General features: G+C 46.4%; 2 pseudogenes; both read left to right on the plus strand.

Moving 5' to 3' along the window:
* Window positions 1-18,875: 18,875 nt before the first annotated feature.
* On the plus strand, window positions 18,876-34,587 carry LOC147957519 (uncharacterized; annotated as a pseudogene).
* On the plus strand, window positions 24,775-26,750 carry LOC147957520 (uncharacterized; annotated as a pseudogene).
* Window positions 34,588-72,089: the final 37,502 nt, after the last annotated feature.

Consider the following 72,089-nt stretch of genomic DNA (forward strand, 5'->3'; position numbering starts at 1 on the left):
TTGTTTATCCATTTGCCAGATTTCATAAAATGCGGCAATTGCTAACATGATTCGGACAGACTTAAGCACAGATATGCTACCTCTTGAGCACTGCGTTGGATTTCCCCAAAGAGGAGAGGATGATGCAGCAAAGTAGCGCAAGTATTTCCCTCAGTTTTTGAGAACCAAGGTATCAATCCAGTAGGAGGCTACGCTCGAGTCCCTCGTACCTACACAAAAACAATAGCTCAACGCAACCAACGCGATTAGGGGTTGTCAATCCCTTCACGGTCACTTACGGGAGTGAGATCTGATAGAGATGATAGATAATATTTTTGGTATTTTTGGTATAGAGATGCAAAGTGAAAAGTAAAAGGCAAAGTAAAAAAGCAAAGCAATAATAAAGTGGTGGAGATTGATATGATGAGAATAGACCCGGGGGCCATAGATTTCACTAGTGGCTTCTCTCAAGAGCATAAGTAATCTACGGTGGGTGAACAAATTACTGTTGAGCAATTGACAGAATTGAGCATAGTTATGAGAATATCTAGGTATGATCATGTATATAGGCATCACGTCCGAGACAAGTACGCCGACTCCTGCCTGCATCTACTACTATTACTCCATTCATCGATCGCTATCCAGCATGCATCTAGAGTATTAAGTTAAAAACAGAGTAACGCCTTAAGCAAGATGACATGATGTAGAGGGATAGTTTCATGCAGTATGATAAAAACCCCATCTTGTTATCCTCGATGGCAACAATACAATACATGCCTTGCTGCCCCTTCTGTCACTGGGAAAGGACACCGCAAGATTGAACCCAAAGCTAAGCACTTCTCGTATTGCAAGAAAAACCAATCTAGTAGGCCAAACCAAACTGATAATTCGAAGAGACTTGCAAAGATAACCAATCATACATAAAAGAATTCAGAGAAGATTCAAATATTATTCATAGATAGACTTGATCATAAACCCACAATTCATCGGTCTCAACAAACACACCGCAAAAAGAAGATTACATCGAATAGATCTCCACGAGAGAGGGGGAGAACATTGTATTGAGGTGCAAAAAGAGAGAAGAAGCCATCTAGCTACTAACTATGGACCCGAGGGTCTGAGGTAAACTACTCACACTTCATCAGAGAGGCTATGATGATGTAGAAGCCCTCCGTGATGACGGCCCTCTCCGGCGGAGCTCCGGAACAGGCCCCAAGATGGGATCTCGTGGATACAGAAAGTTGCTGCGGTGGAATTAGGTTTTTGGCTCCGTATCTGATCGTTTGGGGGAACGTAGGTATATATAGGAGGAAGAAGTATGTCGGTGGAGCTTCGAGGGGCCCACGAGGCAGGGGGCGCGCCCTAGGGGGGGCGCCCTCCACCCTCTTGACCGCCTCGTGGCTTTATGGACGGAGGGTCCAAGTCTCCTAGGTCTTATCTGATGAGAAAATCACGTTCCCGAAGGTTTCATTCCGTTTGGACTCTGTTTGATATTATGTTTCTCCGAAACACTGAAATAGGCAAAAAATAGCAATTCTGGGCTGGGCCTCCGGTTAATAGGTTAGTCCCAAAAATAATATAAAAGTGGAAAATAAAGCCCAATATAGTCCAAAACAGTAGATAATATAGCATGGAGCATTCAAAAATTATAGATACGTTGGAGACGTATCAGGCATCCCCAAGCTTAATTCCTGCTCGTCCTCGAGTAGGTAAATGATAAAAAGAGAATTTTTGATGCAGAGTGCTACTTGGCATAATTTCAATGTAAATCTTCTCAATTGTGGTATGAATATTCAGACCCGAAAGATTCAAGAAAAAAGTTCATATTGACATAAAAACAATAATACTTCAAGCATACTAACTAAGCAATTATGTCCTCTCAAAATAACATGGCCAAAGAAAGCTCATCCCTACAAAATCATATAGTTTAGTCATGCTCCATTTTCGTCACACAAGAATGCTCTCATCATGCACAACCCCGATGACAAGCCAACCAATTGTTTCATAATTTAATAATCTCAAACTCATAAACCTTCACGCAATACATGAGCGTGAGCCATGGATATAACACTATGGGTGGAATGGAATATGATGATGGGGGTTATGTGGAGAAGACAAAAAGGAGAAGATCTCACATCAACGAGGCTAATCAATGGGTTATGGAGATGCCCATCGATTGATGTTAATGCAAGGAGTAGGGATTGCCATGCAACGGATGCACTAGAGCTATAAATGTATGAAAGCTCAACAAAAGAAACTAAGTGGGTGTGCATCCAACTTGCTTGCTCATGAAGACCTAGGGCATTTGAGGAAGCCCATTGTTGGAATATAAAAGCCAAGTTCTATAATGAAATATTCCCACTAGTATATGAAAATGACGAAACAAGAGACGGAAGTGGATTAGGAGCACTCGGGTGCTCGACCCCCCTATATTCAAAAATAAATTCATAATTCAGAAAAAAGTCAAAAAAATTCTAGATATATTTTTGAACCAAATATGACTAGGTATTGTACTCATATAAAAAGTTTGGCCAAGGAATGATTCTCATTGACTTCAAGGCAAAAAAGACAAATTTATGACGACAATATAGCATGAATAGTACATGTATCTAGTATTTTTTGGGAAATCTTTGACCCCAGATACAATAAAAGTCATTCCTTGTTTAATCTTTTTATACGAGTGCAATTCTTGGTCATGTTTGATTTCATAAAAAGTTCTGGGATTTTTTGACTTTTTTTGAATTACTAAATTATTTTTGAATATAGGGGGGCGTAGCACCCGAGAGCTCCTATGCATTTTCGAACAAGAGACTCTCTATCATGAAGATTATGGTGCTACTTTGAAGCACAAGTGTGGCAAAGGATAGTAAGATTGTCCCTTCTCTCTTTTTCTCTCATTTTTTTTTCTTTTTTTTGGGCCTTCTCTTTTTATGGCCTTTCTCTTTTTTTTTAATTTTTTTTATTCCTCACTTGGGACAATGCTCTAGAATGATGATCATCACACTTCTATTTATTTACAACTCAATGATTACAACTCGATACTAGAACAAAGTATGACTCTATATGAATGCCTCCGGCGGTGTACCGGGGATATGCAATGAATCAAGAGTGACATGTACGAAAGAATTATGAACGGCGGCTTTACCACAAATACTATGTCAACTACATGATCATGCTAAGCAATATGACAATGATGAATGTGTCATGATGAACGGTATGGTGGAAAGTTGCATGGCAATATATCTCGGAATGGCTATGGAAATGCCATAATAGGTAGGTATGGTGGCTGTTTTGAGGAAGATATAAGGAGGTTTATGTGTGAAAGAGCTTATCATATCACGAGGTTTGGATGCACCGGCGAAGTTTGCACCAACTCTCGATGTGAGAAAGGGCAATGCACGGTACTGAAGAGGCTAGCAATGATGGAAGGGTGAGAGTGCGTATAATCCATGGACTCAACATTAGTCATAAAGAACTCATATACTTATTGCAAAAATCTACAAGCCATCAAAAACCAAAGCATTACGGGCATGCTCCTAGGGGGATAGATTGGTAGGAAAAGTCCATCGCTCGTCCCCGACCGCCACTCATAAGGAGGACAATCAAATCACACCTCATGTTTCAAATTTGTTACATAACATTTACCATACGTGCATGCTACGGGACTTGCAAACTTCAACTCAAGCATTTCTCAAATTCAAAACTACTCAACTAGCACGACTTTGATATTATCACCTCCATATCTCAAAACAATTATCAAGCATCAAACTTTTCTTAGTATCCAACTTACTCAAAATAAAGTTTTACAAATCTTGAATACCAAGCATATTATTATTATTAAGCAAATTACCATGCTATTAAAGACTCTCAAAATAATCTAAGTGAAGCATGAGAGATCAATAGTTTCTTTAAAACAAATCCACCACCGTGCTCTAAAAGATATAAGTGAAGCACTAGAGAAAAACTATATAACTCAAAAGATATAAGTGAAGCACATAGAGCAAAACTATGAAGCTCAAAAGATATAAGTGAAGCACATAGAGTATTCTATCAAATTCCAATTCATGTATGGCTCTCTCAAAATGTGTGTACAGCAAGGATGATCGTGGAACACTAACAAACAAAGACACACATAATACAAGACGCTCCAAGCAAAACACATATCATGTGGTGAATAAAAATATAGCTAGAAGTAAAATTACCGATGGAAGTGGACGAAAGAGGGGATGCCTTCCGGGGCATCCCCAAGATTTGACTTTTTGGTGTCCTCGGATTATCTTGGGGGTTCCATGGGCATCCACAAGCTTAGGCTCTTGCCACTCCTTGTTCCATAATCCATCAAAGGAATTTACCCAAAACTTGAAAACTTCACAACACAAAACTCAACAGAAAACTCGTGAGCTCCGTTAGAGAAAGAAAAAAAAGACCACTTAAAGGAACTGTAATGAACTCATTCTTTATTTATATTGGTGTTAAACCTACTGTATTAAAACTTCTTTATGGATTATAAACTATTTTACTAGCCATAGATTCATCAAAATAAGCAAACAACACACGAAAAACAGAATCTGTCAAAAACAGAACAGTCTGTAGTAATCTGTAACTAACGCAAACTTCTGGAACTCCAAACATTCAGCCAAAGTAGGAAGACCAAGGCAATTTGTTTATTGATCAGAAGCAATCGGAATCACTATTTTATCACGTTCTGGTGAATTTTAATAATTGTTTTCGTGAACCGAAAGTTTCTGGAAATTACAGCAAGATCAAATAACTATCATCCAAGAAGTTCCTATAGGTTTAACTTGGCACAAACACTAATTAAAACATAAAACCACATCTAAACAGAAGGTAGATGGATTATTTATTCCTAAACAGAAGAAAAAACAAAAAAACTAAAAATAAAATTGGGTTGCCTCCCAACAAGCGCTATCGTTTAAAGCCCCTAGCTAGGCATAAAAGCAAGGATAGATCTAGGTATTGCCATCTTTGGTAGGCAATTCTTCAATGATGCATCTACCTTCCTTAGGAATTTATTTCTTTCTAGTAATTATCAAACTCTTAGGCACAAGATCAAAAAATTCATTTGGAGCAAATGGTTCCTTAGTGATAGCAAAAAGATCGGGATGAATACTTATAGATTTAAGATCTGCAGTTTCCTTACTAGATGATTCATCCTTATTTTTAGGAACATACATAAGCTTGGCATTTTTAATAAGAGGACTTGGAGTATTTTGTACAGAAGAAAAGGCGGTTCCCAAGTTGGTGATAATACCCTCAAGTTTATCAATTTTAGTGGAACCTTGATTTATTCTATCATTAACTATGGGTTCCTTTTCCTTAATATTTCTCAAAGTCATTCCTTCCTTAGATCCATGTTGGGTAATTTGATTATGAATCTTTTTATCTAGATTTTCAATTGATTCAACGGTAGCAACTTTCTTTTCAATAATTTCAAGCCTTTGCATAACATGCTCCAAAGTTAACATAGTTCCATTAACCAAAAGAGGTGGTGAGCCAAATAAATCTATCATAGAATTATAAGAATCAAAAGTATGGCTACCCAAGAAATCCCCCCGGTAATGGTATCAAGGATATATCTATACCAAGGACTAGCACCTACATAAAAATTGCGAAGAAGAACAGAAGTAGATTGCTTCCTGGTAGATCTATTTTGAGCATTGCAAATTCTATACCAAGCGTCTTTTAAATTTTCTACCTCCCTTTGTTTAAAATTTAGGACTTCGTTCTCAGGAGATAACGGAGAAGATATAAGACTAGCCATGACGACAAGGAAAGCGAGAAAAAGGCAAACGGAAAAGAGAGGGCGAATAAAACGGCAAGGGTGAAGTGGGGGAGAGGAAAACGAGAGGCAAATGGCAACTAATGTAATGCGAGAGATAGAGATTGTGATGGGTACTTGGTATGTTGACTTTTGCGCAGACTCCCCGGCAACGATGCCAGAAATTCTTCTTGCTACCTCTTGAGCACTGCGTTGGACTTCCCCGAAGAGGAGAGGATGATGCAGCAAAGTAGCGTAAGTATTTCCCTCAGTTTTTGAGAACCAAGGTATCAATCCAGTAGGATGCTACGCTCGAGTCCCTCGTACCTACACAAAAACAATAGCTCAACGCAACCAACGCGATTAGGGGTTGTCAATCCCTTCACGGTCACTTACGGGAGTGAGATCTGATAGAGATGATAGATAATATTTTTGGTATTTTTGGTATAGAGATGCAAAGTGAAAAGTAAAAGGCAAAGTAAAAAAGCAAAGCAATAATAAAGTGGTGGAGATTGATATGATGAGAATAGACCCGGGGGCCATAGATTTCACTAGTGGCTTCTCTCAAGAGCACAAGTATTCTACGGTGGGTGAACAAATTACTGTTGAGCAATTGACAGAATTGAGCATAGTTATGAGAATATCTAGGTATGATCATGTATATAGGAATCACGTCCGAGACAAGTAGATCGACTCCTGCCTGCATCTACTACTATTACTCCACTCATCGACCGCTATCTAGCATGCATCTAGAGTATTAAGTTAAAAACAGAGTAACACCTTAAGCAAGATGACATGATGTAGAGGGATAGTTTCATGCAATATGATAAAAACTCCATCTTGTTATCCTCGATGGCAACAATACAATACGTGCCTTGCTGCCCCTTCTGTCACTGGGAAAGGACACCGCAAGATTGAACCCAAAGCTAAGCACTTCTCCCATTGCAAGAAAAACCAATCTAGTAGGCCAAACCAAACTGATAATTCGAAGAGACTTGAAAAGATAACCAATCATACATAAAAGAATTCAGAGAAGATTCAAATATTATTCATAGATAGACTTGATCATAAACCCACAATTCATCGATCTCAACAAACACACCGCGAAAACAAGATTACATCGAATAGATCTCCACGAGAGAGGGGAGAAGATTGTATTGTGATCCAAAAAGAGGGAAGAATCCATCTAGCTACTAACTATGGACCCGAAGGTCTGAGGTAAACTACCCACACTTCATCGGAGAGGCTATGATGATGTAGAAGCCCTCCGTGATGACGGCCCTCTCCGACGGAGCTCCGGAACAGGCCCCAAGATGGGATCTCATGGATACAGAAAGTTGCGGCGGTGGAATTAGGTTTTTAGCTCCGTATCTGATCGTTTGGGGGTACGTAGGTATATATAGGAGGAAGAAGTACGTCGGTGGAGCTTCGAGGGGCCCACGAGGCAGGGGGCGCACCCTAGGGGGGGGGGCGCCCTCCACCCTCGTGACTGCCTCGTGGCTTTCTTGACGGAGGGTCCAAGTCTCCTGGGTCTTATTTGATGAGAAAATCACGTTCCCGAAGGTTTCATTCCGTTTGGACTCCGTTTGATATTCTGTTTCTCCGCAACACTGAAATATGCAAAAAACAGCAATTCTGGGCTGGGCCTCCGGTTAATAGGTTAGTCCCAAAAATAATATAAAAGTGGAAAATAAAGCCCAATATAGTCTAAAACAGTAGATAATATAGCATGGAGCAATCAAAAATTATAGATACGTTGGAGACGTTTCAAGATACGAGTTAGAAACTCTCATCGTAGTCAACACCTTGAACTTGTCCAAAACCCTTTGCGACAATTCTAGCTTTGTAGATAGTAACACCACTATCAGCGTTCGTCTTCCTCTTGAAGATCCATTTAATCTCAATATATAGCTCGCCGATCATTTGGGCAAGTCAATCAAAGTCCATACTTTGTTCTCATACATGGATCCCATCTCAGATTTCATGGCCTCAAACCATTTCGCGGAATCTGGGCTCATCATCGCTTCCTCATAGTTCGTAGGTTCGTCATGGTCAAGTAACATGACCTCCAGAATAGGGTTACCGTACCACTCTGGTGCGGATCTCACTCTGGTTGACCTACGAGGTTCGGTAGTAACTTGATCTGAAGTTACATGATCATCATCATTAGCTTCCTCACTAATTGGTGTAGGAGTCACAGGAACAGATTTCTGTGATGAACTACTTTCCAATAAGGGAGCAGGTACAGTTACCTCATCAAGTTCTACTTTCCTCCCACTCACTTCTTTCGAGAGAAACTCCTTCTCTAGAAAGGATCCATTCTTAGCAACGAATATCTTGCCTTAGGATCTGTGATAAAAGGTGTACCCAGCAGTAACTTTTGGGAATCCAATGAAGACGCATTTCTCCGATTTGGGTTCAAGCTTATCATGTTGAAACTTTTTCACACAAGCATCGCAACCCCAAACTTTAAGAAACGACAACTTTGGTTTCTTGCCAAACCATAGTTCATAAGGTGTCATCTCAACGGATTTAGATGGTGCTCTTTTTAACGTGAATGCAGCTGTCTCTAATGCATAAACCCAAAACGATAGTGGTAGATTGGTAAGAAACATCATAGATCGCACCATATCTAATAAAGTACGGTTATGACGTCCGGACACATCATTACGCTGTGGTGTTCCATGTGGCGTGAGTTGCGAAACTATTCCGCATTGTTTCAAATGAAGACCAAACTCGTAACTCAAATATTCTCCTCTACGATCAGATCGTAGAAACTTTATTTCCTTGTTACGATGATTTTCTACTTCACTCTGAAATTATATGAACTTTTCAAATGTTTCAGACTTTATGTTTCATCAAGTAGATATACCCATATCTGTTCAAATCATCTGTGAAGGTCTGAAAATAACGATACCTGCCGCGAGCCTCAATATTCATCGGACCACATACATCAGTATGTATGATTTCCAACAAATTTGTTGCTCGCTCCATTGTTCCGGAGAACGGCGTTTTAGTCATCTTGCCCAAGAGGCATGGTTCGCAAGCATCAAGTGATTCGTAATCAAGGGATTCCAAAAGCCCATCAGCATGGAGTTTCTTCATGCGCCTTACATCAATATGACCTAAACGGCAGTGTCACAAATAAGTTGCACTATCATTATTAACTTTGCATCTTTTGTCTTCAATATTATGAATATGTGTATCACTACGATCGAGATCCAACGAACCATTTTCATTGGGTGTGTAACCATATAAGGTTTTATTCATGTAAACAGAACAACAATTATTCTCTAACTTAAATGAATAACCATATTGCAATAAACATGATCAAATCATATTCATGCTCAACGCAAACACCAAATAACACTTATTTAGGTTCAACACTAATACTGAAAGTATATGGAGTGTGCGATGATGATCATATCAATCTTGGAACTACTTCAAACACACATCGTCACTTCACCCTTAACTAGTTTCTGTTCATTCTGCAACTCCCGTTTCGAGTTACTACTCTTAGCAACTGAACCAGTATCAAATACGAGGGGTTGCTATGAACACTAGTAAAATACACATCAATAATCTGTATATCAAATATAACTTTGTTCATTTAGCCATCCTTCTTATCCGCCAAATACTTGGGGTAGTTCCGCTTCCAGTGACCAGTTCCTTTGCAGCAGAAGCACTTAGTCTCAGGCTTAGGTCCAGACTTGGGCTTCATCACTTGAGCAGCAACTTGCTTGCTATTCTTCTTGAAGTTCCCCTTCTTCCCTTTGCCCCTTTTCTTGAAACTAGTGGTCTTGTCAACCATCAACACTTGATGTTTTTCTTGATTTCTACATTCACCGATTTTAGCATTGCGAAGAGCTTGGGAATTGTTTCCGTCATCCCTTGCATACTATAGTTCATCACGAAGTTCTACTAACTTGGTGATGGTGACTAGAGAATTCTGTCAATCACTATTTTATCTGGAAGATTAACTCCCACTTGATTCAAGCGATTGTAGTACCCAGACAATCTGAGCACATGCTCACTGCTTGATCTATTCTCCTCCATCTTTTAGCTATAGAACTTGTTGGAGACTTCATATCTCTCAACTCGGGTATTTGCTTGAAATATTAACTTCAACTCCTGGAACATCTCATATGGTCCATGACGTTCAAAACGTCTTTGAAGTCCCGATTCTAAGCCTTTAAGCATGGTGCACTAAACTATCAAGTAGTCATCATATTGAGCTAGCCAAACGTTCATAACGTCTGCATTTGCTCTTGCAATAGGTCTGTCACCTGGCGGTGCATCAAGGACATAATTATTCTCTGCAACAATGAGGATAATCCTCAGATCACGGATCCAATCAGCATCATTGCTACTAACATCTTTCAACATAGTTTTTCTCTAGGAACATATCAAAATAAACATAGGGAAGCAACAACGTGAGCTATTGATCTACAACATAATTTGCAAAATTCTATCAGGACTAAGTTCATGATAAATTTAAGTTCAATTTAATCATATTACTTAAGAACTCCCACTTATATAGACATCCCTCTAATCATCTAAGTGATCACGTGATCCAAACCAACTAAACCATAACCGATCATCACGTGAAATGGAGTAGCTTTCAATGGTGAACATCATTATGTTGATCATATCTACTATATGATTCACGCTCGACCTTTCGGTCTCAGTGTTCCGAGGCCATATTTGCATATGCTAGGCTCGTCAAGTTTAACCTGAGTATTCTGCGTGTGCAAAACTGGCTTGCACCCGTTGTAGATGGACGTAGAGCTTATCACACCCGATCATCACGTGGTGTCTGGGCACGACGAACTTTGGCAACGGTGCATACTCAGGGAGAACACTTTTATCTTGAAATTTAGTGAGAGATCATCTTATAATGCTACCATTAATCAAAGCAAGATAAGATGCAAACATCACATGCAATCAATATAAGTGATATGATATGGCCATCATCATCTTGTGCTTGTGATCTCCATCTCTGAAGCACCGTCATGATCACCATCGTCATAGGCGCGACACCTTGACCTCCATCGTATCATCGTTGCCATCTCGCCAATCTTATGCTTCTACGACTATCGCTACCGCTTAGTGATAAAGTAAATCATTACAGGGCGATTGCATTGCATACAATAAAGCGACAACCATATGGCTCCTGCCAGTTGCCGATAACTCGGTTACAAAACATGATCATCTCATACAATAAAATTTAGCATCATGCTTTGACCATATCACATCGCAACATGCCCTGCAAAAACAAGTTAGACGTCCTCTACTTTGTTGTTGCAAGTTTTACGTGGCTACTACAGGCTGAGCAAGAACCGTTCTTACCTACGCATCAAAACCACAACGATAGTTTGTCAAGTTGGTGCTGTTTTAACCTTCGCAAGGACCAGGCGTAGCCACACTCAGTTCAACTAAAGTTGGAGAAACTGACACCCGCCAGCCACCTGTGTGCAAAGCACGTCGGTAGAACCAGTCTCGCGTAAGCGTACGCGTAATGTCGGTCCGGGCCGCTTCATCCAACAATACCGCCGAACCAAAGTATGACATGCTGGTAAGCAGTATGACTTATATCGCCCACAACTAACTTGTGTTCTACTCGTGCATATGACATCTACGCATAAAACCTGGGTCGGATGCCACTGTTGGGGAACTTAGTAATTTCAAAAAAATTCCTACGCACACGCAAGATCATGGTGATGCATATCAACGAGAGGGGAGAGTGTTGTCCACGTACCCTCGTAGACCGAAAGCGGAAGCGTTAGCACAAGGCGGTTGATGTAGTCATACATCTTCACGATCCGACCGATCAAGTACCAAACGCACGGCACCTCCGAGTTCAGCACACGTTCAGCCCGATGACGTCCCTCGAACTCCGATCCAGCCGAGTGTTGAGGGAGAGTTTCTTCAGCACGACGGCGTGGTGACGATGATGATTTTCTACCGACGCAGGGCTTCGCCTAAGCACCGCTACAGTATTATCGAGGTGGACTATGGTGGAGGGGGGTACCGCACACGGCTAAAAGATCAAATGATCAATTATTGTGTATGGGCTGCCCCCTGCCCCCGTATATAAAGGAGCAAGGGGGGGGGGTGCGGCCGGCCTAGAGAGGGGGCGCGCCAGGAGGAGTCCTACTCCTACCGGGAGTAGGACTCCCCCCCCCCTTTTCCTTGTTGGACTAGGAGAGAGAGGGGAAAGAGGTGGAGGAGAAAAAGGAAGGGGGAGCGCCGCCCCCCTCTCCTTGTCCTATTCGGACTAGGGGGAAGGGGGCGCCGCCCTTGCCCTGGCCGCCTCCTCTCTCTTCCACCAAGGCCCACTAAGGCCCATTAAGTCCCCGGGGGGTTCCGGTAACCTCCCAGTGCTCCGATAAAATCCCGATTTCACCCGGAACATTTCCGATATCTAAACATAGGCTTCCAATATATCAATTTTCATGTCTCGACCATTTCGAGACTCCTCGCCATGTCCGTGATCACATCCGGGACTCCGAACAACCTTCGGTACATCTAAACATATAAACTCATAATATAACTGTCATTGAAACGTTAAGCGTGCGGACCCTACGGGTTCGAGAACTATGTAGACATGACCAAGACACATCTCCGGTCAATAACCAATAGCGGAACCTGGATGCTCATATTGGCTCCCACATATTCTACGAAGATCTTTATCGGCCTGACCGCATAACAACATATGTTGTTCCCTTTGTCATTGGTATGTTACTTGCCCGAGATTCGATCGTCGGTATCTCAATACCTAGTTCAATCTCGTTACCGGCAAGTCTCTTTACTCGTTCTGTAACACATCATCCCGCAACTACTCATTAGTTGCAATGCTTGCAAGGCTTAAGTGATGTGCATTACCGAGAGGGCCCAGAGATACCTCTCCGACAATCGGAGTGACAAATCCTAATCTCGAAATACGCCAACCCAACAAGTACCTTCGGAGACACCTGTAGAGCACCTTTATAATCACCCAGTTACATTGTGACGTTTGGTAGCACACAAAGTGTTCCTCCGGTAAACGGGAGTTGCATAATCTCATAGTCATAGGAATATGTATAAGTCATGAAGAAAGCAATAGCAACATACTAAACGATCAAGTGCTAAGCTAACGGAATGGGTCAAGTCAATCACATCATTCTCCTAATGATGTGAACCCGTTAATCAAATGACAACTCATGTCTATGGTTAGGAAACATAACCATCTTTGATCAACGAGCTAGTCAAGTAGAGGCATACTAGTGACACTCTGTTTTTCTATGTACTCACACATGTATTATGTTTCCGTTTAATACAATTCTAGCATAAATAATAAACATTTATCATGAAATAAGGAAATAAATAATAACTTTATTATTGCCTCTAGGGCATATTTCCTTCAGGCACTCCGCCTTCTTCTCTGCCTGCGCCGGCGTGCCGGAACAGCCACCAGCCTCCTCCTTCTCCGCCTCACCAGCAAGGGCGGAAGAGACCCGCCGCCTCCCCGGCTGCTCCGGCGCGTCGTAGTCCTTCTCCTCCGCCTCGTAAGCAAGCACGAAAGAAGACAGCCGCAGCCGCTCCGTCTGCTCCGGCGTCTAGCAGTACAGCCAGAGGCGGGAGGCAATACAGATACGGTCCACCTCTCAAGCCTCTAGAGAAGTTACCGTACAAGAGGACCGCGGAAGAAAACAAGAAGATCATGGAAAAAGAAGTGAAGGACTTCTTTGAAGGGGTGAAAGCAAAGAGACATCCACCTCCGGAGGAGAAGGTAGATGCGATGAAAGCTAAGCACACTATCGATGCCCTGAGAAAACCACCAAAGTCTCCACCGAAAACCAACTTTGAGCGCATTACTGAAAAGACATATCTCGAAGTGGAGCGGTCGGGAAGTACTGTCAGTGATCAAAGGTTAAAAGAACGATGAGCAGCTGGGAAAAAAATTGCCCAGCTCGGCGAACAAGCGAACCAATCATGCCCCCCGCTCAATGTGTCTAGCGACATCGTCGCTAATGCTCCGGGGATGGTGCCCGGTTATAGCAATCTTGGAGATTACCTGCCCGATGATATACATTATGATTTCTTGGAGGTGGACGGACACAGATACGAGTACGGGAAGCCTCTCGTCAAAGATGAAAAATCTCTAACTACAATGATGCGAAGATTCCATAATTGGTACATGAAAACCTGCAGAGAGTCTGGGGGTACGAATACTTTGTATCTAAGAATTTAAGAGGAGCACGACCTCGTTGGAACTGATCTGTTGCATGTTTCATTTGAGGAGTTCTTCCAGTTCTTCAATCAAAAGGCCCTGGATAAATTAACGGTCACTTGCTACTGTCTGTAAGTACTACTTCTGTCATTAAGTCTCTATATATAGCTCAGCTCTTTCATTGCATGTATTTATAATTATCCTCACTATATTATGCAGATTGAAGATCGTCGAGTGCAGAAAAGCAGAAATGTATGATATTGGGTTCATTAACACAAATCTCATAGATGAATTTCAGGTTACAAAGAACACCGAAGAGGCCGAGGCCAACTTGCTCAAATCATTGTTAATAAATCAAAACAAAGATTTAATACTCTTTCCTTACAACTTCAAGTGAGTGTTACTGTCGTGTGCATATTTGGTTTCCCTTATTACTCGAGCGAGGTTATAGTAATGTAATTGATGAGTTATGCATGTGTGCGCAGCTTCCACTATATTCTCCTGGAGATTAAGCTTGAGCGGGGACTAGTAACCGTCTTAGACTCGAGACGAAAAGATCCCGAAACCTATGCGGACATGACTAAAATACTCAACAAGTAATTTCAATCGATCATTATCGCACCATATCGGCAACTTTTTGTTCATTTCCTGATATCACAAGTAATAATAATTATTTTCTTTGTCTTGCAGGGTTTGGAAACAGTTCACCGCAGAAGCTCCGGGACTGCCGAAAGAGCTGCGATATACATACCCGAAAGTAAGTACTACTAGCTAGCTAGTTGCGCGCATCTCCCGTTGATTCTATAGCCACTTCCATCAATGCCATTTATAATGCTTCATTATCAGTTTGATTGACCTCTATTTCTCGTAAAGTGCTTGTGGCAGGAATAAGGGAATGATTACTGTGGATCTACGTGTGCGAGTTCATCTACAACGCGACTTTGAAAAAAAGCGGGGCTACTCTAAAAGACAATATGAAGTGCGTAAGCAATAATATTCACAATTTTATTTTATTACACCATCATTTCTGTTGAGTTTCATTCATATATATGTATTAACCCCCTTCTTCAAATTAGACGTGGCAGATGCGGAATGAACTCCTACCACAAGATCGCATGAAAGCAATTCAAGAGGAATTGGCGGGATTCTTTCTTGACCACGTCATCAATAAAGCCGGAGAATACCATGTGGAAGTTGATTTCAAATGCTAGGGGATTGTAAGAGATCTTACATATTGTATATGTATGTAGCCAGTAGCGTCGGATAGATAATACGAAAACTTGTTGTTCGACCAATCTCTCGGAGAAGGAGAGGTCGATCACTTCTCTCGGTATGCATGACGAACTTCTGTACTTAATGGTTTCCTTCATTTTCTTACTAGCTAGCGTGTCGAGGGCCTCTCTATGTATAGTACGTAGCGTCCACCAAGCACGGACATAAGAGAGGACACTTCTCTCTATTAATTAGCTAGCTAACACAATATATGAAACACCTAAATTAACCCCCCAAAACCCCCAACCCCCCCCCCCCCCTTTCAAAAAAACAAAAACCCCAGCCCCTGAAATGCTCACGCGTGGATGCCTATTGGTCCCGGTTGGTGCCACCAACCGGGACCAAAGGCCCTCCTGCCTGGGCTCGGCGCACCGGCCACGTGGAGGCCCATCTGTCCCGGTTCGTGTAAGAACCGGGACTAAAGGGCTAGGGCATTAGTAACGACCCTTTCGTCCTGGTTCAAAAACCGGGACAAAAGGCCCTTACCAACCGGGACAAATGACCCTTTTTCTACTAGTGACGATGACACTTGCAACTCCTCAACACATGTTATTTTCTTATTTGTAGCTTCATGGTCTCCAGGTCAGTGGTCAGGTCAGCCGGTGGTGCCCATGTCATGGGGTTGGGTTGTCTCCATTTTAGGCTTTTAGCCCTATTTTTCTGTTAGTTAATCGGTCAATTCTCACTCTCTGAAAATAGAAAGCCTTTTGCCTTGTTTAAATAAAATGGATCACCACTATACTGTGGATGATAAGTTCGTGTATCTTGGTCGTATTCTCACTGGTTGTGATCTCATGATCTGTGCTTCTTATCAATGAACATAAATGATCTTTGAGTTACACAAGGGCGCCCCAACTGGATGACTACAAGGTTGATGGGGACAGCCTCGGCATGCAATCCTATTCTTTTCGGGATCTAGATGTGGCCACAATTGGATTTGCCGACGTTCTTGGTAGGGGTGCTTCTGGTATGGTAGTCAAGGGTGTCCTTGCCAACAGAAACAAGGAGATTGTTGTGAAGAGGCCCGAGAAGATGGCTGAGGATGGGGTGAGAGAATTTCATCGGGAGGTGCGTGCAATTGCAAGAACACACCACCGACACCTGCTGTGCTTGCTTGGTTTCTGTATTGAGGATACGTGCCGCCTGCTTGTGTACGAGTATATACCGTAAGGATCCCTTGCAAGCCTCCTCTTCAACTCAGATGTACCGCCAAGCTAGGGAAAGAGCGTTACGATTGCATTAGATGTCGCAAGGGGGCTGCAGTACCTGCATGAAGAGATACATAACCCAATAATCCACTGCGACATCAAACCGGGGAAAATACTCATCGACAGTTCAGGGATAGTCAAGATTGCTGACTTTGGACATGCAAAGCTACTGATTAGGAACCATACCAACACACTCACTTGTGTCCGAGGCGCGAGACGCTATCTCGCGCCCGAATGGAGCAAGAACACAATGATTAATGTGATGGTCGACGTGTACAGCTACGGTATCATGCTCCTTTAACTCATAAGCTGTATGGGGAGCGTGGAGTTGAAGAGGGCCGGGAACGATTACAACATTTCTCAGTGGGCCTATGAGTGTGTGATGTTTGGTGAAAGCAAGGAAGTGGCCGATGACATATGCATTGAAGAGGCTGGTTTGTGCAGATCTGGTGCACAAAGAACATGCAAAATGAGCTCGGATGCTCCAAAATGCTTTTGAAAGTAGCATTTTCGGAGCATCAATTTTGTTTTTTTTATCACGCCTTCCACGGATGTGATCTCATGATGAAAATTTGCAAGCACTTAGAATATTTTTCAAAGTTTACCAAAAAAAAGTTTCAGAATTTTTTGAATTTGTTTTCAATTTTTTTACTATTCATCCAAGCTCATTTGAGTTCGAGCTCATATACTTTGCATCCATATTTTAGCAGCTTGTACCATAAGGCAAGTATTTTTTTGCAGAATAAATTCTTTCATTACTACAAAATGAGAAAATACATCTTGTCCCACAAGTGCCAAAACTTGTTCTAGGCCAGAGCCTAGCCAAACCATAGTTCGGCGTTTGCCAAGGCATGACTAACCCTATTACTAGTATGAGCAATGCGAAAATTTCTCTCCCCCATACTACTAATGATCTCTCTAATAATGAACACATTTTTAGATTTGTTGCTGGTACCTCCCTTGATCATGTTGACAGCCTCTAAATGATCGGACGCCAGGTCTATCCGTGAGCTACTCCATTGTAGGGCCAAAGAAATTACATCCTTCATTGCAAGTAGCTCCGCTTTGAAAACATCATCGCATGCATATAAGAATCTGCAAGCACTGAAAACTATTTCTCCCTCATGGTCCCTTAGGATCATTCTGGCTCCTGCAGTAGCACCCAGGACCGAAGCGTCCTAGTTGAGTTTGACTCTGCTAACTAGTTGGTGCAGCCCAAGAGCAGACCTCTTGTTCAATACTGCATGTGACCTGAACCGGTCTCTGAATATTTTTAAACACACGTGAAGGGAGATTAAGAAGGACAGATAACTGGCAAGGACGCGCACAGAAACTTCCACGGGTGGTGGTTGTTTTGTGTGCACTATTTTATTACGCACATACCAGATTCGCCAAAAGAGCATCATGATCTTAACTTGTTCCTCATCATGCATGTTTGATAAGAGATGAAGGAACCAGCCCCGGCCAACATGTGCAATGCTTAATCGCTCAGGCAGTACCCATTCCTTCGCCATAGCCTGCCATAAGATGACGGCATGATTACAAGTGCAAAAAACATGAAACAAGTCTTCGTCCTCCATCCCATATACAGGGTGTTGGGACAAACCCGGTCCGGCGACGAACGCCGCGTACCCTCCAGCGACACGAACACCGGACGAACCTCTCTCTCTCTTTCACCCGCTCGAACAGAGGTAGAAGGAGTATAGCACATTGGATTTTTCAGGCGACGAACGCCATGCCGCACGAACGGCGCCACGCCGACGAACGGCGCCACGCCGACGAACGGCGCCTCGGCCGCATGCACGACTGATTCTCTTTTTTTACTCAGCTCGAATTGTGGGTCAAACCACGTACAAGGAGGGGCTTTTTATGCCCAGATGCACTCACACGATCTAGTTGCCAAACCGGCCACTAATCACGCACGGATGATCCCTATTTCTCCTAGAATATCTCTAGGATCTGCACAACCGGCTAACAACCCATTCGTGCATGCATATCTCCTAACGTGCTACATGCACTAGCTGGCTCCGGCCGCTCGCAACGGCCTCTGGCCAACGTGCCGGATGCACCAACGTGACACACACATAGATGACCATGGCGAATCGTGGTTTATTCCTAACAATCTCCTCCTAAACCACGATGTCGTCGCCATGGCCGTCGCTACAGCCTCCACCACGCGTGATGCAGTCTTCATCATCTTCCTCGGCGACACACGCCGAGCTCTTTCTCCACTGGCGACCGACGTTCCGGCGACATGGGCGGTCTTCCTCGTCTTCGGTTGCGGCGACATAAGCCATCTTCTCCGGCTCCGGCAACGCATACCGGTGACAGCCGCGGCACCGCACATCTCCTCTGGCCGACACACGGCCCAAAGCTCCACCGCGCAGCCGCCGACGAACGCCGCTATCGTCGGCACGCGCCCGGCATGGGGAACGACGCCACTGCATGCACCAACGCAGACGTGCAGCGCCTCCACGCCGCCTCGCTGTGCCGCGCCTCTGCAGCTTCCTCGCCGCGCCACCACGACCTCTACGCCACCATGCTCGTCGCGGACTCACCGCGGATCGACAAGGCTCTGATACCAATTGTTGGGACAAACCCGGTCCGGCGACGAACGCCGCGTACCCTCCAACGACACGAACACCGGACGAACCTCTCTCTCTCTTTCACCCGCTCGAACAGAGGTAGAAGGAGTATAGCACACTGGATTTTTCAGGCGACGAACGCCATGCCGCACGAACGGCGCCACGCCGATGAACGGCGCCTCGGCCGCACGCACGACCGATTCTCTTTTTTTACTCAGCTCGAAATGTGGGTCAAACCACGTACAAGGAGGGGCTTTTTATGCCCAGATGCACTCACACGATCTAGTTGTCAAACCGGCCACTAATCACGCACGGATGATCCCTATTTCTCCTAGAATATCTCTAGGATCTGCACAACCGGCTAACAACCCATTCGTGCATGCATATCTCCTAACGTGCTACATGCACTAGCTGGCTCCGGCCGCTCGCAACGGCCTCTGGCCAACGTGCCGGACGCACCAACGTGACACACACATAGATGACCATGGCGAATCGTGGTTTATTCCTAACACAGGGCATGTTCCTAGAACTTCCAAGTTCCTTTTTACTTTGTTGGTCCAATTTGCTAATGAATCAGTCGCCAGTCTCCACGCAAATGCCTGAACCTTTGGTGGCGCTGCACTAAGCCATATAAAGTTCGATGCTTCTCTTGTTCCATCACGTCGAGAACTAGTAGAAGCCTCTCTAAAATTTGAGCATTCATCACTAGCCACTAGCCAATTTGTACGCACTACATACAGTAAAGACTCCACTTTTTTCAGGCGCACCAGAAGACAAGTTCAGTGGTCTTGAAAAAAAAAACCTTTTGCTAGTAAACTATACTACCTGTATTTTTTTTTACTTTTCAACAAAGGGGGAATTTTATTGGCTCAAAGTGGAGCCTCAAGAGGATACATAACATAATATGTATTCACCCGGCCTCTGCATAACTAAGATACACACAGTCAACCCAACACACACGTAGAAACATACGAGCAGCTAGCAAAGTCATAAGAGCAAAAACTATGCATAGGCGAGGAAAAAAGATAAAAGAAAGCCCCAAAACAATCCGGTCAGTGATCGACAAACTACAACTGAGATCATATCTGCAGAAACCATTGACACCACATTGAATGACGGTGATTTTCAACCGCAACGCCTTCAGGAAGCGAGCGACAGTCAAGCGTCGCCGTCACCGGATCCAACCACAAAGGCTAGAATCTAATTTTTCACCCTGAAGTATCAGTCCGAGTATATCCGAGCAATGCCTCCAACAAGGCAACGACGTAAGAAAACATCACCATTGCCGGTTATAACCACTCGGGTCTGACCTAGGCTTTCGCCCCAGTGCTTGAGACCGGGTGCACGCAGCACCGCCATCCATGTCACACAAGTGTTGTCACCACCGCTTTTCCGCATTCCCAGCTACAACTGGACCCTTATATTTTTTTACCGGCACTCTGGAAAAAAAAATGTCGCTCTTGACAACTGTAAATATTCTGAAATTATATCTCTTTTTTTTTTTCCATGAGAATTTACAGTTGTACAGAGGGACTATTTTTTCCGTTTTGTTGACATTTGCATATTACCTCCTCAGTCCCATAATGTAAGATGTAGTGTCAAAAAAATTTCTTAAATTATGGAACGAATGGAGTAGTTTTTGCTTTCATCAATGAGCAAATGCTGTGCACCGTCCATTTTCTGGACCAACGTCAGGCTTTGTTGTGCATGCTGTTGACACGCTTGGCGACTCGGCAACTTACGGGGCAAACGTGTAACTGCAGCTGTTTCTATAAAAATGAAATGCTACTCCAGACGTGCTGAATATATAATCCATCGTCGTCACGGGTGCATCCTTGGTCATCATGAGTGAGAGAGCGGCTTTGGCCAAGTTATCGCTGCCGTGAACATTGCTTCAAGGATAGAGCTCGGAAGGGAAGCTTTACTAGTGTACTCTTATGCTGGTTGTTGGTTGTTTGATATAGCTTATTATTGTGATTGGCATGTAGCATTGCTGACATACATATTCTTGTAAAGACTACTGTTTAATAAATTTGTTTTTTTTGCTTAGTAAGTTCACTAATTTTTACATCAGTCTGATATACTGTTGTTGAATATTCCTTATGATGGAGAAGCTGTGTGTCGAGCAGATCCGTGGAACTATGTGGTTTGCATCATTTTCCAAGACTACAGGTTCTTAATTAAAGGGTGTGGCTGCCACACACATCTTTATGTAATAATAAAGAAGAAAAAGGAAATCGCCAGTCCATCTTTTTTCAGATGATTTTACACAAAATTTGCACTAATCCTCAGAACAAATTCCTTTTTATAGGGGGGTCAGAACAAAAATCCTAGGAGAAAAAAATCTTCTGGGCTTAACTGCTACTCTGGTACTCCCTTTGTTTCTAAATATAAGTCTTTTAAATATTTCAATATGGACTACATACGGAGCAAAATGATAGAGTACACAATCTAAAATGCGTCTATATACATCCGTATGTAGTCTATGTTGAAATCTTTAAAAAGATTTTTTTATAAGCTCTAAAAAGACCTATATTTAGAAAAGGAGGGAGTACTGGAAAGCACACGGGTAAGCTGGGCTGGGATGGGCCGGGCCGAGCAGGTTCGTTCCAGCCGAATAAAAAGCCAGGCAGCAGGTTCGTTCTAGCCAAATAACCCCGTCGACCATCTCCGCGCGCCGATTCTTTTTCGCCCCTTCGTCGCCGACGCATCCGATGGGCAAACGCGATGCGGCGGAAGGGGTAGATACAGACTTGGTTGCCCCTTTCTGGGTCGGAACCCAAGAGCCACCGGAGACCGAGCTCTCGCCGCCGCCGGCACCTGCCGCTCTCGCCCCTAGGTCTGTAGAACCCTAACCTTGTTTTCTCCTCTTCCTGGTGCAAGTTTTTCTAGTGGTTGTGGTGGATCATCCCTGCGCCGTGTTGGTTTGATCAGGTTGTAAGAGCATGCTGATGCGGCCATGAAATTGCGTAACTATTTGCCTAGTGTTACTCTAACCAGAAAGAATTTTGGCATGATGCTTTGTGTTCTCAGTCGTGTATAACACCTAGGGATTGGGATAGGTAGTTACCAAAAAAATATGTGCAAAGCAGGGATTGACCCAAAATAAATTTATGTGATGAAAAGATTGCATAAAACCGAATTTTATTTATTTATGAATATGATACTCTCGTCACTTGGTATGTGCGCTATAATTGTTCTAAGGATACTGGTGCTCTCGAGAGTATGAATCACCCCCTGTTGCATGATTTGAAAATATGCCTATATTATGCTGTTGTGCTGAACATGAACATGTTAGTTATTTTGCTGTACCTTATTGTGATTGAAATGTGCCATGTTGATAACTTGATATACATCTTGTCTGAAAAGAAAAGATGATGCTCAGTGAGATGAGCATCTTGGTTTGCCCCTTAGCATTTCTAACCATTTATTAGTTATGTCCCTGTGATATTTGATTTCTTGATTCTGATCTATCTTTCTTGAATTTTCTGTATGACAGAGAAGTTGCCATCATAGAGAAGCCGTCTAAGAAAATTTGCCACAGCTTTGGATCAAATGACTCAGACTCATCTGGAAGACAAGTTTGGGCAGATGTTAAGGACAGCCTGCTTCACCTAATCATTGTCCCCCTTAGCTCATTCCATGACTTCCTTGCTGTTACTAGCACCTGCCGCTCTTGGCGTGCCACAATTTCTTCTTTCCTGCCCATATATCACTTCTCCTTCCCACCTCTCTTTGTCAACACAGATCTTCATAATGCTCATCGGCATATAGGGGACGACGATACATCATACTACCCTTTATCTAACACCAAATGGCAGCTTCATGATCCTGCGAAGACAAACTTATCGCTTCGTAGTTCAGCACTCCGACAGACTCCATATCACATGCGCTATTTGGGCTGCTCATATGGGTATTTTATCTTCTACAGTTTTGAGCAATGCTTCCTTGTTGATGTGTACACTGAGCAATGCTTCCTTGTTGATGTGTACACTGGTACTATCATGAAGCCCCCGAAATTCCGACACAGTGACAACTCTGAAATCTACTACGACATCTTTACAGCTCCGCTAAGTTCGCCCAACTCGTACCTCCTCCTTTTCTCGAGAAATTCTATGTTCCAGTGGCAACTTGGAGCAAACTCCTGGACAGAACACCCTCTTATGCTGAACGCCGCATTCATCAAATTGTGCCCTTCAAAGGTAAGATGTTTGCCATGGACTCTCTGCAGAAGCTCAATATCATTTCTTTGGCACCTCAGCTTGGCATGTCGGAAGTACCAGTTGTAGTGTGTGGACAGGACATGGTCAAACCATGGTTGGTGGTCTGTGGTGACATGCTTCTCATGGTTGACCTCTGCATACGTGTTCACGAATTCTGCTTTCAAGCCTACCGCCTCGACTTAACAGAACCCGCTAAGTGGATGAAGTTGGATAAGTTGGAAAATTGGGCTCTCTTTATTAGTTTGGATACCACTAGTAGAAAATAAGGCTTTGGTCCAGGCCGGGTCAGCCCATTAGTCCTGGTTCAGTCTAGAACCGGGACCAATGTGGACATTGGTCCCGGTTCGTGAGCCCAGGAGGCCGGCGGGCCACGTGGGCCATTGGTCCCGGTTCGTCTGGACCTTTTGGTCCCGGTTGGTGGGACGAACCGGGACCAATGGGCCTCGCTCCTGGCCCACCACCATTGGTCCCGGTTGGTGGCTTGAACCGGGACCAAAGGCTCCCCTTTAGTCCTGGTTCATGCCACCAACCGGGACCAATGAGGTGCCTATATATACCCCCTCGCGCAAGAGCAGAGCACAGTGCTCTGTTTTTTCTGGCCGAGGGGGAGAGGGCTTTGTGGTGCTCTAGCTCACCTCCTATGCACATGAGTTGTTCGATGGAATGCCCGAGCCACACTACTTAAGCTTTCTCCTCTCGAAGCTCGACCTCGAAGCTCCATTTTCCTCGAGATTTGTCTAGATTTAGCGGTCCGTCACGCCCCGTCCCCGTCTTCACCGCCGTCGATCACCCGCGCCGATCTCATCACCGACACCACCGTGGTGAGCCTCTTGTTCTTATCTTCTTTTTGAAAGGAAAAATATTCTTACTTGTATGTTTAGATAGATACTTGTATCATTTTCTTACATTTATTATTGCATCTTATATATTGCGATGGTTTTGGTATCCGCCCCCTTCGGCCCTCGTCCTGTCTATGATTCGGATGTGGTATGTATATTATCTTTATAACTATTGGTTCATTTATTGTTTATGAAAATTATGCCGACCAACGTGACATAGATTTTATTTATCTAGGATGTATGTGAATCGGAAATGCCAACCGACCCTATTGTCGAGAGGTTAAATTTAGTTGAAGAAGAAAACAATTTGTTGAAGGAAAAAATGAAAAAATTGAGGAGGAGAAGATGATATTGGAGTTGCATGTTGCGGATGTTGTCGATGATCACAAGATCAAGATGGATGCAATGCGCTTGAAGATTAGAAAGATTAGAAAATATGCCATTCATACCGAGGCTTGGTATCATTATGCCGTTGGATCAATTGTTACCTTGGTTGCGATTATGATCGCATTTGTTTTCGCATTGAAATGTTTTACATAGTTTCAATGTATGGTTTAATTAATTAGATGCTCTGGAGAGCTATATGTTATTAGATGAGAACTATGTATGCACTTTGGTTTTAATGTGATGATGAACTTCTATTAATTTGGACACTTAATTATATATAATGCACGCAGATGAACCGGCAATGGATGTACGGTGACAGACACACCCGCGAGTACATTAAGGGCGTGCATGAGTTTCTCGATGCGGCTGAGGCAAACAAGCAGAATGGTTTTATGTGTTGTCCATGCACTGAATGTGGGAATACGAGGTCTTACTCTAACCGGAAAATCCTTCACTCCCACCTGCTTTACAAGGGTTTCATGCCACACTATAATGTTTGGACGAGGCACGGAGAAATAGGGGTTATGATGGAAGACGGCGAAGAAGAAGAGTACGATGACAACTATGTGCCCCCTGAATACGGTGATGCTGCAACGGGGGGAGCTGGTGAAGATCAAGAGGAACCAGACGATGTGCCCAATGATGCTGCCACGGGTGAAGCTGCTGAAGATCAAGAGGAACCAGACGATGTGCCCGATGATGATGATCTCCGCCGGGTCATTGTCGATGCAAGGACGCAATGCATTAGTTAAAAAGAGAAGCTGAAGTTCGATCGCATGTTAGAGGATCACAAAAAAGGGTTATACCCCAATTGTGAAGATGGCAACACAAAGCTCGGTACCGTACTGGAATTGCTGCAGTGGAAGGCAGAGAATGCTGTGGCTGACAAAGGATTTGAGAAGCTACTGAAAATATTGAAGAAGAAGCTTCCAAAGGATAACGAATTGCCCGACAGTACATACGCAGCAAAGAAGGTCGTATGCCCTCTAGGATTGGAGGTGGAGAAGATACATGCATGCCCTAATGACTGCATCCTCTACCGCGGTGCATACAAGGATCTGAACGCATGCCCGGTATGCGGTGCGTTGCGGTATAAGATCAGACGAGATGACCCTGATGATGTTGACGGTGAGCCCCTCAGGAAGAGGGTTCCTGCGAAGGTGATGTGGTATGCTCGTATAATACCATGGTTGAAACGTCTGTTCAGAAACGAAGAGCATGCCAAGTTGATGCGATGGCACAGTGAGAACCGAAAGAAAGATGGGAAGTTGAGAGCACCCGCTGACGGGTCGCAGTGGAGAAAAATCGAGAGAAAGTACTGGGATGAGTTTGCAAAGGACCCAAGGAATGTATGGTTTGCTTTAAGCGCGGATGGCATTAATCCTTTCGGGGAGCAGAGCAGCAATCACAGCACCTGGCCCGTGACTCTATGTATGTATAACCTTCCTCCTTGGATGTGCATGAAGCGGAAGTTCATTATGATGCCAGTTCTCATCCAAGGCCCTAAGCAACCCGGCAACGAAATTGATGTGTACCTAAGGCCATTAGTTGAAGAACTTTTACAGCTGTGGAATGGAAATGGTGTACGTACGTGGGATGAGCACAGACAGGAGGAATTTAACCTTAAGGCGTTGCTGTTCGTGACCATCAACGATTGGCCCGCTCTCAGTAACCTTTCAGGACAGACAAACAAAGGATACCACGCATGCACGCACTGTTTAGATGACACTGAAAGTATATACCTGGACAAATGCAGGAAGAATGTGTACCTTGGCCATCATCGATTTCTTCCGACCAACCATCAATGTCGAAAGAAAGGCAAGCATTTCAAAGGCGAGGCAGATCACCGGAAGAAGCCCGCCATGCGCACCGGTGATCACGTGCTTGCTATGGTCAATGATTTACACTACATAATATTTGGAAAGGGTCCCGGTGGACTAGCTGTTCCGAATGACGCTGAGGGACACGCACCCATGTGGAAGAAGAAATCTATATTTTGGGACCTACCCTACTGGAAAGACCTAGAGGTCCGCTCCTCAATCGACGTGATGCACGTGACGAAGAACCTTTGCGTGAACCTGCTAGGCTTCTTGGGCGTGTATGGGAAGACAAAAGATACACCTGAGGCACGGGAGGACCTGCAACGTTTGCGCGAAAAAGATGGCATGCCTCCGAAGCAGTATAAAGGTCCTGCTAGCTACGCTCTTACGAAAGAAGAGAAAGAAATCTTCTTTGAATGCCTGCTTAGTATGAAGGTCACGACTGACTTCTCGTCGAGTATAAAGGGAATAATAAATATGCCAGAGAAAAAGTTTCAGAACCTAAAGTCTCATGACTGCCACGTGATTATGACGCAACTGCTTCCGGTTGCATTGAGGGGGCTTCTACCGGAAAACGTCCGATTAGCCATTGTGAAGCTATGTGCATTCCTCAATGCAATCTCTCAGAAGGTGATCGATCCAGAAATCGTACCAAGGCTAAGGAGTGATGTGGCGCAATGTCTTGTCAGTTTCGAGCTGGTGTTCCCACCATCCTTCTTCAATATCATGACGCACGTCCTAGTTCATCTAGTCGACGAGATTGTCATCCTGGGGCCCGTATTTCTACACAATATGTTCCCCTTTGAGAGGTTCATGGGAGTCCTAAAGAAATATGTCCGTAACCGCGCTAGGCCAGAAGGAAGCATCTCCATGGGCCATCAAACTAAAGGGGGCATTGGTCCCGGTTGGTGGCACCAACCATGACCAATGCCCCCCTTTGTCCCGGTTGGTGCCACCAACCGGGACCAAAGGCCGCCGCTTCCCGCCCTTTGGGCTGCTGAAAATTGGCCTGTGGTCCCGGTTCGTGGCACCAACCGGGACCAAAGGGGGCATTGGTCACGGTTCGTGCCACGAACCGGGACCATTGCTCCGTCTATATAAGCCACCCTTGTGAAAATTTTGGTTCAGTTCTTCGATCCCGCCCCGACGACGCCGCCAGGCTGCCCGTGCTCGCCGTCGCCGCCCCGAGGTCGCCGTCACCGTCACCACCCGCTCCTCGTCGCCGCCCCCGCCTGCTCCTCAAGCCCGCGCCGCCCCCGAGCCCTTGCCACCCTCGAGCCCGCGTCGCCCTCAAGCCCGCGTCGCCCTCGAGCCCGCGCCGCACCGGAGCTCGCCGTCGTCCCCGAGCCCTCCTCTCCGAGCTCACGCCGCCCCTCGAGCTCGCCGCCGTCCCCAAGCCCGCGCCGCCCCGAGCCCGTGCCGCCCCTGATCTCGCCGTCGTCCCCGAGCCCTCCTCCACGAGCCCGTGCCGCCCTCGCCGCCCTCCTCCCCGAGCCATCCACCGCCCTCGCCGACGCCCTCGCCGCCGCCCTCGCTGACGCCCTCGCTGCCCCTGCCGTCGCCCTCGCTGGTCAACCTCGCTGCTGTGAGCCGCCGCCACCCCGGTTTATCATTTTTTTTCATTTTTTGTTCGTATATATAATGTATATATGTATGTCGCTATATGTATGTATAGATGTTCATATATGTGTATTTGTTTTGTTCAGAGCATTTTTTGTTCATATATTTATTTTTTTTGTTTATGTGTATTATTTTGTTTGTTCATAACATTTTTTTGTTCATATTTTTTTCATAGCATTATTTCCATGTATATATGTATGTGGCTATATATGTATAGATGGATAGCATTTTTTCCATGTATGCATGTCATTGTCGATATACCCCCTCCCCGTTAACTTCGACAGGAGGGGGGGTCGATATAACCCTCCCCGATAACTTCGACATGAGGGGGGGTCGATATACCCCCTCCCTGATAACTTCGACATGAGGGGGGGTCGAGAACTAGTTTAGGGGGTTGAGGGTTGAGAACTAGTTTAGGGGGTCAAGGGTCGAGAACGTCGGACATTCATGAGAGAGGTGAGGAAGAAGGGGAAGAAGAGAGAAGAAGAGGAGAGGAAGAAGAGGAAGTCTTCTCCTCTATTCTTTCTTCTCTTTTTTTTTCTTCTTCTTCCTATATGTATTAGTTTTTTTATTTAGGTTGTTAATTAGTAGATATTAATTTTGTTCATATATGTATGGATGCATGTGATATGTATGTATGTATGTATGTATGTATGTATCGGGTATGTCGTTGTCGATATACCCCCTACCTGATAACTTCGACATGAGGGGGTCGAGAGGGGGTCTAGGGTCGCCGAGGGTTCGAGGGTCGTCGAACATGAGAGGGGCGGGGAAGAAGGGGAAGAAGAGGGAGAAGAAGAGGAGAGGAAGAAGAGGATAAAAAAAGATCCCTCTATTCTTTCTTCTCTTCTTTTTTCTTCTTCTTCCTCTTCTTTTTTTATCGGGAACGAGGGTCGTCGAGGGGTCGAGGGGGGGGGACGGCGAACATTCATGAGAGAGGCGGGGAAGAGGGAGAAGAAGAGGAGAGGAAGAAGAGGAAAAAAGAAGAGGAAGAAGAAGAATAAAAAGAGGAGAAGAAAGAATAGAGGAGAAGAAGTTCTTCTCCTCTATTCGTTCTTCTCTTCTTTTTTCTTCTTCTTCTTTTTTTATCGGGAACGAGGGCATGTCGAAAGTGTCGTCGAGCGGTCGAGGGTCGGGAAACTAGGGCTTACCCGAAGAAGGAGAAGAAGAGAAGAGGAAGAAGAGGAGAAAAAAAAGAAAAGGAAAAAAAGAGGAAGAAGAAGAAAAAAAAGAGGAGAAGAAGAAGGAATAGAGGAGAAGACTTTGTCAGTTCTTCTTCTCCTCTAGCTATTCCTTTCTTCTTCTCCTCTTTCTTCTTCTTCTTCTTCTTCTTCTTCTTAATTTTTATCGGGGGTTCGAGGGTTCGAGGGGTCGAGGATCGCCGAGGGGTCGAGAGAGGTTTCCTAGTGTCAAAGTATTGAAGAAATCCATGACTTCATCATTAGCCGGAAGTAACCAGGGCATGTTGGTACGAAGTTCTGCAAAGTTGTTCTGGAATGGAGTCCCGGATAGAATAATCCGCCTTTTGGTACGAATTCAGCAAAGGCCTTCCAAATAGCGATATTCGGAAGGCTCGTGCTGAACTTTGTACCAAAAAGCGAATTATCCTATCTGGGACTCCGTTCCAGAACAACTTTGAAGAGCTTCGTACCATCATGCACATGTTACTTTCGCCTAATGATGAAGACATGGTTTTGTTGAATCCTTTGACACTACGCAACCTCCCGACCCCTCGAAGAATAGAGGAGAAGAAAGAATAGAGGAGTTCTTCTCCTCTATTCTTTCTTCTCCTCTTTTTTTTTCTTCTTCCTCTTTTTTTTATCGGGAACGAGGGTCATCGAGGGACATAGATGTAGTGTCGTCGTTGTCGATATATACCCCCTCCCGATAGCTTGCTATGATTAGGTAGCTAGTTCTACGTTTGGCACTAATATACCCATCTGTCATGTTTGAATAATAATTGCCATGTTGTAAATATTTGTAGAAACTATGGACACCGCCCGAGACGAAGCAAAAGAAGCATTGTTGAGGGACATAATCATAGAAGGAAGTGATGCCGTCTCGTTGTTTCTCAACGACACCGATGGTCTGGAAGGAGAGGGTGAACAAGCTGGCTACGGTGACCTAATGCCGGTGCAAGAAGAAGAACATGAGGACGGCTCCGGTGACCCAATGCCGGTGCAAGAAGGAGACCGTGATGACGGCTCCGGTGACCGAACCGAGTCCGGCCAGGTATATGTATTAGTTAAGCCTGTGCTGACTAGCTGATTGATGCATTCATTGTTTTGGTATGTACACATATTAATTAAGTCTTTGTTCTTTTTTCTAGCCCTCCGGATCGAGCACAACTTCGGTAAAGAGACGAGGCCCAAAGAAAAATTTAAGCTCGGATGAAAAGTTAGAGATCATAGCAATCGCGCCCGACGGCCAACTGATTGAACCCCTCCGGACAAATAGCGCATTTGTTGCTCAGTGCGGGGTTCTGGTTAGGGACAAGATCCCGATAAGCATCCAGCAATGGTTTAAGCTGGCTACAGAAGACCCTGAGGTGTCTTATGTCAATGATATGCAGAAAAATAATCTTTGAACTGAGCTGAAGTCAAATTTCACCCTACCCCCAGAGGATGATCCGGAGAAGCCAGTTAAAGAGCAATTAATCAAGTCTTTTGCTCTTAAGAGGATGGTAGATCTATTCAGGAGGTGGAAGAAAGAGCTGAATAGGTTTGTCGATAAAAAAGAGACACCAGAATTCAAGGGCAGATATGAGAAAATCAGAGATCACTGGCCCGCATTTGTGGCCCACAAGACATCGGAAAAGAGTAAGAAGATGTCGGCGACAAACAAGCAAAATGCTGCGAAGAAGATGCTTCACCATCGCACGGGGTCAGGTGGCTACCTCGTAGCCCGGCCTAAGTGGGCCAAGACTGAGAATGATCTGGTTGCTAAAGGGATCGAACCAGAGACAATTAGCTGGCCAGACCGTTGCCGGACTTGGTTCTTCGGGGCTGGCGGAACCTTGGACCCTGTAACAGGGAAGTGCATTTGGACGAACGATCAAATGGACATACCAGTCAGGAAGCTTAAGCAGTATATCGAAGCAGCGCAGCAAGGGAAGTTCTTTCCAGACAGAGAGAACGACGAGCTCACAATGGCCCTCGGGAATCCTGAGCACCCTGGACGGACACGAGGCACGCTAGGCTCCATTCCGTGGAAGGTTGGGTTTCTGGACGCAGGCGGTTACAAATCCCATGAGAGGAGGAAAAAAGTGCAGCAGACCCAAATGCAGGCGCTGCAAGCAAGGGTAGACGCGATAGAGGAACGAGAAGCAAATCACAGCAAACGTACTGCCGAAGCTTCCCCCGAAGCTACCCCGCCATCTCAGCGGAGAAGCAGCGTGGCTTCCACCGAGCTGCTTCAGCCGGAGCATGCCTTGACGGCTCCTGCCAGCTATCCCGTGGATGCTATAACGGAGTCTCAAAATTGCCACCTTATGACGCAATGGATGAATTTGAAGGTCAAGGCGGCTGTTGGCTCTGTTTATCCTACTGAACCCGGCGCAACTTTTCACTGCTGGCCGATTCCAGAAGGATATGCTAGGGTGATGGTGGATGAGATAACGGATGGATTTGAGGACCTCCATCTTGACCACCCTACCGGTGAAGGGGAGACTCGGCTGGGGTCTGCTCTGAAGACTCCATGCCTATGGCGGAAGGAGCTCATCAACCTTCCGAACTGGACGCCTCCGCCTCCTCCTCCTCCGGCAAGTCAGGGCACTCCGCCTCCTCCACCGCCTCCTCCTCCGGCGAGTGACGATCAGGGCCCTCGGCCGGCTCCTTCTCCGGCGCGTGGCGGCACTCCGCCTCCTTCTCCGCCTGCGCCGACGCGCCCGAGCAGCCAGCCTCCTCCTTCTCCGCCTCGTCAGCAAGGGCGGAAGAGACCTGCCGCCGCTCCAGCTGCTCCGGCACGTCGTAGTCCTTCTCCTCCGCCTCTTAAGCAAGTAAAGAAGACAACCGCTCCGTCTGCTCGGTCGGCGTCTAGCAGTACAACCAGAGGCGGGAGGACATACAGATTCGGTCCTTCTCTGAAGACTCCAGAGAAGTTACCATATGAGAGGACCCCGGAGGAGAACGCCGAGATCGCGCGAACCGAAGTGGATGACTGGTTTCAAGGGTTGAGAGCAAAGAGACATCCACCTCCGGAGGAGAAGGTAGATCCGATGAAAGTGAAGCGCACTCTGGCTGCCCTGACAAAACCACCGAAGTCTCCGCCGAAAGGAAACTATGACCGCATTATTGGAAAGGAATTTGCCGAAGCGGAGCGGTCGGGAAGTACTGTCAGTGATCAAAGGCTGAAAGAACGACGAGCTGGGAAACAAATTTCCCAGCTCGGTGAACAAGCGAAGCAATCGTGCCCCCCGCTCAAGGTGCCTAGCCACAACGTCGCTAATGATCCGAGGATGGTGCCCGGTTATAGCAATCTTGCAGATTACCTGCCCGACGAAGTACATTATGAACACATGGACATGCAGATACAAAGATACGAGTACGGGAAGCCTCTCGTCAAAGATGAAAGATCTCTATCAACGATGATGCGAAGATTGCATGATTGGTACTTGAAAATCTGCAGAGACTCTGGGGGGAGGAGTACTTTGTATGTGAAAGTTAAAAAGGAGCATGACCTCATTGGAATTGATCTGTTGCCTGTTCCATTTGAGGAGTTCTATCAGTTTTTCAATCAATTGGCCCTCGATAAAACAACGGTCGCCTGCTACTGTCTGTAAGTAGTACTACTTCTGTCATTAAGTTTCTCTATATAGCTTAGCTCTTTCATTGCATGTATTTATAATCATCCTCACTATATTATGCAGATTGAAGATCGCCGAATTGAAGAAAAGACAAGTCGGTGATATTGGGTTCATTAACACATATCTCATAGATGCAATTCAGGTTAAATTTCATGCCGCAGCTACCGAGGCCAACTTGCTACGATCGTTCGTAATAAATGAAAACAAAGATATAATACTCTTTCCTTACAACTTCAAGTGAGTGTTACTGTCTTGTGCGTATTCGGTTTTCCTTAGATATTAGTCAAGGTTATAGTAATGTAATTGATGAGTTATGCATGCGTGTGTAGTTTCCACTATATTCTCCTAGAGATTAAGCTTGAGCAGGGACTAGTAACCGTCTTAGACTCAAGACGAAAAGATCCCCAGGACTATGCAGACATGACTCAAATACTCGAGAAGTAAGTTAAATCGATCATTATCCACCATATCAGCAACTTTGTTCATTTCCTGATATATCAAGTAATGGTTTTCTTTGCCCGGCAGGGTTTGGAGAAAATTCACCAGAAAAGCTCCGGGACTGCCGAAGGAGCTGCAATTTAGACACCCGAAAGTAAGTACTATAGTAGCATTTTAAGCGCATCTACTAGCCATTCAAGCGCTAGTTTCATCAATACCATTTGGCATTCTTGCTTATCAGTTTGATTAACCTCTATTTCTTGTAAAGTGGTTGTGGCAGGAACAAGGGAATGATTTCTGTGGATACTATGTTTGCGAGTCCATCCGCCACACGACCTGTGAGCGGGGCTACACTGAAGAACAATATGAAGTACGTAAATAACAACATTCACAATTTTATTTTATTACCATCATTTGTGTTGAGTTTCATTCATTCATATATATATGTATTGACCCCCTTCTTTAAATTAGATGTTTCAGAAGCGGGATGAACTCCTAGCACTAGCTCGCATGCGAGCAATTCAAGAGGAATTGGCGGCATTCTTTCTTGATCACGTGATCCCTGAAGACGGAGAATTCTATGTGGACCCTGAGTCCGTATGATTATATTTGTAAGAGATAATTATTGTATATATGTAGCCGGTAGTGTCAGATAGATATACGAGAACTTGTTGTTCGACCAATCTCTCGGAGAAGGAGAGGTGGTCGATATCACTTCTCTCTGTATGCATATATGTTCATGACGATCTTCTGTTTCCTTCGTTTGCTTACTAGCTAGCCAGCGTGTCTAGTCCTCTCTATACGTATGTATAGTACGTAGCGTCGACCAAGCACGGACATAAGAAATGACACTTCTCTCTATTAATTATAGCTAGCTAACACAATATATGAAACACCTAAATTAACCCCCCAAAACCCCCAACCACCCCCCTTCAAAAAAACAAAAACCCCAGCCACAGAAATGCTGACGCGTAGATGCCTATTGGTCCCGGTTGGTGCCACCAACCGGGACCAAAGGGTCTCCTGCCTGGGCTCTGCGCACTACCCACGTGGAGGCCCATCAGTCCCGGTTCTGGATTGAACCGGGACTAAAGGGTCGGGGCATTAGTACCGACACTTTAGTCCCGGTTCAGGAACCGGGACTAAAGGCCCTTACGAACCAGGACTATAGGCCCTTTTTCTACCAGTGTACCAGGAGTTCTACATTTTCTTGCATGAACCCTGAACGATGGGGCGGGAAGAGTAACTGCATTTACGTTCCAAGTGGGTCCAAAAATTCCGACAAACCTTGGATTGAGGTAGAGCTTGGTCAGTTCGTGCCTACGAGTTCCCACCCCATTACATATATTCTCGGATGGAAAAGCAAGCAGTTGGAGAGCTTCTGGGTGCTCCCCAGTTTGGTGTATGGTGTCAGCGAGTGAACCATTTCATTTTTGCTCGTCGTGGAGGTTTGCCTAGTCTTAGACATGCCCTGTCAACTGGTGCTTTTATGATTTAGCTAGCCACTAAGTATGGTTTCTTGACTTGGCATCCATGTAATCACATACAAAAATATATCGAATTATATTGTACTCCGTTCAGTGAATAGTTTGGTCGGGTGTTAATCCTGTATGCTGAACAAGAAAGATTTATTGGACTTGTCTTCCAACCTGGAACTTGTTGATACTGTTTGATCACGTATTTATGTTTCGTGCTATGCATCTCTCATTTACTTTTCAGCTTTCTTGCTGGGATCCTTCGTTTTTCAGAAAAGAACTCTTTTGCTTTCATGGAATACACAGTTGTATATAGGATGGTTTCGTTCAGAAAGATGCTCCTAAGATTGCATTCTTACTCTACTAGGGGGACACTATTAAAAAAATGACAAGTCTTACATTCATGTAGCCACAAAAGGTAATCTGAATTGCAACATTGTTTTCTTTCAGCAGCACGCCAGAGTTCCACACAACTTGCCAATGAATATTAGCCTTGTATATTTGTACTCTGGTTATCACGAATTAAGCAGATATTTTTTTGTAATTTTTTAAGACAGAACTCAGAATAGAAGCTTGCAGAAGATGAAGCTTTAATTACTAGCTTGTCTGATTACTAATGTGGTGCTCTTGTACAGAAAATCAAGGTGTTAGTTTTGATGAAGCTTACTGCGATCCAAATGTAGCATAAATTTTTCTCTGCAACGCCTAGAAGCATGACATTTTTATTAAGAAGGAAATGCTAATATGCTCGAACGATAAATATTACAAGCCACCGTCAACACTCAACAGCGATGCAAAATAAAAGGAAACGAACCATTCCACTAACATGGACCTAGTTTGAACAGCATCGGAAAAAAATATCTGAGACCTAAAGCGCCATGTATGGTCGTCACCAGCCACTCACAACGCGATCGCTGCAAGGGTGATGTAGAAATTCGCACCGCCCCCGCACCCAGACCAGCTGCCAGCTTGGGCTCACAACCAGAGCGTACACTCCACTCCAGACTTCAAAGAACCGTGACAGAAATCCAGCATTCAAGCAGCTATGTCAGGAACTCAACTTGCCTAGCATCCAGCCATGAATGGTGAAGAAAGCGGAGCACCGGGCCTCTGATTGCCTTTGTGACTACAAGGTGTTTGACTCGTCTGCCACACTGCAAACTGTAGTCTGGCATGAAATTATTCAGAAGATTGGTATGTATGTTCCTTGTTTTACTTTGGAGCTGGTGTGACCAAGCATGTGTTATAGTTGTTTGAAGTGGCTGGCAAGATTTTGATGGGCCGTCAATGAGCTGGTTTCCCCTTGTAGATTCCCTTGTTTGAATAAGCAGCAACGAGCATGATCACGTGTTTCTGCCAATCCATGCACATTTTACAAAGTAGTTTGTCATATGCAGCCATTATTTGCGTGCATTATTAGCACCACCCATGTTTATAGTGATCGTTTGTTAGGCAAAATGTTATGTTGAAGATCTTAGAGACCCTATAAATTTGACGGCTTGGTTGAATTAGGGCATCATGAAAGAGTACAAATGGTTCATGTTTTGGGAGGATGAGAGTTGACAGACCACACAACACTGTTGAGCTTCAATATGGAGTGTTGGTTATTTCTTCATAATAAAAATATTGGTAGACGAGAGTAAGACTCCACAAGATGCGCTAGATGAGAGCAACATTCTCTTTGCTTTTTCATGACTTCTTCCTTTGACCACTAATTTTTTTCCCACCTCTACCTTCTAATTCCAAGAGACAATTGATTTCGTCTCACTAGTGACCACTTAATTCAGCATGAGTCCCATGTGCTGCTTAGCAGTCCCACTTGCCTTGCCAACTTGACAATCCCATGACTTAGCCCCCACCACGTTATAGATCATAGCCACCAAATGAGATTTCATTGTTGATAACCAGAATTACCGACATTGTCATCATGGTGCAACTGAACTGTTCGTTCCTACCAGAATCAACTGTGTCATGAGGGTCTCGTTGAGGCTACTTTGTATGTGGCTAGTCCATTAGCACTAGGACTAGCAGAAATGTATCATCGAAAATGTTGGGAACCTAACCATTTGAATGGCTTCATATCTCACCATGGTTGTTTGCTTTTCCATACATATTTATCTGGTTCTTTATTGTGGTCTCCTCCGTCTATCTGGTTGCTACCTATCTTATGTGCTCATATATATGCCAGACAAGAGAATCACTCATTAGAAGCGTGGATGAGTCAACATAATGAAGTGGTATATGTAAAGGGAGAGAAAAACATGGAGAACGTTATTCACAAAAGTGCAAGTGTTGGTGGTGTATTTACTTTGTCTCCCTATGGTGAATGCTAGTGTCCTATTGCATCCTAAGGCGCCTTTTACATATTGGTAAGCATTCATTCTTTTGGGGGGCACTTCAACTTTGCATTATCAATGAACAGAATGCCATCACATTTGTATATCAAAAGTTTGTCAACCTATTTTATGCTTTGGTGGGTACACAAATACTATAACAAATTTGATTATGTGCATTTTGTATGAAAGATAAATATTTTAGCATACCAGATATGTACACTATTCATTGATGAACTCCACTTTGTGAGTACGTGCGCGTGGTTTGTGCATGTGTCTATGTCTCCAAAAAATATTGATTCTTCTTAGCAATATGCATTATTGGTATAACACTAAGGAAACACTAGGACCAATAAGTTAAAGGGAACACAAAATAATTAACTCACTTTCTTATCCCCTAATTGTGTATTTCTGACCCTTTTACTCTGTTTAGCGACAAAACTATCCAAATTACCCTATCAAAGAAACTTTGTTCGAGCTTTTATCCCATTTCAACATTTTAATGATTGTATGGTGGGACCCAAGCTGACAGATTGGAGGTGTATTCATCCCCGACACATCCAAAGAGAAGGAGAACCGGCCAGCTGAGGGGATCTGTATCACATTTGTTTCCAACCTGCAGCAAGCTAGGTAAGTAGCATTCTCTACATCTAGAAACTGACCACTGCCAGGCAGTTTATTTTCATAAGGAAGTGATTTAGATGTTGTATATTTTTTATTCTAATATGCGATAAATCTCAGATTATCTGCATGTTTAACAAATAACTTGTATGTCCGGGATTAAGAAAAAAGTATGATGCCTTGGCATAAAATATTTTCATGTACTTTCGGCATTTAATATATTACGAACTTCCTGTATTTCTCAAAATCATGTCTAATAGTGTATAATATATGTTTTGGTGGATTTATGAGATTTTAGTACTTTTGCATGTGCAAAAATTTAGATAGATGATGGCATATCGAGTTATACATGTCACTGTTTAAATTGTTCATTTGTTGTATTTCGCAACAGATCTAGGTATACGGCCTTTTTTATACAAAATGCTCATAATGAAATTTACTGCAATTGTAACAATTGAATCAATGAGGTCTTACTTTTTTTTAGTAATACATGTTATCTATCTATCGCAGTTCAAATATTCAGATGTTTATAGCTGACACTGGCAGAAAATATGATGAGGACTTTCGATATATTCAGATGGAATTTCAGCCAGTTGGATTTGAGGCGAAGGGAGGAGGCGAACTCTCAGCAAGGTGACACTTCTCCCGATGGAGGCATAGCCTGCCAGAAGAAGAGAACTTATACACACGCAGTTTGGCATAGGGAGGCATGAAGAAGTCTTCATATTTTTCTAAAGGATCATGTGCAAGGCTGCACCCTATTTTTGAACAAGTCGTGTCCCATCCTCTAGGACATCTTCAGTTAATTTATGAGCACTCCTGATCCAAACAGGGTTGATTAGCTCTCTGCACTTCGATCAACATGCATCATGTGCAAACGGCCATGCTGAAGATCAGCTCAATGATCTCTCTTCATGTAGTGGTGTCCCCGACGGTGGTCATATGTTGACGTGGCATCTGCGGGATCTAGCCATCAGGCATGCTTGCCGAAGATACGACCCATGTATAACGACAAGCAGATTGACCGTTTTAGTCAGTGTGTGGCGGCAGTTATGGTGCTCCACATAGCTATAGCTCGCATGGTTTTGATGGTTTGACCACCTCGCCAAAGATGCTGCCTTTGCTCTATGTTGAGTTTCTATGGTATGTCTCTTATTGCTTCATACGACAAATTGCCGCATTGAGTTCACTTTTTTGGCAGCAAGCAATCGCAGTTTATCCTGAAATTAATCATCAGACCTCATGCAAAAAACATCAGTTCCTTTTTGAAGACTACATGAAATAGCTTTAGAGTTTACTATGGCCATAATAAATATGCCGCTATTTGGTGAGCTGATGTATAAGTATGGCTACTCAAATTAGTGTACTGCATGCTCAAAATCTTTAATGTCATGCTACATCTACGTCCCACACTATATGATATTACTTAATTAGTAAGGGTGATGGAGTCTAAAACATTGTACTATGTGGCAAAGCACTAAAGCAGGGTACAACTAACAAACTGTGATTTGAAGAAAATAGAAAATCCAGTTGCGGACCAGTGATCTCATTTATGTGTGTAGAATACAGTCTCAGACAAGTATATAATCTATCAGGATCAGTGGAAAGTTAGATTAACTACAATTCGTTTTTTCACCACGCAAACAATTGCCAACTCAAAGTCATCCTCTATCGGTTAGGCCACTGAACTCTGGATGATCTACAATCTACTTTTTGTTTGTTCAGTAATTCGTTTCCCGCATAAGAGCCAACTATTCGCAGGAAAAAACACTGTATTTCTTATCGACATGCAAAATGAATGGTTAATTTGGAACATAATGAATCTTTATTATTACTTTCAATGGTAAATATTATTATCAGGTAAACAAGTGTTAACATGAAGTATTAAAGTTTCCAAGCAAGCCTTTTATTTCAATAAGCCTAACTGCTGATTTTTCTTCTCTATGCTTATCAAGTGTAACAGATCATTCCATGATCATCATAGTTTTTACTAAGAATCAGCTTGGTGCTCTATATCTGCAATCCATGCACCACTGAATCTCTACAATAGAGCTGTGTTAGCAACTTCAACAATGAAACACATGCAAGCTTCTTGATGTCTATTTGAGGCTCAAACTATATATCCTTTTCCATGTTCCACAATGTTATTTAACAGGATTAGTTGTGTTATTTATGTAAATTATTTTGATGATGTATGCTATTTATTCCAGATACATGCTTAAACTCGGATTATCTACAATGGTTATCTTATCACTATCTTGCAATTAAATGAATATATGATGCCTAGACTGAATATAATCATATGCTGATGTCATGTAGCATACAACGACTTCCTATATTTTTCAGAACAATATGAAATAGAGTGTATAATTCGTTCTTGGTTTTTCTGGCCATGCCTGAAATGTTGAGGGACGATTCAGAGTACATGTGGATCAGTATTTGTTGCCTACAATCCTATATCTTATGCGTAAAAAAATTCAATAACTTCTCTTAATTTTGAGTTTGAGTGTATTGCTTGCAGATAGGCTGTGAACGATCATGCATGCTAATAATTTTGCATTGCTGAGATTTGTTTAGATGTTTTCTTAGAGTTGGTCCAGCGGAATAGTGCTAATTTTACTTGCTGTTGTTGGTAAATAAATCCAGCAGTTTGTTCTCAATTCTTTGGGAACTCAATTACAATTTATAATTTACAACGTGATTTTTGTCACACTGTTGGCTAATCTATCCCCACCATACTATGCCTTGATATCTCTGAACCTCCTTGTTCTGCACTATTGTGTGTAGCTGCACCCTATCTGCCACTGGCACCCATGATGCCTCTGTCCTCCTCAATTGCACACCTTCATCACTAAAGCGTCCGCCTCTTACCACCATGCCGTGTGACAATCCAACTGAAGGGCTTCTATGATGATACAAACCATCTGATATATTTATTCCTCATTATGCTGTATGAATTTGTTTTTCCGTATGCACACTCATCATCGACTGATTGGACTCTGTTTCTTCACAGTATTATAGCCTAATTCGCCTACTATTATTCAAACATCCATGTTAAAATCATTGGTACAATTTGCACATGCTTAATACCAAGGAGTCAAACCAGACCAAGGCCAGTTAGACTAGCTATCTCTTCTAAATTTTAATCAGTAATGATTACTTAAATTTGGTTATGTAGTTGGCACCAGAGAGCACAAAAACCATTATTAGGTAAAATATTGATACTGGCGGTGGGTGTCGTGGTTCTAACTCTGACAGTGATGTAGGGGGGTGTGTATGGAGAGGCTAGATCTCAGCTATGGAGAAGTTGTAAACACACGAGGATTACGAGTTCAGGCCCTTCTCGGAGGAAGTAACAGCCCTACGTCTCGGTGCCCGGAGGCGGTCGATTGGATTATGTGTGTGTGAATAACAGGGATGCGAACCCCTCATACTGAGGAGGGGGGTGGCTTATATAGAGTTCGCCGGCCCTCTCCTGCCCTTAGTAATGCAGGGTTTAAGGTACATTTAAGGTTGGGCGTTACTTGTAACGCCCCTAATAAAGTGCTACAATGACCATAAAGACTACTTAATGGCTGACCGTTTGCCTGCGGAGTGACTTCAGATCTCCTGGCGGTCGAGTGGCTAGCTTCATGGTCGAGTGATAGCTTCTTGGTCGAGTGTCTTGAACCCGTCGAGTGGGATACCTTCAAGTCGATTGAAAGGTGACTTCTTCTAGGGATGTCCTTGGGTAGGGCTCTTTGGACAGGTCCGTGGCCCTACCCTAGGTACGTAGCTTCATCATTAGCCCCCGAATGGATCGAGGTTTGAGTGGGGAAAGAGTTGGAGATCTTCCCGACTGGTTCTTTGGGCTGCATGAGTGCCTCGTTTTGGGTCAATCGCCACGGATGACGTCATCAACCTCTTTCAGTCGCCTTGATCCATTCCAGGCCTTTCGTCGAGTGAATTTCTTTACTTGTGACATATCGAACGTCGACGCGAGCGGGGTATTCTGTTTTGACAAGTTGTTCTGCAGCCCACGGATGTCGTGGGATTCGGATTTCGGGAAGCGCGCCGGACGGGAGCGGCCGCAGTAATTGGAAGCGATAAAGCGGAAGCTCCTCGATTCCCACGTCGCCTTTTTCGCCACGTACTGCGCGCGCGTCTGCTGCGGGATTTGACTGGATAGCCTGGGCCTACTAGTCAGCCACTCGGGAGCGGCCCCTTATAAATCGCCGGCTCGGGGTTTCCAAGCAATGCACTCTTTTCTCCTCCTCTCTTCTTCCTCTCTCCCTTCGCAAGTCCTTCCGCCACCTCCGCTCTCACCCTAGCGCCGCAGGCCCGTGCGAGACTTTGCCGGTGACGATGGCGAAGGACAAGACCTCCGCTCTGGAGCGCGCGAAGAAGGCGGCGGCGCAGGGGAAAGGGAAGAGGTCGGCTCGGGGCGGATCCTCCTCAAGGTCTGCTCTGCCCCGGGGCTGGATCCAGGGCGATTGGATGCCGTCGGTGATCCGGCAAGAGGATCTTGACGACATGGTCGAGGGGGGAGTCATTCCCCACGAAGCTGCGCGTCTCCCTGGGAGAGAGATCGAACCTCAACCTCGCGACGGTGAGTGCGTGCTCCTAGCCACCCACATCGACCGAGGGTTTTCTCTGCCGCCCTATCCTTTTTTCCGGAGTTTCCTGAACTTCTTCGGAGCGCAGCTCCATCACTTCACTCCCAACTCTATCGTATACCTTGCTGCTTTCATTTCCATGTGTGAGGCTTTCTTGGGTTGCCGCCCCCATTGGGGACTTTTCAAGCACATCTTCACCTGTCGTTCTCAATCGGTCAAGAAGGCCAAGTCGAGTGACGAGAGGACGCATGTGATCCAATTGTGCGGGGGCCTGGCGATCCAGACGAGGGGAACGAGCTGTTTTCCATCTATCACTTTCCCGGAGTTGGTCCGCGGTTGGCAGGCGACCTGGTTCTACTGTCAGGACCAGGCGACCCCAGGACAATCGACTGGTCTTCCCCCCTTCTCTCTCGACCGAGCCGAAAAACCTGCTTCTCTGAAAGTGACGCCGGAAGAAAGGGCCCAAGTCAAAGTAATGGCTGGTCGAGTGGTTGAGCTCGTCCGTGAGGGTGTGACTGGCATGGACCTGCTGGAGGTCTTCCTCCGGAGGCGCATCCAACCGCTCCAGGCCCGTGACCACCCGATGTGGCTGTACTCGGGCCTCGATGACACCACTCGGATCCACCCGGAGGAGGTCACCGACGAGATGCTGGAGGGGTGGCTGTTGAGCATCACGGGGAACAAAGACAACCCCCGAGGAGCCAGGAGGGTCATTCCACTCGACAACTCGTATGACGTGGACCAGGTATGTCTTTATGCTTCCGACTGAGATCTTGTTTTCTGCATTGGTCTTCTTTGAGTAGGTCGATTGACTTTCGTCTTGTCTGTTGTTTTCCAGGCGACTACTGAGATGTACTCGACGCCCAACGGGGCACAGGAGCCGACTGAGGAAGGAGAGGCGAGCGGGGGCGAGAGTGGAGATGATCAAGGCGAGTGGGAGTCCGACGGAGAAGGGGAGGGAGGCGACGACGTCGACTCCAGCGAAGAGGAGGAGGAGGAGGTCGACCCCCCCCCCCCCCCCCCCGCCCGGAGAGGCGATCCAAGCTCACACATGATCCAGCGCGGGAACGCGGCAAGGCGACTGCTTCTATTGGGCAGTCGTCGAAACGCCCTCGAACCTCTTCTCCTACGCCGACTGGGAAGGCTCCCAAGCACCCGCGCACGACGCCGTCCAAGCCGCCCAAAGCTCTTCCCAAGATGAAGATGGCCGTCCCTACCATTTTTGGGTAATAACAAAACTTGCTTTCCTTTGTCGACCGTGGACAGATCCTTGGTCGATTGATTGGTCTAACTGACTGACTTTCGAGGTTTGCAGCGCTGCTACTTCTGAGATCTCCGCCAAGGACGACGACCAAGAGATGGAGGATGCTGTTACCTCCAACCCTGGTACGATTACTGACGTTCCGCTTTGAGTCGACTGAACTTTTGTTGCAACTCTGGTCGATTGAATGTCTTCCTTGTAGCCCCTCCTCACGTTATCGACCTCCCGGATGACGACGACAACGAACCGCTGGGAATGAGGAGGAACAAGAGGGCGTCGGTTGACAAGGCCCCCCCAATCTGCTCCGGCGTCTGAGGCCATGGCTCGGGATGGTGGTGACACCACTCGGGCTTCTGTCACTTTCGCCATTCCTCTGACGAGTGTGCGGCCTTCGACGTCGACTGCGGATCCGCCTTCGCTTTTTGCCGCGTACCCTGTCCCTGAGGACCAAGCGGCTGCCGCAAAAGAGGCTATACGCCAGGCGGGTATCATGATGGAGCAAGTGAAGGTGGCTCGGGAGGCCAGCCAAGCAGCCTATGACGTGAGCTCGGCTCTTCAGAGCAACGTCCAGGTCAGTCGACTCAACACTTGGTCTGTTGTGATATGCTGTTTGAAGAATCTCTTTTCCGAAGATCTTTGTATCTATACACCGACTAGGTGTGTCTGCCAATTTTTGGACGAGTGGGGGCACGCTAAGTGCACCCACTGGGTGTAGTCCCCGAGACTACGGTGGACTGATGGCAGTCGACTGTAGTCTTTACATTGTGTTGTTGTAGCTGTATTTCTTCACTCGGTCTGGTCAGGCCATGTCGAATGGAACTGTATCCGGTCGACTGCGGGCAGTCGACTTTTTTTTGGTCGAACCAGTGGGGGCACGCTGAGTGCACCCACTGGGTGTAGTCCCGGAGACTACTGTTGAATGTTTTTGATTCGGCTGTGGTCTTAGAAATGTCATCATTGTCTCTTAGTTACTCGGAAGCAACTTATCTTGGACGTCTGTCGACTGATTTTTTCTTTTTACAGAAATCCTGCGAACTTGTAGCTCGCTATACTGAGTTGGAGAAGCAGCAGATTCAACTGAACCTTGATCTGGAGCTGACCAGAACAGAGCTGCAGAAGGTCAGAGACGGCGCCGCAGGTAAGACGACTTTGTCGACTGGTTAGTTTTTAGGCTTGAGTACCCTTCTGCTATTCCCGAATCAACCATCATTTCTTCGCAGAAAAACTGAGCGAAGCTCTGGCGAAGAAGGATCAGGACTTGGCTGCTGCCCGTAAGGAGGCTAATGACAAGACCGCTCTGGCCGCACAGAAGCTGGCTTCGGTTGGCCAATTAGAAGAAGAGAATACCAAGCTGAAGACCGCTCTGAATGAAGCCAACAGGGAGTGTACACGTTGGAAGAAGGAGAACCTCACCCTGAACAAGAAGATGGAAGGCATCGCTCGCAGGAGGGACGACCTGGAGAGCTACTTGAGGAGCCTCGCCAAGAAGTTGTACATCAAGCTTGAAGGTGCACATTCAGTTCCGACTGGTTTTTTTGTGTCGACTCAGTCTATGAAAATTGACTTATCCTTGGATCGTGTATGCAGAGTTTTGCCAGAACTTTGAAGAGGAGACTGGGCGGATCGAAACAGGTTTGGATCCAATCAACTCTCTCGTGAAAGACGAAACTGCCATGAATCTGCTCCGACTGGAATCTCGCATTAACGGCGTCGTGGACTACTTGGCTCGACTGAAGGTTGCCATGTCACCGATCGACCCGGCACTTTGGCCAGAGGCTACGCTTCAAAACGATCTCGAGTCTCTGATGACTTGTCTTAACGGGATCCCTGACCGAGTGCAGGAGTGGAAGAAGTCTTCTGCTCGGTGTGGCGCTGATGTGGCTCTGTCTCTGGTCCGCGTCCATTGCAAGGAGGTGCGAGAAGAAAAGCTGGCCGCCATCCAAGTTGCCAATACCAGGAAGCACAACTTCCAAGACTTCATGGAGACCTTCATCGCTGCTGCCACCCGTATTGCAGACGGGATCGACTTGGACGAGTTCGTCGCCCCTTCCAGTCCTCCTCCCGAGGAATGAAAAACTTTTACGCTTCACTTTAAATTTGCCTCGGAATGCCGAGTCGATTTGTAACCGTTGAACTTCTGCCAAGCCGAGGGCTCGAGTACTTTGATCTGAGGTCTGGGACCTTTTAGGCTTTATCTGAACCTGGTTTCTCGTTGAATATCTTCATGGTTTGATCCGTCGAGTGGAACTTGATCTTTACTCGGAATAACTTTGTATTTGTGGTGTAGCTCCGAAGGAGAAGGTAGCAGTCGATTCGCATCTCGTCGTCCTTGCGGATTGGGTTGCGTTCCATACTTAGGCGAGCACTGGGCTGCAGCTAAGCCCCCGAGTGGGAGGTTTGCTCTCCACTCGGTAGGATTTTTAAACACTTAGGCGAGCACTGGGCTGCAGCTAAGCCCCCGAGTGGGAGGTTTGCTCTCACTCGGTAGGATTTTTAAATACTTAGGCGAGCACTGGGCTGCAGCTAAGCCCCCGAGTGGGAGGTTTGCTCTCACTCGGTAGGATTTTTAAATACTTAGGCGAGCACTGGGCTGCAGCTAAGCCCCCCGAGTGGGAGGTTTGCTCTCCACTCGGTAGGATTTTTAGATTTTTGGCGAGCACTGGGCTACAGCCCAGCCTCCGAGTGGGAGTCTGGCTCTCCACTCGGTAAGAATTTTCAAACTTAGGCGAGTGCCTGACTGCAGCTAAGTCTCTTAGCGGGAGAACTTAGGCGAGTACTGGACTGCAGCTAAGCCCCCGAGTGGGAGGTTTGCTCTCACTCGGTAGGATTTTTAAATACTTAGGCGAGAACTGGGCTGCAGCTAAGCCCCCGAGTGGGAGGTTTGCTCTCACTTGGTAGGATTTTTAAATACTTAGGCGAGCACTGGGCTGCAGCTAAGCCCCCGAGTGGGAGGTTTGCTCTCCACTCGGTAGGATTTTTAGATTTTTGGCGAGCACTGGGCTACAGCCCAGCCTCCGAGTGGGAGTCTGGCTCTCCACTCGGTAAGAATTTTCAAACTTAGGCGAGTGCCTGACTGCGGCTAAGTCTCTTAGCGGAAGAACTTAGGCGAGTACTGGACTGCAGCTAAGCCCCCGAGTGGGAGCCTGGCTCTCCACTCGGTAGGATTTTTTTCAAACTTAGGCGAGTGTCTGACTGCAGCTAAGTCTCTTAGCGGGAGAACTTAGGCGAGTACTGTACTGCAGCTAAGCCCCCGAGTGGGAGTCTGGCTCTCCACTCGGTAGGATTTTTTCAAACTTAGGCGAGTGTCTGACTGCAGCTAAGTCTCTTAGCGGGAGAACTTAGGCGAGTACTGGACTGCAGCTAAGCCCCCGAGTGGGAGTCTGGCTCTCCACTCGGTAGGATTTTTTCAAACTTAGGCGAGTGTCTGACTGCAGCTATGTCTCTTAGCGGGAGAACTTAGGCGAGTACTGGACTGCAGCTAAGCCCCCGAGTGGGAGTCTGGCTCTCCACTCGGTAGGATTTTTTCAAACTTAGGCGAGTGTCTGACTGCAGCTATGTCTCTTAGCAGGAGAACTTAGGCGAGTACTGGACTGCAGCTAAGCCCCCGAGTGGGAGTCTGGCTCTCCACTCGGTAGGAATTTTGAACACTTAGGCAAGCACCGGGCTGCAGCTAAGCCTCCGAGTGGGAGTCCGGCTCTCCACTCGGTAGGATTTTTCAAACTTAGGTGAAACGGATTTGCAGCTAAGCCACCCACTGGGGGATTTCGTACGCAAACAAAAGTGACAGCAATTATTGGAACACTCTTGTCTTTGATAAAAATGAACTGCAGAATTTTTTTCTTATTACATCTCGTCCGAGGGAGAACTCAAGTGTAAAAGGGGCGGAGTAGTTCCGCATTCCAAGCTCGTGGCTCGTCGATCTGGCGATCAACGTTGTAGAGGTGATACGCTCCATTGTGGAGGACTCTAGTGATGATGAAGGGGCCTTCCCAAGTAGGAGCAAGCTTGTGTGGTTTCTGTTGATCCACTCGGAGGACCAAATCTCCTTCTTGGAAGGCTCGACTCTTCACATTCCGGGCGTGGATTCGACGCAAGTCTTGTTGATAAATGGTCGATCTGATCATGGCCATTTCCCTCTCTTCTTCTAGGAGGTCGACTGCGTCTTGCCGGGCTTGTTCTGCTTCATCTCCGGTGTAAAGTTCGACTCAGGGTGCGTTGTGAAGAAGATCACTCGGCAGAACTGCTTCGGCTCCATAAACCAGAAAGAATGGAGTTCTTCCAGTCGACCGGTTCGGGGTGGTCCTCAATCCCCACAGAACTGACGGAAGCTCGTCGACCCAAGAACCTGCCGCGTGCTTGAGATCACGCATCAGTCGAGGCTTTAGTCCTTTGAGAATCAGACCATTTGCTCTCTCAGCTTGCCCATTCGACTGGGGATGGGCGACCGATGCGTAGTCGACTCGCTTGCCTTGAGCGGCGCAAAAAGCTCTGAACTTGTCCGAATCAAAGTTTGACCCATTGTCAGTGATGATGCTATGCGGGACTCCATATCTAAATGTTAGCCCTCTGACGAAACTGATAGCAGTGCAAGCATCAAGATTCTTGATGGGCTTAGCTTCGATCCATTTGGTAAACTTGTCGACTGCCACAAGCACATGCGTGAAACCGCTCCTGCCTGTTCTCAGTGGACCAACCATGTCCAGTCCCCAGACAGCAAAGGGCTAGACGAGTGGAATGGTCTTCAGGGCTGATGCAGGCTTGTGTGACATGTTGGAGTAGAACTGGCACCCTCCACACTTGTCGACTATCTCTTTTGCCATCTCATTTGCTCTTGGCCAGTAAAATCCCACTCGGTATGCTTTAGCCACAATGGTCCGAGAGGATGCATGGTGACCACAGGTCCCCGAGTGGATATCATCAAGGATTATCTGACCCTCTTCTGGTGTTATGCACTTCTGACCGATTCCAGTCGCGCTCTCTCTATACAACTGTCCCTTTATGACTGTGAAGGCCTTGGATCGGCGGACGATCTGTCGGGCCTCTTCCTCGTCCTCCGGGAGTTCTTTCCTTAGGATATACGTGATGTACGGTACCATCCAGTCGGGAGTGATTGCCAAAACTTCCATGATTAGGTCGACCACAGCAGGGACTTTGACTTCAGTCGGATCTGTGGCACTTTTCGGCTGCGGGGCTTCTTCTGTAAAAGGATTTTCTTGGACTGACGGCGAGTGAATGTGTTCCAGGAACACGTTGCTGGGAATGGCTTCTCTCTTGGAGCCTATCTTTGCCAAATCATCAGCTGCCTGATTTTTCAGTCGGGGGATGTGATGAAGCTCTAACCCCTCGAATTTCTTTTCTAGCTTTCTCACTGCATTGCAATAACCAGTCATAGCCGGGCTTCTGACGTCCCATTCCTTCATCACCTGATTAACCACCAAATCTGAGTCGCCATAGACCATGAGGCAACGGACGCCGAGTGAAATGGCCATGCGCAACCCATACAAAAGTGCTTCATATTCTGCTTCATTATTGGAGGAATCGAAATGAATCTGGAGAACTATCTGAGCTTATCTCCTCGGGGGGAGACCAATACTACTCCAGCACCGGAACCATTCAGCATCTTAGATCCATCGAAGAACATGGTCCAGTGCTCCGAGTGAACTTGAGTCGGAAGTTGCTGCTCAATCCACTCGGCGATGAAATCTGCGATTGCTTGGGACTTGATAGCCTTCTTTGCTTCAAACTTGATATCTAAGGGAAGGAGTTCAATCGCCCACTTGGCCACTCGACCAGTTGCATCTCTGTTATGCAGAATCTCTGATAGTGGGGCGTCGCTGACGACTGTAATGGAGTGGTCAGAGAAGTAATGTGCAACCTTCTTCGTGGTCATGTAAATCCCATACACGAGCTTCTGGTAGTGAGGGTATCTTTGTTTTGAAGGGGTCAAAACTTCAGACACATAATAGACAGGGCGCTGAACTCTGAAGGCCTTTCCTTCTTCTTCCCACTCGACCGTAAGTACTGTGCTGACAACTTCTCCTGTGGCTGCAATGTAAAGCAGCAGAGGCTCTTTGCTGATTGGAGCAGCAAGCACCGGCTGGGTGGAGAGCAGAGCTTTGAGCTCTGCAAACGCTGCATCAGCTTCTGGAGTCCACTTGAACTTGTCAGACTTCTTCATCAGCCGGTAAAGAGGCAACACCTTTTCACCGAGACGAGAAATGAATCGACTTAAAGCGGCCAAGCAGCCTGTAAGCTTTTGGACATCGTGCACGCGTACAGGACGCTTCATTCGGAGTATGGTGCCAACTTTTTCAGGATTGGCATCGATCCCTCGTTCGGAAACGAGAAAACCGAGTAACTTTCCACCTGGAACTCCGAATGTGCACTTTGATGATTGAGCTTGATATCATACCTCCTGAGGTTAGCAAAGGTTTCGGCGAGGTCAGTCTGCAGGTCGGAACCTTTCCGTGACTTGACCACAATATCATCCATGAATGCCTCCACATTCCGACTAATTTGAGTGAGTAAACACTTCTGAATCATTCTCATGAACGTGGCTCCCGCGTTCTTGAGGCCGAACGGCATGGTGACGTAACAGAAGCATCCGAATGGAGTGATGAAAGCTGTTTTGATCTCATCGGGTCCATACAGACGGATCTGATGGTACCCGGAATAGGCATCTAGAAAAGACAATCTCTCGCACCCCGCAGTCGAGTCGACTATCTGGTCGATGCGAGGGAGAGGAAAATGATCTTTCGGGCAGGCCCGATTGATATGTTTGAAATCAATGCACATGCGAAGTGACTTGTCCTTCTTGGGGACCATGACGACATTGGCGAGCCACTCGGAGTGGTAAATCTCTCGGATGAACTCTGCTGCTAAGAGCCGAGCCACCTCCTCGCCAATGGCTTGCTTCTTCTGGACGGCGGACCGTCGAAGATGTTCCTTCACAGGCTTGAATTTTGGGTCGACTCGTAGACGGTGCTCAGCCAGCCCTCTGGGAACTCCAGGCATGTCAGAGGGTTTCCATGCAAAGATGTCCCAGTTCTCACGGAGGAGCTAGATGAGCGCTTCTTCCTATTTGGAGTTGAGCGTCGTTGAGATGTGAGTCGGGGCAGCATCGGGGTCGGTCGGGTGAATGTGGGCTGGCTTTGTTTCACCGGACGACTGAAAAGCTGATTCTGAAGCAGGCTTCTTGGCTCGTAGCGATTCACTCGGATCAGCAGTCTTCTGGTACTCTTGCAGCTTGACCACTGCCATCTGAGCATCAGCGATCTTTGAGCCTTTCTGAAAACACTCTTCTGCTTTCTTTCGGTTGCCTGTAATAGTGATCACACCTTTGGGGCCAGGCATCTTCAGTTTGAGATACACGTAACATGGTCGAGCCATGAAGCGTGCATAAGCTGGCCTGCCCAAAATGGCGTGATAAGCACTTTGGAAGTCCACAACCTCGAATGTCAACTTTTCCTTGCGGTAATTCTTTGAATCACCGAAAACCACATCAAGAGCAATCTGGCCGAGTGATTCGGCTTTCTTGCCGGGAATGACTCCGTGGAAGCTCATGTGACTGGTACTGAGTCTAGACATCGGAATGCCCATTCCTTTCAAAGTTTTAGCATACAGTATGTTCAGACCACTGGCACCATCCATCAGGACCTTGGTCAGTCGAGTGCCTTCGACAACTGGGTCGACCACCAAAGCTTGCCTCCCAGGGGTGGCAATGTGCGTCGGGTGATCAGACTGGTCGAATGTGATGGCAGTCTGAGACCACTTCAGGTAACTGGGTGTTGCCGGAGCAACCATGTTCACCTCACGGTTAATGACTTTCAGTCGACTTTTGCTTTCGACATCGGCAAAAATCATCAGGGTGGAATTGACTTGGGGGTATCCATCGTCATTATCATCCTTGTCCTCAACCCTGTCCGGCTCTTTTTCCTTATCTTTGGGCTGCTTGCCCTGAAACTGTTGGATCAGGAGCCGGCACTGTCGAGTGGTATGCTTTGGGTAAATAAAATTACCCTCTTCATCTTTCTTGGTGTGGATGTGACATGGCAGATCCAAAACATCATTTCCATCTTGATCCTTGACTTTCTTGGGCTTCCAGGTGCCCTTGGGTTTTCCCTTGAAGTTTCCCTGGGTTACAGCCAGGGCCTCCCCAGGGGCGGCTGGCTCGGCCTTCCGCTTCTGTTTCCGACTGGAGTTTCCTCCCGTCTCTTGGGCGACTGCCTTGTGCTTGCCGCTCCGGAGTCGGTCTTCGTCTTCACCATTGGCGTACTTGGTGGCAATCTCCATCATCCGATTCAGAGACATTTCTCCAGTTCGACCGAACTTCAGATTTAACTCTCTGTATTTAATGCCTTCCTTGAAGGCACAAACTGCTTGATGGTCTGGCACGTTCTCAGCCGTGTGATGCAGTGTGATCCATCTCTGGATGTAATCCCTCAGAGTTTCATTCGGCTTCTGTACGCAGGACCGTAACTCTGTAAGGCCTGCGGGTCGCTTGCAGGTTCCTTCAAAGGTTGTGACAAACACTCGGGAGAGGTCCTCCCAAGTGTAAATGCTGCTGGGTGCCAACTGATTTAGCCACGCTCTGTCTGAGCCCTCTAACATGAGAGGCAAATGCCTCATGGCCACTTCGTCATTGCCACCGCCAATCTGTACAGCCACTCGGTAATCTTCGAGCCAAGTGTCGGGCTTAGATTCACCGGTGAACTTGCTGACTCCAGTCGCCAGCCTGAAGTTGGGAGGAATCACTGCGGCTCTGATGGCTCGACTGAAACACTCTGGCCCCGAAGCATGCACTCTGCTGCTGGCAGGCGCATCTCTGTTGTGGCCTTCTCGATGAGCCCTGTTCCTGTCAACCAAACCTTGAACGAGGATGGATCTCGCATCAAAGCCTGGGTCCCTGGGGTCGACTAGAATCCTCTGCCCAACACTATGAGGGCGTCTGTCATCTTGCCGTCGAGGCGCATACGACCCACTCCTCGGGGGAGGGGTTGGCACTCGACGTCGATCATCACGATCGAATCGGTGATCATACTGCTCATTTCTCCTGTACCGATCATGTCGATCACCATGTCCCTCACGCCTCGGGGGCAATCTCGGGCTGTGAGCCAATTGGACTGTTTCTGTTGCAACGGATCGACTGTGGATCCTGTTCCGCGACTGAGAAACGGCGGAATTCTGGTTTCCCGCCGCCCGGAGCAACGCTCTGATCTGCAACAAGCCCCTGCCAGCCTCCGACTGGGAGGGCTGAATTGATTCTGCTATACGGGCCGCAACGGCCAAATTCTGAATAGGGGTTCGGTATACCTGCGGCGGCGGGAAGAGCTGACGCCGACTGGACTCGGGAGCTTGGTGACGTCGACTGGATTCGGGAGCTCGCTGACGCACTTGCTCGTCGAGTATTCGCTGGAGATTCTCCAGTCGAGTGCGCTCGGCCAGGTTAGCCAAGCGCGCGTCCTCCAAGGCCCGGGCCTCGGGGGTTTCTCCAACAATAGGAGTGTGGAGTGCGTCCATGTTCCGGCGGCGAAGCTCCTCTCGCTGCAATGACGTGAGAGGTTCGGGGGGATACTCATCGTGGGGACGCGATGGGTCGCCCCAACCCGCGCCTCCATCAGCGCGAGGGAAACCGGGAGGACTGTGTGTCCCATCGACCGCCAGAGCCTCAGACGCTGGGTCACTGCTGTCGCACTCGGATGCGGTCTCCGCGGAGCCAGTCGACAGGTCGAATAGGCCGCAGAGGGATTCGTCGGGCTCGATTGCCGCGACTTGTGGGGCCGCCGACTGGCGGGCCACGGCATGCCTCACCCACCGCAGGAGTCCTGACCGACCGGAGCGCTTGTGCTGGTGGGAGACGGGGCGGGGAGACGACACGGGGGCCGACTGATACCGGGTCCACGGCTGTCGCAGGAGGACGCCTCGAATGCATGCGCGGAAGTGCGTCGCACCGCGGACGGGGAGCGCGTCGATGTCGAGCGGTGCCTCCTGAAGCCAGGCGGAGTCGTCGGCGATGAACGTGACCGCGCCAAGACGGATCTCGCGGCCTTCTACCAAAACTCCGCAGGAAACCATGATCAAATGGATCGGAAAAGATCGCAACTTCTCCAACAAGGCGCTAAGACTCCTGCCCCACGGTGGGCGCCAACTGTCGTGGTTCTAACTGTGACAGTGATGTAGGGGGTTGTATGGAGAGGCTAGATCTCAGCTATGGAGAAGTTGTAAACACACGAGGATTACGAGTTCAGGCCCTTCTCGGAGGAAGTAACAGCCCTACGTCTCGGTGCCCGGAGGCGGTCGATTGGATTATGTGTGTGTGAATAACAGGGATGCGAACCCCTCATACTGAGGAGGGGGTGGCTTATATAGAGTTCGCCGGCCCTCTCCTGCCCTTAGTAATGCAGGATTTAAGGTACATTTAAGGTTGGGCGTTACTTGTAACGCCCCTAATAAAGTGCTACAATGACCATAAAGACTACTTAATGGCTGACCGTTTGCCTGCGGAGTGACTTTAGATCTCCTGGCGGTCGAGTGGCTAGCTTCATGGTCGAGTGATAGCTTCTTGGTCGAGTGTCTTGAACCCGTCGAGTGAGATACCTTCAAGTCGATTGAAAGGTGACTTCTTCTAGGGATGTCCTTGGGTAGGGCTCTTTGGACAGGTCCGTGCCCCTACCCTAGGTACGTAGCTTCATCAGTGGGCACCAAAGAAAAAAAGCATTAAAAACTTTGATGTCCCTTTGCAATAGAAATATCATTTTTAGACTTATTATATGCTATTGCTTTAGCACAGTCGATGGTAAAAAAGAAAAGGCAACATCCTGCTATTATTTTGTAGGGAACAAATTTCATGACAAGGGCGCATGGAAAATTAAGGTATGGTCAAGTTTAAATTTGGTTCACATTAATATTTAGATACTCCCTCCAAATTCTTACGCCTAATAGAGATAAAAAATATCAGGAAAATTATAGGGTAAGGCTGAGAGACAACGACTTAGTAAAAAAAGGTTATTGCATTCATTGCGAGCTCAGATCGATTTTCATTAAGGAAAGTGCTAACGCATAATATGCTAGGACTACTAATTTCTTGCTCATGGAGAAATGTAGCCACGCCATTGGATATACTCTAAAAAGGATACTTATTCCACAATTTAGTGTACGTAAAAATATGGAAGTGTAGTATGCTTAGCCTCCTTGCTCAATAGTAATGATTAGCCTCATTAGTAAGGAGCCTATTAAAGATTTTCATTTCCTAAGACTCAGAATATACAGTGTTACAATTCATTGTTTAGGAATGCACACAACTATAAAGCTTTCAGTGAAAACTTTATCTTGAAAGTATTGCAAAGTGCAATCTCAAGTTTGAAGAAAGTCCAAAATATGTATCCTTTATATATGTCATCATAACTTTTTTTGTTGTGATATATGATTTTCAACTGCTCTTTTTTGTGGTTAATGACCAAGTAATTCTAGCATATCATAAAACATGTTAGATTGTTGTACACCTATTGATTTGCGGCTAACTGAACTTCTTTGTAGATCACGTATCCTTGACATCATATTTTTTCCATTATCATGCTTATTTTAGAAGAAAAAAATACGGATGAAAACTGTTAAATCTCATGATTAAATCTTAACATAGTACCTATTTAATAATACTATTATTAAAAAAATGTTTGGTGAATGGAATCCTATATACCTATGAGATTCATCCCCACTAACCTAATTATCTAAACATGCAGCCTATCCACATCAGCATCCATTCTTCTGTGGACACGTCAGCACTAATCCTCCACTCCCACGTTTTACCATCGCTGATCATCCCGCTTCTGCATGCACGGCGTTTTGTTTCTGCCCTTATATAATGGGGGCTCAGATCTGTAGCCCAAGAGATGACCTTCCTTTACTATATATCTTCTTTTCTAGGCTCCGGGGCTCCCAGAAGAATTCACGCAAGCGACTTCCCTGCCGTGGCGGATCCAGCGTTCGCCTTCGCCTCCGGTGGTCAATTCAGCGCTAGCGGCCGTGGGCGACCGGGATCCCTGCGCGGAGGTGTACATAGGGTTAGGTTTATGTGTGTGGTGTCCCGTCGTTGTCACCGTGGCGGAGGAGGTGGCGGCGAGGGGAATAAGAGATGGTCGTGCTTCTCCCCGTCCGTATGGCGTCGGATACGGTGCTGGCAAGAATCGGGAGGCCTTTTGTATCGCGATCCGATCAGAGTCCGTGGCGGTGGTTCACTCCATCCGAAGCTCCGCAGGTTGCTGGCGTAACCCTGTTTTGAGGAGGCGGTTTGCAGCAGTTCTTCGTCATTCGCGTCTCTGGGAAGATGGAGTGTTGGCGGAGACATGGAGCCATCCAATTAATCTGTGCGGATTATCCCCGGCTGTTGCGCCGGAACTCAACCATTTGTTCCTGTTTGCGGGACAAGACATCCATGCGGTATCCAAAGCCTTTGAAGGCGATGCAGATGGATGGTTTCTCGACATCTGCTAGAGCAGACGGCAAGCGGCCGGTTGTCTTGATGGCGTCGGCGAGCCTGGGGTGTGGGTGCGTGTTTGTTCTTTTTGTGGGGTTCACGTTGCTTCGGTTGTTGGACCTGGAGAGACTGTTGCGAGCGCCCGGCCGTCAACCCTTTTGTTTGTTGTATGAATATACATGAGGTGTACGTGTCACTTTCTCAATAAAAAAACCATACATCTTGGCCTTGCTGCAATTACCAAGCTATATGATGAAGCCAGAGCCATTAATATACCTCAATTATCATTGGACTGGCCTGCTATGATGCAACGATGGTGACTGCATAGGTATGGTCAACCTTAAGTGTATGCTAATGATTTTGTTTGTGGATTTATCATTGAATTGATCTTCTCCGGTCGCAACTTGCTGTTCTAGTGATTCTAGGAACAATTCTGGGATATATTTGGGATCTGATTGATTGATTTAGGCTGAGCATGTCTTGGTTAATCAATCCGTTTGCCGTCTGCATTAGTAAAGACGATGATCATCTCAAAAAGGCCTCACGTTGTGGCCTTTAACTGGTAAGCACTATTATATGATGATTTTTCTACTTCTTTGTCTATATTTGTGCAGATATACAATGGATGGAGATGGCTTAACATTAATCTTCTTTTCTGTAGTTGTGCATGCTGAATTTGGTATTCCTGGTATCCAACTATCCAATTGACCACAATCTCATCACGAAGTTGATCAGCTCAGGTACACTAAATTTCAAATATGTGTATTTATTATTATTCATAGAGCTTTGTTTTACAATTTCCTTTGGAGAAAAGATGTTTGTTAGTTTCGCTATCTCTTTGTGAGGGAGTTTGTTGTATTTCATCAATCAGTATGCGAATCGTGCCTTTCTAAGCATACTCATTCACTGAATTCATTTCATTAGCCATGATTTTCCAGTTTCCTATTTTACACTTTATTCTTAAGATGACATATGCACCCAACGTTTATGTTACTTATCTCTTGATATGAAAACAAAATTGTAACATAGTCCCGCTGCAATGCACGGAGTATTTATTCTGCTTATATATCCAATAAATATGTTACTACTACACTTAATCAGATATAATAAGTCATATGTATTTTTAATTTTATTTCTCATGTTATCAACGAAAATTTGCATCAATCAATTCCCGCAGCAACGCGCGGGGTATCCTCTAGTTCAATCAACGTCTCGCCAAAACAATGGCACTTACTATATGCCACTAGTAGAAAACAGGGCTTTGTTCCTGGGCAGATCAGAGCATTAGTTCCGACCGTCTTACTAACCGGTACTAATGGGAGCATCAGTCCCAGTTCGTGAGGCTAGGACGTCGGCCGGGCCTCGGCAGGCATCAGTCCCGGTTCAGCTGGGACCTTTAGTCCCGGTTCCAGACACAAACCGGGACTAAAGGGGTTAAAGGGTATGCCTCTACTCCTGTCCCCCCCCCCCCCAATCTCCTCTGTTTTCTGCCCGTGGAAGGGTGGGAGGTGTGCTACTCTGTTTTGTGCCTATATATGCACATGAGGTGTACGATGAAATGCCATACCTACACTTAAGCTTCCTCCTCTGTTCTTCTTCCAAGCTTGACCTCCAAGCTACATTTTCCCCAAGATTTGTCTAGGTTTGACAGTGCACCAGCTAGACAAGTGTTCTAAAAGGTTAGCAACTTCATCCTTTCATCTCTCACTACCAGTTTAGCTCATTTCAAATGCTCTAGAAGTAGAGTGGTTTGTGGGTTTTAGTGGAGGAGTGTATGTGGAGGTGCATTTGATTTAGATGCACAATTTGAGCTCAAATTAACTTCTTAGAGTCTGCACATGTGTAGGGTGCCGTCTTGTCCCCGTCCCCGTCCTCACAGCCGTCGATCGCCCGCGCCGATCTCGTCGTCGGCACCACCGTGGTGAGCCTCCTATTCTTATCTTCTTTTTAAAAGAAAAAAATTCTTACTTGTATTATTTAGATAGCTACTTGTATAATTTTCTATTCATGATGTTCTGTAATGGTTTTGATACACTTAATTATATAATGCACGTAGATGAACTGCCAATGGATGTACGGTGACCGACGCACCTCTGAGTATATTATGTGCCTGCATATTTTTCTTGTTATGGCTGAGGCAACCAAGCAGAATGGTTTTATGTATTGCCCATGTACTATCTGTGGGAATACGAAGGATTACTCTGACTCGAAAACCCTTCACTTACACCTTCTTGAGAAGGGTTTCATGCCACACTATAATGTTTGGACCAAGCACGGAGAAATAGCGGTTATCATGGAAGACAACGAAGAAGAAGAGGATGATGACAACTGTCCTCCTGAATATGGTGATACTGCAACGGGGGAAGCTGAAGATCAAGAGGAACCAAATGATGTGGCCGATGATGACCTTCGTTGGGTCATTGTTGATGCACAGAGAGAATGCCAAAGTGAAAGGGAGAAGTTGAAGTTTGATCACATGTTAGAGGATCACAAAAAAGGGTTGTACCCAAATTGTGATGATGGCAACACAAAGCTCAGTACCGCACTGGAATTCCTGCAATGGAAGGCAGATAATGGTGTCTTTGACAAGGGATTTGGGAAGCTACTGAAAATAGTGAAGAAGAAGCTTCCAAATGATAACGAATTGCCGGAAAGTACGTACAAAGCAAAGATGGTTCTCTGCCCTCTAGGATTGGAGGTGCAGAATATACATGCATGCCCTAATGACTGCATCCTCTACCGCGGTGAGTACGTGAAATTGAACGCATGCCCGGTATGCGGTGCATTGCAGTATGAGATCAGACGAGATGACCCTGGTGATGTTGAGGGCGGGCGCCCCAGGAAGAGGGTTCCTGCCAAGGTGATGCGGTATGCTCCTATAATACCACGGTTGAAACGTTTGTTCAGAAACAAAGAGCATGCCAGGTTGTTGCGATGTCAGAAAGAAGACCGTAAGAAAGACGGGAAGTTGAGAGTACCCGCTGAGGGGTCGCAGTGGAGAAAAATCGAGAGAAAGTGGCGGGACTTTGCAAATGGTGCAAGGAACGTATGGTTTGGTTTAAGTGCAGATGGAATTAATCCTTTTGAGGAGTAGAGCAGCACTCATAGCACCTAGCACGTGACTCTATGTATCTATAACCTTCCTCCTTGGTTGTGCATGAAGCGGAAGTTCATTATGATGTCAGTGCTCATGCAAGGCCCTAAGCAACCCAGCAACGACATTGATGTGTACGTAAGGCCATAAGTTGAGGAACTTTTATAGCTGTGGAATAAAAAAGGTGTATGTGTGTGGGATGAGCACAAACAGCAGGAATTTAACCTACGAGCATTGCTATTTGTAACCATCAATGATTTGTCTGCTCTTAGTAACCACACACTATTTAGATGAGACTGAAAGTATATATTTGGAAAAATGCAAGAAGAATGTGTACCTGCGACATCGTCAATTTCTTCAGACCAAACATGCCTTAAGAAAAAAGGCAAACATTTCAAAGGTGAGGCAGATCGACAGAAGAAGCCCGTCCTCCATACTGGTGCTGATTGCTATGGTCAAGGATTTACATGTAATCTTTGGAAAGGGTGTTGGCAGACAATCTATTCCGAATGACGCTGAGGCACACACACCCATGTGGAAGAAGAAATCTATATTTTGGGACATACCCTATTGGAAAGATCTAGAGGTCTACTTTGCAATCGATGCGATGCACGTGACAAAGAATGTTTGCGTGAACCTGCTAGGCTTCTTGGGCATGTATGGGAAGACAAAAGATACACCAGAGGCACAGGAGGACCAGCAACATGCATGTGAACGAAAAAGACGGCATGCATCCAAAGTGAAGGAAATATGCCCTAGAGGCAATAATAAAGTTATATTTATATTTCCTTATATCATGATAAATGTTTATTATTCATGCTAGAATTGTATTAACCGGAAACTATGTACATGTGTGAATACATAGACAAACAGAATATCACTAGTATGTCTCTACTTGACTAGCTCGTTGAATCAATGATGGTTATGTTTCCTAACCATAGACATGAGTCATCATTTATTTAACGGGATCATATCATCAGATAATGATGTGATTGACTTGACCCATCTGTTAGCTTAGCACGATGATCGTTTAGTTTGTTGCTATTGCTTTCTCCATAACTTATACATGTTCCTATGAGTATGAGATCATTCAACTCCCGAATACCGGAGGAACACTTTGTGTGCTACCAAACATCACAACGTAACTGGGTGATTATAAAGGTGCTCTACAGGTGTCTCCGATAGTGTTTGTTGAGTTGGCATAGATCGAGATTAGGATTTGTCACTCCGATTGTCGGAGAGGTATCTTTGGGCCCTCTCGATAATGCACGTCCATATAAGCCTTGTAAGCCATGTGACTAATGAGTTAGTTGCAAGATGATGCATTACTGAACGAGTACAGAGACTTGCCAGTAACGAGATTGAACTAGGTAATGAGATACCGACGATCGAATCTCGGGCAAGTAACATACCGATGACAAAGGGAAAAATGAATATCGTTATGCGGTTTGACCGATAAAGATCTTTGTCGAATATGAACATCCAGGTTCAGCTATTGGTTATTGACAGGAGACGTGTCTCGGTCATGTCTACATAGTTCTCGATCCCATAGGGTCCGCATGCTTAACGTTCGGTGACGATCGGTATTATGAGATTATGTGTTTTGATGTACCGAACGTGGTTCGGAGTCCCGGATGTGATCACGGACATGACGAGGAGTCTCGAAATGGTCGAGACATAAAGATTGATATATTGGATGACGATATTCGGACACCGGATGAGTTACGGGTGTCACTGGATAATTATCGGAGTGCCGGGGGGCCATAGGGCTGGCCGCCCCCCCCTTGGGAGTCCGAATTGGACAAGGAGGGGGGGCGCCCCCTCTTTCCCTCCCTCTCACCCTCTCCTTCCTTCCCCCTCCCTACTCCTAGTTGGACTAGGAAAGGCGGAGTCCTGCTCCTACTAGGAGGACTCCTTCCCCTCCTTGGTGCCCCCCAAGGCCGGCCGGCCTCCCCCTTGCTCCTTTATATATGGGGGCAAGGGGGCAGCCTAGGACACACAAGTTGATTGTTCCAGCCGTGTGCGGTGCCCCCTCCACCATAATCCAGCTCGGTCATATCGTAGAGGTGCTTAGGCGAAGCCCTGTTCTGGTAGCATCATCATCACTGTCATCACGCCGTTGTTCTGACGAAGCTCTCCGTCGACACTCTGCTGGATCGTGAGTTCGTGGGACGTCACCGAGCTGAATGTGTGTAGATCGCGGAGGTGTCGTACTTTCGGTACTAGGATCGGTCGATCGTGAAGACGTACGACTACATCAACCGCATTGTCATAATGCTTCCGCTTATGGTCTATGAGGGTACGTAGACAACACTCTCCCCTCTTGTTGCTATGCATCACCATGATCTTGTGTGTGCGTAGGGAAATTTTGAAATTACTGCGTTCCCCAACAGTGGCATGTGAGCCAGGTTTATGCGTAGATGTTATATGCACGAGTAGAACACAAAGGATTTGTGGGCGTGGGTATATACATATTGCTTGTCGTCACTAGTTGATTCTTGATTCAGCGGTATTGTTGGATGAAGCGGCCCAAACCGACATTACGCGTAAGCTTACGCAAGACAGGTTCTACAAACGTGCTTCGCACACATGTGGCTGGTGGGTGTCAGTTTCTCCAACTTTAGTTGAACCGGATTCAATGAATAGGGTTCTTTCTGAAGATCAAAAAGCAATCACTATACCGCGTTGTGGTTTTTGATGCGTAGGTAAGAACAGTTCTGGCTCAACCCGTAGCAGCCACGTAAAACTTGCAACAACAAAGTAGATGAAGTCTAACTTGTTTTTGTAGGGCATTTTGTGATGTGATATGGTCAAGACATGATGCTAAATTTTATTGTATGAGATGATCATGTTTTTTAACACACTTATCAACAACTGGCAGGAGCCATATGGTTGTCGCTTTATTGTATGAAATGAAATCGCCATGTAATTACTTTACTTTATCACTAAGTGGTAGCGATAGTCGTAGAAGCAATAGTTGGCGAGACGATAACGATGCTTCGATGGAGATCAAGGTGTCAAGCCGGTGACGATGGTGATCATGACGGTGCTTTGGAGATGGAGATCAAAGGCACAAGATGATGATGGCCATATCATATCACTTATATTGATTGGATGTGATGTTTATCCTTTATGCATCTTATTTTGCTTAGTTCGGCGGTAGCATTATAAGATGATCTCTCACTAAATTTCAAGGTATAAGTGTTCTCCCTGAGTATGCACCGTTGCTACAGTTCATCGTGCTGAGACACCACGCGATGATCGGGTGTGATAAGCTCAACGTTCACATACAACGGGTGCAAGCTAGTTTTGCACACGCAAAATACTGGGGTTATACTTGACGAGCCTAGCATATGCAGATATGGCCTCGGAACACTGAGACCGAAAGGTTGAGCGTGAATCATATAGTAGATATGATCAACATAGTGATGTTCACCATTGAAAACTACTCCATCTCACGTGATGATCGGACATGGTTTAGTTGATATGGATCACGTGATCACTTAGATGATTAGAGAGATGTCTATCTAAGTGGGAGTTCTTAAGTAATTTGATTAATTGAACTTTAATTTATCATGAACTTAGTACCTGATAGTGATTTGCATGTCTATGTTATTATAGATAGATGGCCCGTGTTGTTGTTCCATTGAATTTTAATGCGTTCCTAGAGAAAGCTAAGTTGAAAGATGATGGTAGCAACTACACGGACCAGGTCTGTAACCTGAGGATTAACCTCATTGTTGCACAGAAGAATTACGTCCTGGAAGCACCGCTAGGTGACAAACCTGTTGCAGGAGCAACGCCAGATGTTATGAACACCTGGCAGAGCAAAGCTGATGACTACTTGATAGTTCAGTGTGCCATGCTTTACGGCTTAGAACCAGGACTTCAACGACGTTTTGAATGTCATGGAGCATATGAGATGTTTCAGGAGTTGAAGTTAATATTTCAAGCAAATGCCCGGATTGAGAGATATGAAGTCTCCAATAAGTTCTACAGCTGCAAGATGGAGGAGAATAGTTCTGTCAGTGAACATATACTCAGAACGTCTGGGTACCACAACCACTTGACACAACTGGGAGTTAATCTTCCTGATGATAGTGTCATTGACAGAGTTCTTCAATCACTGCCACCAAGCTACAAGAGCTTCGTGATGAACTATAATATGCAAGGGATGTGTCGTTGTCAAAACCGGCGGATCTCAGGTAGGGGGTCCCGAACTGTGCGTCTAAGGAGGATGGTAACAGGAGGCAGGGGACACAATGTTTTACCCAGGTTCGGGCCCTCTTGATGGAGGTAAAACCCTACGTCCTGCTTGATTTATTCTTGATAATATGAGTAGTACAAGAGTTGATCTACCACGAGATCGGAGAGGCTAAACCCTAGAAGGTAGCCTATGGTATGATTGTATGTTGTCCTACGGACTAAAACCCTCCGGTTTATATAGACACCGGAGGAGGCTAGGGTTACACAAGGTCGGTTACAAAGGAGGAAATATACATATCCGTATTGCCTAGCTTGCCTTCCACGCCAAGTAGAGTCCCATCCGGACACGGGACGAAGTCTTCAATCGTGTATCTTCATGGTCCAACAGTCCGTCCAAAGGATATAATCCGGATGTCCGGATACCCCCTAATCTAGGACTCCTTCAGTAGCCCCCGAACCAGGCGCGCAGTGTTGTCTTCGGCATTGCAAGGCGGGTTCTTCTCCAAATTTCGAACGTTTGTTAAGAAGTGTCCGGTCCCATAAATGTTGAACCTCTTGGCTTCTACGCCCAATAAGGGCTATCTTCCATGCGTCGAATGAACGCGAGGCGCCACGGCGTTTTTACATTCGCCCCCCTAGCTAGATAAATAAATTGTCTATTAAAGGGACGGGGATTCTTAGATGCAATCCATACCATCCTCTCCCAACGAGAATCCATCGGAGCGCGCTTCGGAAAGATCCACTCCAGCATGGCCGACCTCCGCAGCTCCTCCACCCGCCCCCGTAGCCCTAAGCCCGGTGATTGGGAGAGGTGTTCAGTCCCACACAGTCAATTAGTCGAACTGCAGACTAAGGGATTTCTCCCTCCAGCGTATATGGTGCCTGTCCGAGCCGGGCTCGCCACCTACAATGGCGGGGAGCAAGCGGAGAGCTTCCCCAGCCCCTCTACGAGGGAGCGGGTATGCCTTGTTCCTTATTTATTGAGGGGACTCAGATTCCCAATTCATCCGTTCCTCCGCGGGCTCCCGAAGTTCTACGGCCTCCAACTGCATAATTTCACCCCTGCTTCCATTTTACACATCGCCGGCTATGTTGCCCTCTGCGAGTTATTCCTGGGCTGCGAGGCTCATTTCGAGCTGTGGAAAAGGTTATTTTGCCTCGTCCCTCGCACACAGAAGGGGCCACTTTATCAAGTGGGCAGAGCCGAAATATGGCGCATCGCCGAAACCGGATACCTGTCCGGTACTCCAAAGAAGACGTCTGAAGACTGGCCTTCAGAATGGTTTTATATGGAGGACGTCCCCCTTCCAGACCCTGTTTGGCGGGGTCTTCCTGAGTTCAGCAATGCTCCTCTGAAGAAACGCCGAAGTTGGCGCCCACGGAGCCCCCAGGAGGAAGACAACGGAGAAGTCCTTTATCTGATGAACCGGATTAAATTGCTGGCTCAATCAGGATTGGCAATAATCGAGGTTATGTCAATATGCATAATGCGGGGAGTGCAACCACTTCAATATCAAGGGCACCCCTTTTGGTGTTTTAACGGGGAAGATGACGCCACCCGTTGCGGGCGTAAGGGTCCGGACAACGCTGCCGCTTTAGCAAAAATTCTGTCCGAACTGTTCAAGGGAGAGGAAGAGGAGTTCATCCGCATCAAACCACGAGATGGATTCTCCATGTACAACCCTCCAACTGGTTGAGTTATATCTTCTTACTCCCATTCTTCCCGCATTCTTTGTCGTAGGTACTCACCTTGCCATTTTGCGGCAGGAACTGCGAAAAGCCATAAGGGAGGTCAGCAGCCCATCCCCACAACCAAAGGACCCTGACCGGGCCCTCGGTCCCGGACTCGAAGAAGATCCGGACATATTCGTGGAGCTGATAAACCGGCAGTTCTATCAATTAAGTTGTGATAACGCCATGGTGGCCATTACGGCCGACTATCCCGGACTGCTTCCCGCGTCGCACGTAAGAAAAACCAAAAATCCCAACTCCAAAAACTAGGATCCCCTTTTAGACACTTCACCTTTATACATATGGTGTTTTTACAGGGAAGGCATTCGGGACGCCATGCCGAACCTGCAGCAACTCGCCAACAAGAGGCACCGAGGCCGGGCAGGCCAAAAAGGAAGGCAGTCAGGACGGAGACGCCGGCGTAGAGGTAGAAACCCCGCTCCGTGGTTGTCGTCTTTCTTGAAATGTAATGACGCCAATGTTTCTTTAACAGAAAAAACGCTTGCCGATCATGCTTCCACCAGTCGGGCTCCAGGACCGGACATAGAGGCAGAAGCCGACATGGGGCGGACGCCGAATACTCCCCCTACAGAGGATGCGGATAGGCTATCCGCTACAAATTCAGAAGTGGAGAGCGCCATGAATCATAGGCGTCGTCGGGCCGTACTCCGCGACGCTTGCTTCTCCCAGAGGCTTTTGATGCCTTCAATTCTGGAGAGGCGTACCTCCGTGCTGCTCAAAATGGTCTAGCCAGAGCCATGGACCAGTATGTAAAGGATGTACGGGTAAGCAAATCTGACCATTATATGTATCAGTAGCCCCTGAGACTTGAAACAGTTAGCAGAACTGATTTAAGGATCATCTTATTGTGCAGGTTCTTACAGAGAGGAATAGCCGACTGTCACAGGAGCTGGAGGAATGCAAGACCCAACTTCGGGCCGCTGTTGCCGCATTGAAGGAACCCAAAAATTCCCCAGCTGGTAACATTTCTTTCAAAGAATGATAGGTACCATATAGCATGCGGCATGGCTGCAGATCTAATAGTAGATGTTGCAGATGAATCCGGAGAGAATCCGGAGGAGCAGCATGCCGTACGACAGCTAAAGGCTGGCGAACGCGTGCTGACTGAGGTCAGGCGGGAGAAAAACAATCTCCAGGACGCCAATACCAAGCTGAGTGTGGAACTGAAAGATGTTCGAGCCCAGCTTGCGGACTCCGAGAAGGAGAATAAGCGGCTTCGACGCGACATTTTCAGTAAGTGCTTGAACGAACCGTTGAAAAAGGGATCGGCGGAGAAGCCGGCTAACAGAGTTATGTCTGCAGGTATGCTGACGGGTCGTCCCGCGGAGGAGATGCCCGGGTCTGCGGGTGATCTTCTATCCGAGCTCTCACAACTGCACGAACAAGTTCGGCAGGTGATGTAAGGTGTTGCCCAGGCCTTGTGGCCAGCCGTCTCCCTGCCAGAAGGCATTGGAGAGCTTGCGGAGAAGCTCAAGGGAGCACGGCGCCGCTTCTGATTATGGAAGATATCGGCCTTCCGTCAAGGTGCCAGGGAAGCCTGGGCCATGGTGAAGACGCGGTATACCAAGACTGACCCGAACCACATGGCTGAGATCGGACCTGTGGGGCCCGATGGGAAAGAGATCCCTGTTATCTTAGTGTATGGGCAAGTAGAATTAGCCGCAAAGTATTCCCAACAGGATTGTAGGCTAGACCGCCTGTTGGATGGTATAGAAGAGGAATTTAGTCAGTCTACATGACCATGTAATTAAGGTGACATGTATAATGCCTTCTAGCCGGATTGTAGATCATTTGTCATGGCGGACCTTTTCGCTTCAACCTCGGGACCCGATAGTCCGGAGTGTTTCCGAATACCCGCCCAGTTATATAAAAATCGGGGTATGCGTGGAAACCAGGCATAGGGGTCATTAGTGCTTGAACAAACAAGTGCCCAACTAGTTATGTTATATTACATGGGTAGTAAGAAACATCTTCCAGGGAGAATAGTTCCGTTAAGGGTTCCTTTCCCTGGGTATGCATGCCCTAAAGTGCATGTCCGTACTGCGAGAGAAAACACAGGCAAAAACATCTGGGGGCACATATGGAAAATAAATAAATAAAAATCATCTTTTGTTCGTCGACCGAATATTCCCTTAAGAACGCTAGCTTTCGGCTTCACCCAGTCTGAGGTACACATCCGGCTGACCCGGCAGTAACAATCGCAGAGGTGCTCCCCTTATGCCCTAGCCGAATTAACGGGAACGTGGGCATAAATACAAGAGCCAGGCAACCCAGCTTGGCCAAAACTTAAGTCATATCGACGCATATAGTGGCGAAGAAAAGGTACATGCGGAAGAATAACACATGTGCGGGGCGTGAAGCCCAGATAGATAATTAAGCTTTTGTGTAAGAAGCCCCCAGGTATAATGAGCGCGGTTAGCGCATCTATAAGTGCAAGCGAGGCACAAGTTGGCCCTTGAAGGCCTAGAGAAAGAACAAAAGAAAGAAAGAGAAAAAATACAGATAATGTATATGCAAAAAATGGACATAGGATGGAGACGAACATAGAGTCCGGCGCTAGGCGTAGAATCTTCGGAGCCTGGCTACGTTCCATGGGTTCGGCTCAAGTCGATTATTTGATGCATCCCGCAGACAGTACGCACCACCGGTCAGAACCTGGTCAATGATGAAGGGACCTTCCCATTTGGGCTCGAGCTTGGAATTTTTCTTCTCCGGCAGGCATAGAACTAACTCACCAACGTTATAAGTTTTGGCCCATACTTCTCTGCTTTGGTATCTGCGAGCCTGTTGCTGATAAAATGCGGAACGGGCTTTTGCCACGTCGCGCTCCTCCTCCAGGGTATCCAGACTGTCCTGCCGATCGAGCTCGGCTTCTCTTTCTTCGTACATGCGCACTCGAGGTGAGTCATGAATTATGTCGCAGGGCAGAACTGCCTCTGCGCCATACACCATAAATAAGGGTGTATATCCGGTAGTGCGGTTTGGCATGGTTCGCAGCCCCCAGAGTACGGAGTCGAGCTCCTCCACTCTGGGTGATAGATGGAAGCATAATCGAGCTTGATGCCCATGTTGCTGCACCAGAGTTTTACCTCGTCGGCCGTGAAGTTCGTGCCGTTGTCAGTGATGATGCTGTGTGGGACGCCATAACGGTGTACAACCTCGGATATGAAGTCTATCACCGGTCCGGATTTAGCTGTTTTAACAGGTTTGGCTTCTATCCATTTTGTGAATTTATCCACCATGACCAATAAGTATTTTTTCTTATGGGTTCCCCCTTTAAGGGGTCCAACCATGTCAAGCCCCCAGACTACGAAAGGCCAGGTAATGGGGATTGTTTGGAGGGCGGTGGGTGGCATATGGCTTTGGTTTGCAAAAAGCTGGCAACCGGTGCAGCGTTGGACCAAGTCCTGTGCGTCTGCCCGAGCCGTCGGCTAATAAAAACCAGTACGGGAACCCTTGCTTATAAGGGCCTGGGCTGCGGCGTGGTGGCCGCCGAGTCCGGCGTGAATTTCTGCCAAAAGCTTCCGCCCTTCCTCTTCGGAGATGCACCTTTGAAGGATTCCGGTAGTGCTTTTCTTATATAGCTCTCCCTCGTGGACCCTGTAGGCTTTAGATCGTCGCACTATGCAGCGTGCCTCATTTTGGTCTTCGGGAAGTTCCTGCCTAGTTAGGTAGGCCAGGAATGGTTCTGTCCACGGGGCGATGACGGCCATTATTACGTGGGCTGAAGGTGTTATTTCGGTGGCGGAGCCTCCGATTATGTCAGAGTCTTCGGTGTCGGGTATTTTGGCCGGGTCTAGACTATTGTTACCGGTGTCCCCTTCCCATACCACCGATGGCTTAAACAACCTCTCCAAAAAGATATTTGGGGGGACCGTGTCGCCTTTTGCGCCTATGCAGGCGAGGATATCCGCTGCTTGATTGTTTTCCCGAGCCACATGGTGAAATTTGAGGCCCTCGAACCGAGCTAACATCTTTAGGACGGCGTTTCGATAGGCCACCATCTTTGGATCCTTGGCATCGAAGTCTCCATTTATTTGGGATATTGCGAGGTTCGACTCCCCACGCACCTCCAGGCGTTGAATGCCCATGGAGACTGCCATCCGAAGACCATGCAACAGAGCTTCGTATTCGGCTGCGTTGTTGGAGTCTGTATATAGTATTCGCAGTACGTACTGAACGGTATCTCCGGTTGGGGACGTCAGGACGACGCCAGCCCCCAGACCGACCAGCATTTTGGAGCCGTCAAAGTGCATGATCCAATTGGAGTATGCGCCGTACTCTTTAGGGAGTTCGGCTTCCGTCCATTCGGTGACAAAGTCGGCCAATACTTGCGATTTAATGGCTCGCCGAGGTTTGTATGTTATGTCCAACGGGAGGAGCTCAATGGCCCATTTGGCAATCCGGCCCGTGGCGTCGCGGTTGTTTATAATATCATTAAGTGGCACTTCCGAGGCTACTGTAATCAAACACTCTTGGAAGTAGTGTCGCAGCTTCCGGGATGCCATGAATACCGCATAGGCTATCTTTTGATAATGTGGGTACCGTGATTTGCATGGAGTGAGGACAGTGGATACATAATATACCAGCTTTTGAAGAGGGAATTTATGTCCGTCCGCTTCTCGTTCGACGACGAGCACTGCGCTTACAACCTGATGAGTTGCCGCAATGTATAACAGCATTGGTTCGCCAATGTTTGGCGCGGCCAGGATTGGGTTGGTTGCCAGTATGGCTTTTATTTCTTCCAATCCGGCTGTGGCGGCGTCCGTCCACTCGAAGTGTTCGGTGCGCCAAAGGAGGCGATAAAGGGGTAATGCCTTTTCTCCTAAGCAGGAGATAAAGCGGCTTAGAGCCGCCACACATCCAGTTAATTTCTGGATTTGGTTGAGGTCTGTTGGGGTAGCCAACTATGACAAAGCTCAAATTTTGAAGCCCAGGAGCTTTCCGGTTGGTACGCCGAAAACGCCTTTTCCCGGATTGAGCTTGATGTCGTATGTTCGAAGGTTGTCGAATGTGAGCCTCAAGTCGTCTATTAGAGAGTCGACGTGTTTGGTTTTGACGACCACATCATCTACGTATGCCTCTACTGTTTTGCCGATCTGTTTCTCCAAACATGTCTGAATCATGCGTTGATACGTTGCGCCGGCGTTTTTGAGCCCAAAAGGCATTGTGTTGAAATAGAATGGGCCATATGGTGTGATAAATGCCGTTGCGGCTTGGTCGGACTCCGCCATCTTGATTTGGTGGTAGCCGGAGTATGCGTCGAGGAAACACAATGACTCGTGTCCTGCGGTAGCATCGATAATTTGATCAATGCGGGGGAGGGGGAAGGGATCCTTTGGGCAAGCCTTGTTGAGGTCCTTGAAATCGACACATAGGCGCCAGGATTTGTCCTTATTTGGTACCATCACCAAGTTTGCTAGCCAGTCCGGGTGTTTTATTTCTCTAATGAATCCGGCCTCCAATAACTTGGCTAGTTCTTCTCCCATAGCCTGTCTCTTAGGTTCAGAGAAACGCCGAAGAGCCTGCTTGACCGGCTTGAATCCCTTTAGGATATTGAGGCTATGCTCGGCCAGCCTGCGTGGGATTCCTAGCATGTCTGAGGGGTGCCAGGCGAATATGTCCCAATTCTTGCGCAGGAACTCTCGTAGTGCGGCGTCCACGACGGGGTTTAACTGTGCCCCGATGGAGGCTATTTTTGTAGGGTCCATTGGGTGGACTTGGAATTTGACCATTTCATCCGCTGGTTTAAAAGAGGTGGACTTGGATCTCTTGTCAAGTATCACATCGTCCCTATCCACTGTGGAGCGTAGCGCAGTTAATTCCTTGGCCGAAAGGGCTTCGGATAATGCCTCGAGGGCCAATGCGGCTGTTTTGTTTTCGGCGCGGAGTGATGTGTCCGGATCACTAACGAGAGTGATGATTCCGTTGGGCCTGGGCATTTTGACCTTCATGTACCCATAATGGGGTATGGCTTGGAAGATCATGAACGCCTCCCGTCCCAAGAGGGTGTGGTATCCACTACTGAATGGGGCCACTTGTAATGTAATTTCTTCGGACCTATAGTTCTCCGGCGTGCCGAATACCACATCTAGTGTGATTTTCCCAGCACAGTGTGCTTCCCGACTGGGGATGATTCCTCTGAAGGTTGTGTTGCTTTGCTCAATGTCGTTCCAGTCTATTTCCATTTTTTGAAGAGTTTCCTCGTAGATGAGGTTTAATCCACTGCCGCCGTCCATGAGTACTTTAGTGAGTCGAAAGCCGTCCACAATTGGGCTAAGGACCAATGCAGCTGGTGCTCAGGCTGTTCGGAATTTAGGTTCGTCACTGGCATTGAAGGTAATAGTCGTGTCACTCCATGGATTTATTGCTGATACGTGGCAGATTTTGGCAATGTTGTGGAGTGTTCGCTTGCGCCTATTATTTGATGCGAAGGTCTCAAAGACTGTTAATACCGTATTGTTATCCCTAGGATGGTGCTCTGTGGCATCTGGGATGAGAAGATCCTCGCCGCTTTTGGCCACCTGCCGGAGTATCCAACATGCTTTAAGGCTGTGTGTTGGTATGGTATCCGCTGTACTATGAATTTTGCAGGGTCCGTTGAGCCATCCCTCCAATACGGTTCCACGCCCTGTAGAGGGTTTTTGCTTCTTTGTAATTAACTCGGGTGTATTATGATAGTGCACCCTTTTACTTCGGACTGGGTGTATATTCGGAGCCGGATTATCCCAAAATTTCGTTTTGGTTTCCCAGGCACTTTCCATCACACAGTACTTTCGTACTATGAACGCCAAGCCGGCGAAGCGTGATATGTTACAGCGACTTATGGCGTTAAGGATTCCCTTGTCCGTGCAGTTTTTATAGAAAAGTGAGACTGCGTCTTCCTCGCGGCAGTCCTTAACCTTGTTCATCACAAGGAGGAATCTGGCCCAATAATGATGTACTGTTTCATGGGGCTCTTGCCTGATGTGGGAAAGATCGTTTATGTCTGGGTGGGTGGGTGGTTTCGAGTCGGAACCCCTACCCGATCTGAGACCCAGGGGCCGAGGAGTTTCCGATCTTGGAAGTTCGGATTCTGGGATGTTGCTCGATGAGTCTGGCTCGCTGCCTGACT

This window comes from Triticum urartu, chromosome 7A (assembly GCF_056163025.1).
Source record: "Triticum urartu cultivar PI428250 chromosome 7A, HENAU_Tu73, whole genome shotgun sequence".
NCBI classification, from domain to species: domain Eukaryota; kingdom Viridiplantae; phylum Streptophyta; class Magnoliopsida; order Poales; family Poaceae; genus Triticum; species Triticum urartu.